Source organism: Mya arenaria, chromosome 11 (assembly GCF_026914265.1).
Source record: "Mya arenaria isolate MELC-2E11 chromosome 11, ASM2691426v1".
NCBI lineage: Eukaryota > Metazoa > Mollusca > Bivalvia > Myida > Myidae > Mya > Mya arenaria.
This window is the reverse complement of record NC_069132.1, coordinates 38,605,103-38,677,191: the sequence shown is the minus strand read 5'-3', so window position 1 is coordinate 38,677,191 and position 72,089 is coordinate 38,605,103. Positions and strand designations below refer to the sequence as shown.

General features: G+C 35.3%; 1 long non-coding RNA gene across 1 annotated transcript; it reads right to left on the bottom strand.

Annotated features, from left to right (window-relative positions):
* Positions 1-39,900: 39,900 nt before the first annotated feature.
* LOC128208026 (uncharacterized) lies at positions 39,901-40,564 on the bottom strand. Its single transcript, XR_008256817.1, has 3 exons — positions 40,515-40,564; positions 40,145-40,257; positions 39,901-40,009 (listed from the first exon to the last, which is right to left on the bottom strand). It is a non-coding gene; the product is annotated as an uncharacterized LOC128208026 (long non-coding RNA).
* Positions 40,565-72,089: the final 31,525 nt, after the last annotated feature.

Here is a 72,089-nt window from a genome sequence, read left to right as displayed (position 1 = left end):
ACTGACGTATTAGTTTTAGGTTAATATATACTATTACTCGATATTTAACAAACTACTCTACATTATATGTAAAAGTTACCAAACCTGATAATTTACGGGGCGGAGTAATAAATGTGAATTAGGGTATTTTAACAAAATACGAATAAATATATTTGTAACACTTTTATTGAAATATAAAAGTCACACCCTATGACATAAGTAATGCAGAAAGAGAGCTAAAGGTCCTAGACGAATACCTAAAGGGAGTCAGCATTGATATGCGGATGCTCTTGCATATTTGCAAACCAGATAATTATATAGATGGCGGAGGTATAAAAGCTATATGTTTTAGTTCTTTAAGACACTTCCGCTCCAGACGATAGAGGAGTAGAACTGTCATTTCATTACATAAATCTGTTACAAAAAATGTCAACCGTCTATTTGAATGACTGAGAGAACACTATACTCGCCTTAAACAAAAAATCTTTATTGGCTGCACACTAGCTTTATGTTAGCGGCATGTCGCTAATAATCTTAACATGCTATGATTATGGTGATGTTTGCGACAACTCACTATCATCCTTTGTTTATAGTTCGCATACGGCAATTTCAGAAAACAACGCTTGGAAAATGCACGAAAGAAAATTCCAAAAACTAAATGGCCTTAACACTTTGTGCCAAGTAGAAGTATAGTGCATTTGTTGAAATTTGATAAATTTTATTTTAGCAGCCTTAAAATCATTGACAAAATATGAAAACACTTAACTGTCTAGATTTTCTAAATACTATATTTTTATAGGTGACTCTTTGATGTGTTTTTTGTTGTCCTAATTCAACATGTGCAATTTCTGAGTGTGTGTTATTTTTTATCTTTTTAAATTTTCTATTATATTTAAAAAGGCAGCTGAATAAGTTTACAGTGTGAAAAAGGAACAAATTAAAGAAGAAAAAAGAAATGTGCTCCTGATGAAGTTGTGGACTGATTACAGGGACATGGTTAAATTTAGAATACAAAGTTAGATTGAACTATTGACATAAACGTTCAATCAACTTCCAGAGTTCAAAATTTTAATTCTCTCCAGATACAAAGCCATTCCTTCGATCTTCGAAGTAGAGTAGAGATGTTGTTTGATTACATTCTTGTTGAACTCATACAATGTCAACCATCTTTGTTTTGAATAATTCAGAATAAACTCGTCTTTAACGAAACACCACTGTTCACGTTTTATTGGATGAACGCTTGCTATGTGAAGATGTATCGACATCTGGCATGCTCGTATTATAGCAGTGTTAGCGACATCATGATAACTATCCTAGAGTTCGTTCATTATAGCTCACACAACATTATTAATTGTTAAGTATTTATTAGTAAAAATGAAATTAAGAACAATCTCCACATTTCTGTTTCTAAGAAAATCTCATTATGTATTTGATAAAAGATTGTAACAGCTTTTCGTTGATGAATTGATCATTTGTAGCGCATTTGCTATGTGGCAGATTGCAAAATTTGGGATCTCCAAAGAGTAAACACAGAGTTAAAAAAATATCAATACGTCCGATATGGATGGTGGAAATTATTTGTCTCTCTGACGTTCTTTATGGATAAAGTCCGCATTTTCTCGCCTGCTTGTCTTCTATGTGAACTATTTTGCTTCGATGAGTTACGTTTCATAGCCCTCCCAAACTGTAATTTCCATCGAATATACCTACATTCATCTGTAAATAATTACAAAATAAAATAAGACTTTACACTCAACTTAAAATATATATGATAATTTATACGAAAGCCCTATTTCGAGATATTGCATGATCGTTCCATCTTAATAGACTTAACTTAAAGTACGCTTAGAAACATTTGTCACACAAATCACGAAACTTTACTGTCTTGATGAAAAGAAACAGATTGAAATTGTCTACTTTTCGAGATTTTTTCCTTGACTGAATTCAACATGTGCAATGTCAGTACAAAACAACAACAGTGTTTCGCCCTCTTCCTGCTGGCCTACTTGCAAATGGAAACTTCCAAAGACGAGGTGGCGATCTTGTTTGACCCGTTAAACGGTATGGAACTCTTGCTAATGGTTCTAATGGTTCTAATATTGTTCGAGAACCAAATACATAAGGGTCTTGTAATGGCCTCGTGACTGCACGAGAAACATTAGCAACACCTAATAACTCTACAGGATTCAGATTTATATAGCGTTCTCTTGTTGGCCCCTTTGTTTCCCGATCCAAAGCATGTGAAAGGTATTGTATTACCCTTTTAACTCCAGGAGACCCACTGACACGCGAAGGAACTCCACGTTCTCTTGGTGTGAAACATAATACCCTCTACGTCTTGGAATTGATGCATCGCGTACTGGAATACTTTGCCTATCAAAATAGTAAACATTCGGTACTCTATATGAAGAAGGCGGTCTGTTATGTGTAAATCCGGATCTGCTATCGGAGGGTGGCTGTCTTTCATGAGGAAATCCGGACCTGCCGTCGTCATACGATGTTCTAAAATCGGGAGTTGGCGGTGTTTCAGGTAACGTTCTGTCATTTTGGATTACAGCTTCGGCAAAATGTGGTCTAAAACGATCATAGAGACCTGCTATAACCTGAATTTATATAATTACCATGTAGAAATAACTCTCTACTTGTGTTTACCAAGTCTTAGTATTTTCCCTTCTTCTGGTCGTATGCTTCCTCACTTCTCTCTTCCCAGGGTACTGTAAGCTCCACCAATACAACCAGCTTTGAGACCTGAACCAAATAATTATGTCTGGCCGAAAGGTGGTATTGACCACTTCCTCGGGGAACTTCAAATGTTTCCCCAGGTCTGACAACCTCTCCCAGTTTAAAATATTTGCAGGATGCCCCTACACGTTGTTGATGTTGACTTTTTCTCCCCTTGTCTCACAAAGCTGATAACCTGGGGGCCTGTCTGTTTCACGGGTCTCTCTTTCCTCCTCTCATTTTCTAAGGTGTTTTTCACTTCAGTTAGATCCTGTGCGTGGCGCCATGTTTACCGGCCTTGCACCAAGGCTGTTCGACAAGAAGATAGTATATGCCGCAGCGATCCTATATTTTCACACAGCCAGCACCCTTGTTTGTAGTGCCAACAATATCCTGGGTTTTGAGAGTGCTTTCAGCCTGTTAAACAGCCTAGCCATCTAGTTCCTCACGTTCTGAGTTCTATTCATGTCCGACTAATCCATCGCTTGAGTCTCTGAATGTTAGAAGCAGACGTGTTTTAGCAACCTCGTGCTCCTCCACAAGGAAGCTGATGGGCATCTGTAGTTTTGTTGACTTGCCAAAAAGTGCAATAGTCTTATTCTTTTTATAAATGGTTTGAACTTGACGTGTTTATGTGATTGTTTTTACAACGGTAGTGAAAAACATGTCATAACAACATTGATTTGATTACTCTCGTTGCAAGGATATTACGCGAGAGTGTTGTCATGTACTGTAGGGTAATCTTTGGCTTTCCACATATCCGGATTTGTGAACACAAACCACAGACCCACAGACAATAGAACTATTTCTACATCTTTATAAATTAAACAATATTAAAATTCCGTCTCAAAATGACATGAAAGTATAAAACAGAAACGTAACGTTATCGAATCATATATATTAACCATTTGGTAAATAATGTTAAAATACGTGCAGAATTGTTTTGCACATATAAATTAAATTGTTTACAATTCTAACAAATCAAAATATGTACTATACAACATAGTAGCTTACTAAGTATAATTCGATATACGTAATATGTCATTCGTCATACCGCTAATCATTTTATGTACCGGTCAACTCAATGTGCGAATAAATTATCCCTATGCCCATAACATACTTATTTCTGATAGTATGTACATCAGTGCAACGTAAATTGATGTGTTTCTCCAGGTCATTTTGCATTCTTCACACCCAAATACAAAATTGTGGCCGCACTAAATAGTTGTTGACATGCTCGTCTGATAATTTGGTTACAACTTTGGGTACTGGTAAAATTTCCGATTAAACAAATGAATGTTAATAAAGCGAACATATTTTCCGTGTCTAAAATAATAAATACCCTCCTAATAATTTAAATGGTACACATAGTTTGACTTTCACAAATAATCGTTTTAGATGCGTAAAGTTTATTTTATCACTTTAAATGTTTAACAGCAATATTATTTACCTTTCGACGAGCATCATACATTATTATGTTTTGAAAACATAAAATAAGTGAACATAAAAACTAAAAGAGTGACATGTTATTAAAATTATGAAAAATTGAATAGACGAATTGATAAATAACCATGTAACGAGTATGTTTCTTAGGATGTTTAATCGATGAAAATGAAATTAAAGGATTTAAAGGGAACTTGCACAAACGACTTTGAAATTTAGCCTCATTTTCTACAGCTTTATAAATAGGTTTAAAGAGAACTAGCACAAGTGACTTTGAAAATTAGCTCAACTTCAACCTCTAAATATATAGATTTTTAGATAACTTGCACCAACAACTAAATAGAGTCTCAACTTTAAAGTGAACTTGCACAAGTAACTTTGAAATTCAGCTTCTACTTCTACAGCTACATATATCGGTTTAAAGAGAACTTGCACCAGTGAATTTAAAATTCAGCCCCAACTTCTGAACCTATATAAATAAATATATATATATATATATATATATATATATATATATATATATATATATATATATATATATATATATATAGGTATAGGTATAAAGAGAACTTCCACCAGTGACTTTGGCATTCAGCCTCAGCTTCTACCGCTTCATATATAGGCTTGAATAGAACTTGCAGAAATGACTTTAAAAATCAGCCTCAACTTCTAAAGCTATAAATATAGTTTAAAAGAGAACTAGCACTAGTGATTTTGAAATTCAGTTGAAACCTCGACAGCTACAAATATAGGTTTAAAGAGAACGTTCACTAGTGATATTGAAATCCAGCTTCAATGTCAACAGCTACACATATAGGTTTAATGAGATCTTGGACAAACGACTTTAAAAATCAGCCTTAACTTATCCAGCTACATATAAAGCATAAAAGAGACCATGCACAAGTGACTTTGAAATTCAGCCTCTACTTCTACAGCTTTATATATATGTTTAACGAGAATTTGCATAAACGACTTTGTAATTGAGCCTCAACTTTAACAGCTACATATATAGTTATAAAGAGAACTTGCACTAGTGAATTTGAAATTCCGCCTCAACTTCTACAGCTTCATTTATAGGTTTAAAGGGAACTTGCACAAGCGACTTTGAAATTCAGCCTCAACTACAGCTAAATATACTGGTTAGCGACCTATTATTCGCCCGAACCACTTTTTCGCCCACCCAGTTAAAACCAGTCAAAACGAAATATTTTACACAAATCAGTCTGGCGGTGTAAAATTATACAAAAACCATAAATTGCTGTATTTTACGTTCAATTTTCGAAAAAGCAAATGGTAAAACCTGAAAACGGTGAAGTAATCGCCGAATTTTTCGTCTAAGGGAAGCAACTCAAATTTGAATTAATCATTACATTCTTGTACGGACATGCGTTGTCCCTCTTCGGAAGTCTATAAATAAACATACACAATGAAGGTCATGTTTTAAGAAGGAATCCCGGTAGCTTTTTAAATTTTCTGCAGAGGTGGCTTACAAAGTAGTTGTTGTATCATTTTAAACATACATAAACAGTATGTATTAGTTAACATATTATATTTATTGATCAATTGTCGTTTTAAACGGTCGCTAGACTGGTCAAATACATTAAAAATGTTTGAAGATATAGTTTAGAGAGAAATATACGAAAAACATCGTAAGAACAGCGAATTTATGGGGTGGGCGAATAATTGGTACAGTAGGCTGAGTAGGGTGCTTATTTTAGCGAAATTATAGGGGTACTTTGCACGTGGGGATATTCGGAATCCCTAGCTATTTTTTTTTAAAAACCCACAGTTTTTGTCGGAAGAGCCAACCTGTCTGAGTGTAAAGTTTTATCGTAATAGCTATCTTGTGACAAAAGTAACTTAGGAAAAACCTCCATTACCGGCCGAAAAGGGGTCGCTAACCAGTACATGTTTAAAATGAACTTGGACAAGTGACTTTGAAATTCAGCTTCAAACTCTACAGCTACATAACATTTTATATAGGTTTTAAGTGAACTTGCACAATCGACTTAGAACTTCAGCCTCAACTCCTACAGCTACATATATAGGTTTAAAGTAAACTTGCACAAACGACTTTGAAATTCAGCCTCAACTTCTATAGCTACATATATAGTTTCAAAGAGTTCTTGGAAAAGTGACAAACAGGTTAAAGTGAACTTGCGCAAACTACTTTGATGAAATTCGGCAGCAACTCTTACAGGTAAACGTACACATATTGTTTTGCAAATATTCGAAAGGCGCACTTAATGTAGTTAAAACTAAACACTTCAGTAATACGACCTCCTTGTTTTGAATAAAATCGACAATAAATACTCAGGTGAATACCCTATAAACCTTACAGTCACAAACTTAATTTATACTACCTTAAAAGGAGCGTCTTAGCGTTTTATTTTAAAGACGGTTCTTGTGTCATTGAATCTTCCGTGTGTTAAATTTAATATTTTGTACCAATCTAACATCTGCGACTTCTTGCTTTAAAATGCGTAGATATAAAGAAGAAGAAAGGAATGTATGAAGCCAGGGGAAGATCTTGGATTTGAAGTTTGCACGTTTGACGCAAGTTTGACGTGCACCCCTCCTTCGGAATTGAAATTTATGGGCTCGAAATATGATATGGGGGCTAAGGACCTCCTTCAGAAACATTGGAGCTAAGTTAAGTCAGGTGCATTCTAGTGTATCAGTTACCATATTGCCATAAACTCACTTTCAATTGGGAACGGCGTCTGGTATCATCATCCTGGAACCGAGAGTTATTATATCCTTATAATATCGGCTGTAATAATTGTATCAATATATATGATTTCCGTACAGCAGAATGACGTCGAAACCATACAAATGAATTGGTCGTGTTGCAGTCCGAGTTTTTGCTTGTTCGGCTATTTCCGCGCTGTAATTATGTATCCCGGCGTTTTATTTTTAGCAGAATATAACTATTTTTAGATCGTTATATTTATCAGATTTATGAGGGTTAAGATAATGGAGGCCCTGGTAGGAAGATAACATACAGTATTGATATTCACTCTAGTTTAACCCATGATGTTTCAGAAATTATTACCGCCCTCAAGTGTCCCATCGCCTGCAGGATTTGTTATTTAAACCTGTCGTGACCCTGAAGCACCCTTATTTGTAATGGTGATTTTTTATTTGACTTTTATGAGATAAGAAACAAATATAATTATTGTCTTAGTGTTAAAAAAGTTATATCTCATTGCTTATGCTTCAAATCCTTGTAATTTATCTGAGATGTTTTCATTTTTGCTTAAAAGCTTCGTTCCGGTGTATTCTTGGCATAGTTTTAGACATATGGCTTTCAATTTATAAAAGCACACATGCCCTGATACGACAGTGAGTCATGCATTCGTTTGGTGAAGCAAAGTAGTTCGGATTAAACCTGTTTAACATCCAAAGAGTACGAAGCATTCATAACAGCACTAGTACTGTTTCTACACAGGTACTTACATTAAACATAAATAACATTAAATTTATCAACAAACTTTAAAAAGCACAATCCTATTCTCATTCATAAAAACAGACTAGTTCCGATAATCTAAAAATAGTTTCAACTTCATTAACTGACCTATATTCTAAACATAGTTTCTACATACATTAACTGACTACATGTTTGTCCTCACCGCGGAAAAACGACCATCTGATAAGCTCTGCATTTTAAAAGGTATTATTGCTAAAGTTGCTCGTAAAAATAAAATCATTTTCCTTAAAGAATTAAAACGTGTAAGTTCATAAAATTTGTCTAACGTATGCTATCTAATCAAAGCACCGAAAAACCTTTAGACGCGATTGAAAAGAGCATTTACTGTAACTCCAAATACATGGGGATACGTCGACTGAATTGATATAAAGCTGTGCATTTTGAATGGAATTATTGCTAAAGTTGTTTGTAAAAAATGATTTTCACTAAACAAAACGTGTATGTTAATAAAAGGAAATGATATATATATAGATATATATACCTTCTCCATTCCGTCATCGACATTCTACACTGATACGACCGGGATTTTTGTTGCGTTAAGATGTTTAACTTTGAACCAATACTGCGAATGTAACTAAGTGCCGTGAATTTGCAAATGACGTAATTATCACGAATATTTTTAATGTCATTGGGCATTCGTTAATATTGTAAATGTCGTTAACTTTAGGAATGCCTGGAATGTTGCCAATATCGCTGATATCAAAAGTTAATGCTACTTAACTCTGTATCATAGAAAAGCAGATGCAATTTAAATATGTCCGGATTGCTTGAAAAACATGCATCTATGTTTGAAATACTAGCATATTTGCACATCCTGTCGTCTTGACATGAGAAGAAAAATCGAATACATACCGGACAAATCTTTAGGTACATTGTCCCAGTCAAAGATAACGCCGGACTGTTGTATTGCTTCTTTTAATTGTTGCAATGTTGAAGCACTAGGCTTGCATTCTTGCCATTTTTTTATCATTTTAAAAATAACATTTTTTTTTATTTAGGCGAGCGTATAAACGATACATTCTAGATTGGATAATTCCGAATCGTAAAGCAAAACGGCGCCAGTCTTCGCCAAAAAGCGACGCAACTTTCCATAGTTCTTCGTCACTTGGTCTTGTTCTTTTCCATGGTTCTGAAAAATGAATTATGTTTGACTGAATTTGATTCATGGATTTTTTTTAATGCCTTGATTAAGAAATGTCTGGCTTGTTAATCCACAGTTTTGCATTCCATGTTAATTGACCTTGTTCGTGTCACAGCAGCATGCTAAATTTCCATTGTAATGTTTGTTAGCCAATTCGGACTGACTTCAAAGAAAAGAGCTGCACCAGCTATTTTTTGACATAATAATATGCATTTATCTGAGAAGTTTGACATCCATTGACCTGCGATCTCATTTACGATACCTTACACAATGCCGTAATACAAGTTAAGAAGACCAATAAACCTTACGCGAATAGCCCGGGTGGGGGGATACACTTATATATGTAAATTTTGCGTTATCGAAATTTAACACGGACGGGTTGGAAAGAATGTACTACACACTACACAACACAATATATATTATAATGTTATGCTGATATAAAAAGTAAACAATCTCTAGCTCAAAGTAATGGATCTTATTTGGTCGAACGGGCTAAAGGGGCCAACATATAACATCTACTTGAAACACCGGCATATTTGCTTTTTCTGGCTTGATTTGAGGAAAAGATGCATTGCAACTGGAACACTTACCGCAAAGATATTGCAGTGTTTCAGAGTAAACGCCTGACTGTTGAATTGCATCCTTTTACTGAGGCAATGTTGCAGGGTTACGTTTTCGCCACTCTTTCAGCACTTCATTAACAATACAAGCAAGACCGTCGCGAATGCGGTCATGATATATTTGATTTATTCTGGTGCCATTTAGTCCCAATTTCAAAGCAAGACGTCTCCAGTTGTCACCAGTTAGCAACGCAACCTTCCATAGCTCTCGGTCACTTGGTCTTGTTCTTTTCCAGGGTTCTAAAATATGAGTGGTGCTGTATTAAAATGACGAGAATGGTATCCTTCACCTTTTGTGTACCGAATACTACAATTAATATTAAACTTTTTTATAGATTCTGCGTTACGATTAGTGCCAGATTTTGAGTATTTGTGTACAAAGCTCTTGAGTCCAGAGTAACAAAGAACACCACGTACCAGAACGGGGAGTTTCGTTCCCATTAATTGATTAATCGACATTCAAAACAATAGTTGGTACAATGTAAATGTAAAAGCATTTTTATTGATTTGTCTGTACCTGTATTTACTGGAATAACATAATAACTGTCGGCTGTGGGTGTTGTTTTTTTTGGACAATACCAGTAGCGCACTGAAATAATTTTTAGTATTAAAAGCAAGATTTAACTAGAGCTGTCACAGTCAAGTGACAAATGCCCCATATTATGCCTTTTCGGACGGTTATCCATTATCAGAGCACAAAAGATGTAACTTGTATATGCCCGCCTTATGGCAACCAATATTAATGCCAATTCTTAGTCATTTCGCAATAAATGTTTGTAGGGTAATTTAAGGTTTACAAGGTTCAGGATAGTAGGACCAAGCATTATGTAGTTTTGAATTCGACAAGCTTGTCCTTCGTACATCAAAATCAACAGAGTTTCTCAGCTGGTTATGACTAACCTCACTACAAAATAAGATCGTGATCCGTCAGTTATGGACCTCAAAAAATAGAAGGGGTCGACTGACCAACCTTCCTTCCAAGTTCTAGGACCGTAGGACTACGCTTACTCTAGTAATCGATCTGACAATATTTCATTGGTCATGGTTCCCATGAACTTGAAATGAAAAGGGTCAGGTTGGAGGACCAAGCATACTGTAGTTATCAGACGAAAAGCTTTTTATGTCTAAGGTCACCTCGACCACGACCCTTGAATAACTGGCCACAATAATCCATCCTTTTTGGTAAAATCTTCCAGAAGCAGAGTAATAGTATTTGTTTCTTTTTATTTTACATATACACACAATGAATCATTAAATCGACAAAAGCCATGTTAAGTAAAGTAATTACAAATTTGAGCAATAAGTCTTTATGAAAAAACCTAGACGCTGCCTAGATATTATAATGGCAACCCATTACAACCATCATTCATCTGAAGTTCCATAAGTGTAGGTCCAATACTTTTGGTGCTACATGTGCCACCATATCTTTAAGACCATTTTTGACTTATTACTGGACCATAATTATTGTTAAACTGCGTGAAACTCGAATAATATAGTAGGTGCACCACAACCCAAACTAACCTATATCCATTTGACGCTTCATGAGAGTCGAGTACAGAAAGTGCTACATGCAACATTAATTTGTTCAGACCTTTTTATCTAAATCAAGGGCCATATATCTTGATTGACCGTGAGCTATAAGAAAGATAATGGCAGATGCACAATAGCCGATTCTGGCAAACATTCCTATCAATATTCATGTGTGAAGTTGCAAACGTTTCATGCTTAATGCGACACAACTTTTCAATACCACATTTTTACTAATTCAAGGGCCATTTCTCTCGTAAAATCACTTGGAATGTGAATGAAAGTGCACAACACAACATGCAGGCCAACATGAAGTTTCGTGAGTTTAGGTGCAATGCTTTTGGGGCAACATACGATACAAGATGTTTCAGACCATTTTATGGTCCAAGTCAACGGCTTTAGGCTTTTTAAGACTTAAAGAAATGTCACATAAATTGCACATAAGTTGCACAACTTCCCGCGCTGACCAACATTCCTTTGAATTTTCATAAATTATCATGTATGCATGTTTTTGGAGTTTAATACGACACAAACTATTTGGGACGTGACGCGATGCGACATACGCAACTACCTTAAAGTTGACGTGAAATGTATGTATACTAGCCAAAGCTAATACACGATCCACTGAATAAATCACTTACTAAAACAAAAATTTAAAACTTCAGCAGCTCTTTTCGCCAAAGTTTGTCATGCGATCACATTAGCGGAGATATGAACATTAACACTTCATTTTTTAATTTCAGGCTGCTTCCTTTTTTTCCATAAGATTAAATTTAAGGCTGGTTTTAAAAACTAAGAATTGAAAACAAAAGTCATAAACTGATAATTTAACTTACACTTCAAACCTTCTCTTTATAGTGTGCATATGTACTTACTTAAATATGCCGTATTAACAGTCATAACAATGAGTAGGACACAGGTTACTATGATTGCCAATTTTCTGATTTTTGATAGTTCTGGTGGCGTTGGTATTCTATCTGAAATGGATGGAGGCATGAGACAATAAGGTTGAACATGATCTGTCTATAAGCCTGCTGGCTTAGATAGCTTATTTGCCTTCCATATCTATAAGATTTCCTGATCATGTCACATTTTTCAGATGTTTGCAAATCAAACAAAAACAAGCGCAGTACTCAATAGGTTTTTTATCCCATTAAATGTTATAACTGTATATTTCATAAAGCCATTGGCATAATTGTAGAAATTTATATGCAAATGAAAATCAAGGGTAGGTCTTAAGACATGTGCACAATATTGTCATGTATCAAAAAAAAAAATAGCAAATGTTCTTCGAGAAAATTGCCTCATATGAACACAATTGAATCAGTTTGCTGTAAGTTATGCACTCTCGATTATGTTGGTGAATTTGGTCCATTTACTTAGATACTTATGCATGTGCATACTTTCAAAGACTAACTAGATAACCCTAAGAAGTCAAAAAATATACTTTAACAAGGCCTTTTTTTCTGAATTAGCGCCAAAAATCGGCCCATGAAATGAGAGCTTCGAATTTTGTAACCCTTCTCACGTTATAGTTACATGGGTTACATGCAAATAAGTAGAACATATTATATACAATGAAAACAAAGTCACAGTTCAACCACAAAAAATCGAGTTTTTAGGTCGACATTTGATCAGAGATATGCGGTTACAATAGAAACAATGAGTTACAGCAAAGTTTTTGAAACGTGTTTTTTCTATCACAAATAGCGGGTTACGCGGTTACATTGGTTACAACCGGTTACATCGGTTACATCGAACAAAAGTCTTATAACACAACACGACCGATTTTGGCCAGAATTATTTAGAAACTGTTGTACGTTATCTAATTTAGCGATGTAAGTATACACAGTTCTACGGATTTTTTTTATAATTAGTTTTTTTTATTAAAATTACGTATTGTTTTCATTTTATTTGTACTGCTTTTGAATGCATGACATGCACACCGTACAATATATAAGGGTTGAAAGGTTCACTATTTGTATACGATAAAGTCTGAAGTATCCCGCAAATATAAGAATTAAAGAGGCTACAGAACACTTAATACATTTCCTATATATTCTATAGTCAATTGACCAATTTGCATGCGATTTAGCACTGAGTTCTAGTGTTAGAGACCTTCAACACGATATACGGGAATACTGTTCCACATGTGTATTAAGCATTTAACAACGTTAGAAAAAAACGCTGTGTATTCGAAAATGTGACGATAGATCAAGTAGATCTAGCGTGTTCAGCCTGTTTTTGAAATAACAAACCAGTCATCTGTAAAACCTATTAGGATGGAAAGTAGCCAATGGTCTGAGATGAAATAACCAAGATCAACTGCCATGTGTTAATAAAAAGAAAAAAGGCATGTAACAATGAGTAAACACTTCCGATTTGCTGTACATTGCCGTTCTTTTGCGTAAGGCTCATTCTGCTTGCTGCCAGCATTGCGTCCATACCGAAGAAAATTAAGTGTATTGTTCACAACAAAACAATATGACGAATTTTGTCGAATGCATTATTCAGAACAATTATTAGAAATGATGTCTGGTTTCCGTTTTACGCTCAGCGACCACAGTCGAGTACATATTTTTAAGACGGTACTACGATACTTACATTTTCTCAGCAGGCCTCTGGCTCAATTTTTACCGCATATGTAATTACACGTACACTGTGTTTAAACATACCCTTATTTGAAGCCTTGTTCATTTTTGTTGTTTTTGTAAAAGTAACTATGTATTTCAGTGTGTTTACTGTACTTATAAATAGCATTCCTTTACCAGTCACAATTATTTAAAATGCAGGACCATGTTTAATGTAGGGACATGCCATTTATTTCCCATTCTTTGTATTGTTGTGTACCCTGAAATTGCTGTCATGCATACCATTTTCCTATTCTTTTCTATGTTATGATTTTATATCAACTGTATATTCATGTATTGAATGTTATAAATATGTTATGCTCTCTATTGTTGGAGGAATAAAAGAATCTATCTATCTCTCTATCTTAGTACCTTTGACGAACAGTGGTATTAAGCTTAAGGGACAGTTATTAATAACAAGTAATCCGATTAGCTACATCGTTCTTGGATCCAAATAAGACCAATATTAAATAGCAGCTCTGGAGTAGTTTCTGGTCTTGTAGATCTAACTATAATTTTGGAGTGTTACCAGAACATTTTTCTTGTGAAAGATCTTATAATTCCTATGGATATCTTCTTCATAACATACATTAAAAGCATAATTACCATAGCGAGAATCATCACTCTGGCAAAATAGTATGCATATATAAGTCTTGAGGGCAAGTAGCCTGCACATTGTATTATTCGTTGTTTGATTGTTTATCCGACCAGTTAAGATCAACCATAAGTACCATTCACATTCAAAGACCTACTGGCAGATCACAAACAATAATTTAGTTTAAAACCTTATAATTATATTAATTTACATGCATATTGTTTTAAGCTTGACTGTGAAAACAGCTACGAGCTAATGAAAATAACGCTTGAGTACGTTTCCTTTGTTAGAAACAAGTAATGGCTAGGATTTTTGTAAATGCTTAAGTAATAACTAAAAACCTACTCAACTTTACTTGTTCACATAACCTGGCATGGCTCATTTTGTAAATATTTCCTCTGTTCTAGAGCAAGTGACTTCTCATTTTGTTTTCATTAAAAGGAAAAGAACCTTAACGAAGAAAACTTGCTTAAAATATTAAGAAGAAAAAAACAGAACAAGAAAGAGCCAGAATTTATTTTCTGTCAATTTACAATGTATCTAAATAATTCAAAACACTCGGTAAGAACTTGAGAAATTTCGAAAAACTGGCCCCTAGTTATAATTTTGAATGGCCAAATAAATTGTTCTCCTAGTGGGCCTGAAACCCAAGACCTATTTTGTAAGAAGTTGACACCTAATGATCTATTCCAAAACCCCACTATTACCCTTCTTGACATCCATAACAAAATTTGAATACCTGAAGGAGATCATTTTATCGTGAAAAATCAGTTTTACTAGGCCAGAATGAAGTGTTCAGCAGTTTCCCATGCTCTACCTGTACTTGTAGAAGGGAAGGTAACTACCAGTGGACCATAGGTGTGTTTGCTTGGGGGTTTAACAGTCGTGTTCAGTGTTGTAGGTGGCACAGATGGAATCGGAATGGAAGGACTGAAAAAGAAGGATTTGTCATCCACTATCAAGACTTTCAAATTTATATTCGTCAATTTATAATATAGATATAAAAGTGATTGTTCAGAACTTTAAGCATGACAAAACAAGCGTCAAAATTAAGGCAAATCTATCCAGCTTAACATGTTTAAGGGGGGGGGAATCCGTTGTTGTAGAAAATATCTAAAATTATTTCACCAGAATGCGTTATATTTTACTATTTTTTTTTTTAATTTTATAAAACTGCTATATATTTTCAAACATTAAAAAATTGCTCTGTTCCGAAGAGTCACAAACTCAATCAAAATGATTTTTTCCAATACTATCAATATTGTGTTCGTTTTAACTTTAGTTTTCTGTAATAAGTGAATTTTGTTTTACCAGAAACTATTGTGTTTATTTCTTGAACTCTGATAGGAAAAAAAAATTAAGTATAGACAGAATATTTACTTGTCGCTCTTTGTAGAGTTTGGAGTTTGGGGGTGGGCGTAATGAAACATAAATAACTTTTTAGGTTAACATACATGTAAATTGAATATTTTTTCATCTTCATCACCGTACTTTTTATTGAATCGTTAACATAATTTACTAAACTACATGTGTTATGGTCAGAGTAAGCACTCTTTCAGAATATATCGTGTCGGCCCACAACGAAATGCTTCCGGGTCGTTGTATCCCTTCAAGTAGTTCTTAAAAATAGTTTCTCCCCAATTAAGTAGCATTTGATGATTTGTACATTGGATTATTGTATGGAATTTCAAGTTTACACATGATTTATGTGCGGTTTTGAATGATATTTTGCAGGACCTCTTTCTTAGGTGGATGGATTCAGAGATGACCCCAGAGATGCGGCCATGACTGTGTCACATGGACGTTATAGATAGTGACTGCAAAGAAATGATGATAGCAGAAAAAACGAAACTGAAATGGTTTTCTGGTAATAAATCAACAGACGAGGTGTTCATAAGTTGTTGTAAAATAGTGTTAAAGCTGAAATCTTTTCCGCAAATTCATAATATAGTGGTGAACTGGAAAAAAAATACATATACTAAAGAAGAGAATCTCGTTGTGAGCCGAGATCATATCCAATATATCCAACAAATCCAAGATGGCCACCACGAGGCATTGACAACTAGTCTCAACTATAGAGCTGAACATTGGTTTGGTTGTCTTTAAATGGGCGCTATGGTTGCCAGCAAGTGTAGTTATTTGGCACTGTAAAGGCCTATTGCTTGCAACATGTGTTCTATTAGGTACTTAAAATGCTGAATGATACATGAACATGGGCTTGTGGACAACTGTGGACATTATGCGAGCTATTGCAAACTGCACCTGAGTTTCTTTTGTACTGAATGGGCAAACATGATGTTATCTTTGAGTCTTAATAAGAGCGGCATACATGTTTCTTTGGCTCTGAAAAGGCGTTATGGTTGTCAAAATTGGTCTCTTGAGCACTGAATATGCTTCATTAGAGCTGCGCATGTGATTGGTTTGCTCGGGATGGTCGTCATGGTATATGGTCTATGTGGATTTTATTAGACTAATTTAAAGCAGCATATGGGTTTGTTGGGCTCAAAATGGGTTATATTGTTACCATTTCAAATAATGATTATAGACATGAGAAGAAAGAAACTTTTTGTTGCTTTTGCAATCGTATCATAATTCTTTCCTACTACAGATACTTAAAGGATTGTTGACAACATGTTGTCCATGTTTATAAAACAAGCTTATTCTATAAAGAAATATTTGCATTTTATAGGATTTCTTTAAAAAGACTTTAACAAAAAAAGTTAATTCGTTTTAAATATTTTTTTAGTAGGAGTAAGAGAAACTTACTTGATACGAACTCGTTTCCTGATGGACATTCCTTTATCACGCACTCTTCCTCTGAGTCAAAGCACATAGGAACATCCCCACCAAGAGGTACATATCCATGTTCATGGTCACAACTACAGATTCCATCAGATTCTGTTCTGTCCTCCCATGATATTCCACAACTGAGTTTATGGTTCTCAGGAGTGCATCGATTCCTTTTCTTTAATGTACAGGTAAAGTATGTGTTTGAAGGCGTTATTTCTTCGCTGTTGTAGTACCTATTGTCATTACACTTGCCACACACTATGATCCCATTATTTGATGGCACTCGCTTTGTGTTTTCGAAAAAAACTAATGTATGGCTGCTCACCTACCAAACCAAATAATATGAGTAATGCTTATATGTCAGTCAAGGGAACAAAGAAATAATATTTTGCATGCATAAACAAGCGCACCAAAGAGCACTACCTTCGTTTGTCTGTTATTATTCAGTCAACAAAGGGGCACATATCAACAATTATTTAAGCCTGATTTACAAACCTTGCAATAATGTGTGTTTAGTATCTGGCACCGTGAGTATTTTCAACGGTTTTTGAGTGTGGATGAAAGTGCAAGTTTTGCAACATTGCCAATGATGAAGTCGCTGCTGATGACAACAAACGTATCAATTATGACAATGCCTTGATTTTTTTTCTATATTTTAATGTTCATGGTTTTCATGATATAGTGAACTTTTTGCCATGAACTATAAAATCCGTTCGAATGATTCATAAGCGTCTGCATGACAGAATTGTGAAAGCCAGTATATAGACAAAAACAACATCCATAGCAAAACAAAATGTCTCTCCAGACTAGTAGAAAGTAGGTGCCTTGTAAGGGAAAGATAAACGATTTTCTTGTTCACAAGATATTTCACATACATTACCACAGATATATTAAAAGGCCCAATAAATAGCCACCTTACAAAGTGTGTCAAAATGATATTTTTGGGAAGTACATGTAAGACGTATGTGCCACCATGTCCCCAACTCGAGGCAACGTATTGAGAAGTGAAGAAAGACTGTTTAACAGATTGTCTAACATGATTCTTCTCATAGGATGGCCTGCAATCAATATGAAATATTCCATTCAACAATTTTCAAAGAAGAGTACAAACCTTTTCGGCAATTTTGAACCACAGCCCAAGTTTGGTTGTACTGGTAGCGATTATGGTAGTTGAGAGCACAGTGGTACGCGGTTCCAAACGGGAACGTATATTGGAGAGCAAGGCGCTGGGCGGCGCATTGACGATCGCATTTGGTTTGCGGGCAGTCTCCGTTAAAGACCCAATCCTTCTGAGCAACACAGGTACCGATGCAGATGTTGTCAACATGTTTGACTTCTTGAGTGTGAACTTCCTAAAATTGGAAACAAATGAAAAAATCCAATGAGCTTATGAATAGAACATATATTCTATTCAGGACATGAACAAAATGGTTGTAAAAGATTTAAAAACAAAGCACATGTTTCCAAGACCTGATTATTTATTAACCAAAAGAATTTGAATAAAAAGTAACAATTTTAGACACAAATTATTCCATTAGTTTATTAAAATTAATTTTTAAGTGAATGTTTCAACAAACGCGCTCTTACCCTTAAAAAGGATCGGCCCTGTTTTAATATGTGCTGAAGTGCTGAATGTAATTTTATATAGAAATTGGCAATTGGTAAGTTAAGCCCTAGTCACACATAGTTTACGACTTACTAGAAACTAGAATATGCGGCAACCAACGACGACAACTCGCAATCAAAACCTTGGAAATTTAGTCTGCGATTAGTTGGCAATTGGTCTTATCACCAGTTTGTGATTGTCGTCTGACCATCAGCAGCTGTCCTACGACATTTGGTAACTTATAGCATACCGATAGCAGACAATCACGGACAGGTTGGCGAGTTATTGCCAATGATCATTCAGTTATCAGCAACCTCTTCATGATCCTTTATGCACACTCTAGATATTCAGCATGCTGTTAAAGGAAAAAAGATCCGTGCTGTACTACCAAGACAGATCTAATAACTAGGATAACTGCAACAGACAGAAAATGATAATACTGCATAAATTGTTCCTCACCATTTAATTTACTCTCAGGCAAGGGCCGGTGTCACTGCACTCTCCATTCTATAATTTTAATCTGCACTTGAAGAAGAATGATAGCTAGTTACATATATTTAAATGCAAATTTGTGAAGAAAGAAAATCTGCGATCGGTTGTAAAATGGTCGATGGCCAGTCGATGACCAGTTGTCGTTTAGTTGCTTGTCGTTCAGTCGCTGATAAATAAAAAATGCTGGCGACCTTCAGCAAGAAAACCGCGACCGGGGTCGGGACGCCAACTGCATGCCCACCAAAAAAACTCTTTTTACGATCACTTTGCTATGCAAAAGGTCTTCTCATTTGCAGAATCGAAGATCACCAGGTGACTTAATTGGTTTAAAAACCAGTTGCAGTTCAATTAAAACCTGTTATTTAACCAACCACTGGTCGTCGGAGGTCATAAGATAGTCATGAGCTATATGTAACTAAGGTTTGACGTAGCTAAAAAGAAGACCAAACTACTTACATAGAAAATCAGACTAGAGACGAACACATATAACACCAATGAGGTCTGTGTAGAAAGGTCGAATCTACTACTACCTCTAGCCTGTGAGTAAACAATGATGTTTTGTTGTTTTTAACAACTTTTGTATACATTTTTACATCAGTAAATTTTAAACACAAAAGTTTTAACAAGTGATATATTAGCATATACACGTATATTTGCAGAGTATGTGAACGTTATTTAAAGCTGTTCGTGAGAAAGGACAGTATTAAAAATATAAAGGTTGGTTGATAATAGAAAAAAGGAAAATCGGGATAGCATATTATCGGTTTCTCAGAAGAAGATTTTCAAAGTTTTTCATTTATGTTGCCATGGCAACCAAAGTTCTGCATGGAACCACTTTTACTGAATAAAATCTCAAAGAGGAACACTCATTGAACATTTCTGTAAAGTTTGTTTGAAATATTAAATCGAACGGACGGACGGACGATGACGGGTGACGGAACAATTATAAAAAAAATCATACATGGTTACTCCTATTATTGGGTCATCCCTATCTACAGGTAGGCATATTTTCCCGGCCACTGTTCTCACAATATCATAAATAAATATCGATATGGATTCATGGAGTCATGATCTACTCAGGGCTATTGTCCACATGACTTATGAGTCATGGTCAAGTTGACATGGCTTGTCCCAGAAATTTCCTTTGTGTTTTGACTCTTGAGTCATTGTCAATTCCTAAACGACTATAGTACACATGGCTAATGATTATTTGTAAATATTCCTAAATGGCTACAGGCAATTTGACGTATAAATCATTGTACTTTCCTAAATGACTTCGGTCATACATGATGATTTTTTATTTGTTATGAATACATTGTTTTAATGTATGAACATAAAAAAACGTGTAACTACATAAAAATATTTGGGAAATCACGACTAAAGGTCATGGGGGTCAAATATATGTAAAACGTTTACTTCGCAGGTTTGAAGGCAATTCCGCCTCGTATTTTTAGAGAATAGTTTCACCAAGGTTACAAGTTATGATAAACTACTATTATATAACAATATGGTATTGATAATGCGTGTGATGTTATAGGTCATGGTTCAGGGTCGTGTAAACATTCCTGCAAGGTTCACAATCAACTGTTTGGCTTGGATAAACAAAGGCAATACATTAGATTTTGTATATTGTAGTGTATAATTAACATTGAAATTTGATCATGTTTTTCATGTGTTTCTGTTTTCAGTTAGAAAAATAAGTTTGTAATGCAAGATGGTCAATTTTCTAATCATTCCCATATGTAGTGCAGGGATACTGGTAAGACATACTGTGGCGTGCAAAACATTGCTTCGTTTGACATGAGGTAAAAAGACGATCTATTATTAAAAAAATCACTAATTCATTCTGAAAAAAAAAATTATATATTCTTCAACAACAAAATACTAAATTTCAACGCTCAACAGAATCATTTACTTACAGTAAGAACTCTTTGGCGTACTGGTTCGTCTCTATTACAGGTATTAGTACCACAGTCTCTTATCTTGGATTTAAACAAGACGCTGAAAAAAGTTTCATTGCAAATATTTGGAATATATCATGACTGATAATTATGAAACCATGCTTCTCTAAATTTGTTTTTTTTAAAGTTCTTTTTAACACATACTAAAATTATTATAATCATACGTAACCAATGTTACACAGCATTCAACATTGAGGTGAAACTCATATAACAAGTGTTATTCCTTTGTGCAAGACAAAGCTTAAGATATTAGTCATGTAATACACACTTTTATAAAAGCTTTAACTATCAACCTAGTTATAATTAGGGTACACTATGGGACTTTTATCCAAATTTTGAACATTTTTTACCGTGAATTAACAAAGTTATTTATCTTTCAATACACCCAACCCCAAACTCCAAGGGCTACAAAGAGCGACAAGTTAATATTTTGACTATATTTGATTTTTTTTTCGCATTATCAGAGATTATGAATTAAGCTCAATAGTTTCTGGTAAAATAAACTTCAGTGAACAGAAAACTTAAGTTCAAACGAACACAATATTGATACAAATAGGAAAAAATAATTTTGATTGATCTTGTGACTCTTCGGAACAGAGCAGTATTTCGATGTTTAAAAAATATAGCGGTTTCATAAAAATTATAAAAAATAGTTAAATAGAAGGCAAGCTGGTGAACTAATTTTAGATAGTTTCTATGATGTCTATTGAACAATTTAAAAGACAATTTATGAAAGTTTACTGTCCAGTTTTGAAAAAAATATACATAATGTCATGTAACCATACATTTTTAAAGCTAAAAAATGCTTAAAAATCAACCTTTTTCTTGTAAATATTTATAAAGCTTAATCGGGCTTATTCATAAAATGTACCCTTTAAAATGAATGCATTTTAATTATGATATTTACTCACTGTGAAACCGAAAGTAGGGTGTTTTATTGAATTTTACATATATTTTCGACAAATTATTGCAATTTGTATGAATATGATATATAAATGAATACATGTAATATGTATGGTGTGTACATAATCTAACCTGTGGTTCATTTAAACCCGCAGAACATGCAGAGGCGGAGGGCGAGGCAAGACATACCGATAATTTGTAGCTTATTGTGGAGTTGCAGTAATTGAAAAAAGGGCACATTAAAAAAAAGACATAGCTATAACATTCTAGTGTTTCGTGGTATACTTCCTTTGCACATGACATACCTCCTTTCAACAGCAGAATAAACATAAACTGGATTGTTGTCCATCGCCGATTTGTTTTCAGCTGAGAATGACCGGTGCATGTGCAAAAAGGGTACCGTTTCAGTAGATTTCGCAAAGAGGGTACCGATATGGATACGCACCGTGTTTATGCTATTTGCATTTTATTGTCCCTACTGGGAAAGTGCATTTTGGTAAATTTCTTTTCAATAACAAATAAAAATTTATTTAACTTGACTTTAATTGGAAAATAATCGAACAAATTAATTATGACTGTTTCCCCATTACTGTTAATATATAAAGAAACATTCATTTTAAATATATCAAATGTAAAAAAACACTTAAAAATTTAAGTCTGGGTATAACCACAACTAATGAACCTTCTTGTCTTTCTTAGTTTTCATGATAGGTTTCTGATGCCTAAATTGCCCTGAAATCGTTATGGAATAAATAATGCCCTGCGATACTTGGTAGCGTCTGAATAATCTTATACAGAAGATACAGTAATAAAAACCTTAGAATGAAGGGTAATGTATCTTCAATAAACTATATACACTACCAACCACGCGTTTTGTTTGGCAAAAAAACGCGTTGCCTTCGCGGGAAATATTGCGGGGATATATTCCGCGGTAGCCAACGCGGTGGTGCGTGTATCATCGCCATACGCACGCTTACAAACATTTTTTTCTGAATGAAATCTTATAATATGTCAGCTCATGTACATTATAATTGTAATGATATGCAATGTATGGAGTTTTACCTGGGAGAAAGAGAGCAAAAACTAATACGTTGGTCATCAGCAGCTCGTCCAGGCATGCGCTGTGTGCACCTTGCTACACTGCCCTCACCCATTGTTATGTACAGTAGGAGGCCTATTCTCTTTAACTACGGTTAATCACCGAATCTGAAAATAAATAATGAATTGATGCAATTACATTCTCTTTTTTAATACACCTTATTAAGAAATGTCAAAGTGCAATTATTCAATAGAATATGCATGACACGTTAGTTCTTTCACCTAATTATAACTTCCAGTCAGTCACACTTTGTTTGAAATGCCACAAATGCTATGAATGCAAATAAAGCGTGCTTGCATGCTATCGAGCGACGCTTGTGACAAACAATTAAAACATTGCGACTTTTGCAAACGATTCAGCAAGTCAACAATATTTTACTCAAAAAAAAGGGTTGACATGCAGTTATAATGCTGATACCATGTTTGACGACTGCTTGGGAAACCCGCTTATGTTTCATATTCAGATCATAAAATTATCAATATACTTGGCGCTTGTATTAAAATTTTGCTGTTTGAAAAAACAGGTAACCACATTTGTTCGATATGGTTCGGCTTTGAGCGCATAGATCTAGGTTTGCTGAAATGAATCGCTGCATTATAAAAGTGGATTACAATGACCAAAACGCAGAAGTTGAATTGAATCTTTGGCAAACAAGATACAAGATTATATTCATTCATATATGTTGTGGTTTTGTAACGTTTCTTACCTAGCTAACTCGGCCACGCAAACTTAAACCAGCATATAAACCTTTTCTCGGATTGCCTTGTCCCCAAAAATAGGTAATCAGTAATATATATACTTGATTAACAACGATAACTGACACAATGAAATAATGGGAAATAACTGTTATGGTTCAAGAATCAATGTTTAATTATTCAAAATCACAGAACATACCAACGGGAATAAGTACACCTATGCTATTTCTTCAACAGAACCAATATACAAATGTTCAAGAAACCAATCTCACTATTTATCAGTGAACCCACAGTCCTTATTGTGTGTTTGCACACGGTTAATCAAACCATTGACCCGGTAATGTCTGTATCGCAATGATGCAGGCTTACTAAGAGGCCAATTAGAAACCCTACGGGTGTCCAAACCTGGAATCTAGAAGCAGTAGTGCAAAGCTCCTCGTTAATTATCCTTGTCACCAATAGTGTGAACAATCCGCTTAAACAGTATAAAAAGAAACTTCAAAGTTTCCCTTTATATTAACGTGATGCTCTTTCATCGGCGCCGAGACACGAACTGCTTATTCCGGTGGTGTGTAAGCTTATTAATACTAGCACTCGGGCCTTTCCGGCGAGTGTTCCGATAAGACCGTTAGTCATTATATATGTTTGGAGCATAGTGCACAGACGGAATGTAACCGTGGTAGGAGCTACGCAGGTTCTTTAACTTGTATCAGTGTATAAAACTGTTACACTGGGCCCCCATTTAGTGTCCCTCCCGGAAGACGATCAGTTTTTGCTAAGAGGTGCGGCGGGGAATCGAACCTCCGACCCCTAGATTGACAGTCAAGTGTGTTATTTCTAGTCCATGCCCCAGAGCTTATTCTGGGGCTTGGGTGCCGGTGGGGCTAAGCTTATTCCTTTGCCTAACGCTGTTTTTAATATTAATATCATCACGTGACCAAAACGGAATGTAGCACTAAAACAACTTAATTAAAACAAATGAACCGATTATATATTACTTACATAATAAAGTAAGGGTGTCAGCCTCATTAATTTTTAGAAAAATAGCAACCATTAAGAATATAACTTTTTTTGTTTATTAATTACCAGCTATGTTTAGACATTTGATACTAAACCCATAACTTAAATTCTAAATACACAAACTCGTCCTACAGAAGTAACGGTAAATTGTCAAATACGATGTTACTATAAAATTCCATGTAGGGAGACTGTTTCATAATCACGGCCACTAATCGCCAGCTCCACCACTTATCGGTGATGCCCAGAAAATGAGCTGCCGACAACCGTGGTGCAGCTGTGCCTTCTGTTGACTTATATACACGTGAGTATGAGTATTTTTATTTGATAATTTTACGGACATGTGTCGACAAATTGGAGAATGTGGTACCGTTCAAGAACACTTTTACTGCAGGTTGGCTACAATTTCGTTTCAATATTGTGCGAGCTTTTCTCCCGAATCGGACTTGTGCATGCTTTGAGATCTGCTAGCATTTCAAATACACTTCTCTGCTTACACACACCGTAATGATATTCTGGCGCATGCAAATACAACTGTTTATATAGTACTAACTCCGGAACACAATTAAACAAATTTAAGCACTTCATAAAAAAGGAAAAATGCACATATTTATAAAAGTGGTGCACCTGTTGCTCTAGTGATGGCGCTGTCGAGTACCGGGTAGTGTTGGTGCTGTCAAGTATGTTTTACGCCCGAAGTAACATAACGATTTTGACCTGTAACACGTATCTTAATTAATGGCAATGGTGTTCATTGGAGCTGTATATCTAAGTGAACGTCACGCACCGATAAATGACCGTCGCATTTGTGTCACTTATAAAATATACATCCTTATATGCCTATCTTTCCTATAATTAAAAAGCGTACATTCGTCATCGAAGACATGTCAGAATTTCTTCAATGTACTGTATTGCCATGTGATATAATTAAGTAGCTGAAATGAAAGAAAAATGTTGACTTCGTATAACTTGAACCAAAATACAGATAATGCCTTATAACAGATTGGGGTGTTAAAGGACAGCAAGAAGAAAAACCTTTTTTGACAATTTAAAAAAAAAGAAAAACAGTTTCAAGACCTTCTCTCTGACTGACCCAATAAGAACAAGCACTCCCTGGAAGGCACTGGTTATGAGTGGTCTCCCAAAAACCGTACGAGTACCTTAAGGTAAGCAAATATCCAGTAGACTTGCTGATGTTGTCGTGGTAACTAAAGTTCAGTCAGCTTGCATACTTACTCGGTTATCCTACTTTCAAAGCAGGAATGATGCTCAAGCGGCAGCAAGTCTTGGTTGATCGCCCGCTGGACTTCCACAACCGCATTCCGAACTCCTCGGCCATTTTCCATCGAAAACAACCTCGGACGTATATGGACGGTTTACAATGTCAGACATCTTTACATTTTAACTATTCTGCAACCAGATCGCGTAGTAATTTCAATTTAGCAATTAGACTTAATGACTTTACACTTGGGAATCTTAATTATTTATGCAATAATTCACTCTACTGGCTATCAGTTTAAACTTAGATATACAACATGCATGTTAAAACACTACTCTTGATTAATACTAGTATTCATAAATTACGAACTAAGATGCCATGGCTTTCTGTAAACCCTCGTATGGAGTTTATGGTATAAAAGCACGACATGGTAGACATAGTGTTACAGAAAACGGGTAATGGTATAGTGTAGCCTTGTCATTCACGTCGTTATCAAATTCTACAACACTTGGCTAATGGACCAGTCACCTATTTACCTTTAGAAACCTAAGTAAAACATCTAACCTAAAAATGTTTTGTCAAATCTTAACCTGGAAGGATTGCCAGTAACTAACTTTCAGCTTTAGTTACTCATTACTTCTCACACGGTCGGTTGACGTGATAATTAATGAATTTTGAAGATTCAATTTATAAGATTACTAGTGATAGATATTATTCTATAAAACGTAACATTCAGCATCAATAATACTTGAATATATAACTTACCGGAAATAAAACAATTTATAAGATGTTCACATCAATACTAAAATCAACAAAACTTGTCCTCTTTTCGTTTTTAAAGTGGATTTTCCATCGTTATAAATTAAGTCAGCAATAGTTAAAATAGTACGCGGCATACCCAGTTTATTAGTATCCGTTATCTTCTCGTATCCTTTTGTTTCAAACCAGATAAGCTATATAATGTGTGATTAATAAAATCAAATGTACACTCAAGAACTGTTTTTTTTCACAAACTCGAATTCCCCACAGACTAATATTTAATTCCATTTGTTTTTTTCTTTACCACAGATATTCACCATTTACCATTTTTTTATGAAAACACGACAGTATTATGATAAAAACGCGACAGTATTATGATAAAAACGCGATTGACCGGTGATGAAAACACGACAGTACGATGATGAAAAAGCGACTGTACGATGATGAAAACACGACAGTACGATGATAAAAACGCGACAGTACGATGATGACAACACGACAGTACGATGATAAAAACACGACAGCACGATGATGAAAACGCGACAGTACGATGAGGAAAACACGACAGTACGATGATCAAAACACGACAGTACGATGATAAAAACACGATTGCACGGTGATGAAAACACGACAGTACGATGATGAAAACACGACAGTACGATGATGAAAACGCGACAGTTCGATGATGAAAACGCGACAGTACGATGATCAAAACACGACAGTACGATGATAAAAACACGACAGTACGATGATAAAAACACGATTGCACGGTGATGAAAACACGACAGTACGATGATGAAAACACGACAGTACGATGATGACAACACGACAGTACGATGATAAAAACACGACAGCACGATGATGAAAACACGACAGTATGATGATAAAAACACGACAGCACGATGATGAAAACGCGACAGTACGATGACGAAAACACGATAGTACGATGATGAAAACACGACAATACGATGATGAAAACACGACAGTACGATGATGAAAACGCAATAGTACGATGATGAAACACGATAGTACGATGATGAAAACACGACAGTACGACGATAAAAACACGACAGTACGATGATGAAAACGCGATAGTACGATGATGAAAAGACGACCATACGATGATGAAAACACGACAGTACGATGATGAAAACACGACAGTACGATGCTTAAAACACGACAATACGATGATGAAAACACGACAGTACGACAATAAAAACGCGACAGTACGATAACGAAAACGCGATGAAAACACGACAGTACGATCATGATAATGAAGATTTAATCATGTATTTTGAATGGATCTGAAATACTGTTTATTTGAAAGTTTAAATAACGATTGATATAATAATGATTGAATTATGAATTGTCTTCATACAATAAAACCAACCCGTCAAAAATATGATCATGATCATCATAATTTGTGTTTCATCTCATTTAATCGAGTTTTGAGATTTATTTGATTTTTTTTGTTTTGTTTTTTTGTAAAATCAGGTTTGAGTTATGAATAAGGCAAAATTGAATAGTAGACTTGGAAGCCTGTTACGCTTAAAGCTGCACTCTCACAGATTGACAGATCTCACAATAGAACAGATCTCCATTGTTCGAAAATCTGTCTGAAAGTTTTATATTTCTTAAAGCATGTCTGATCTTTTGTCTTGGTTTGAAGACATTTACGCAAAAATTAGCTCGTTCCAAGACAACCAACAAAAAAGTTCAAACTCGGTGTGCTAGGTGGCTCGGGGCCATGCTCCCCAGCTAAAAAAATAATTAAATGCGTTCTCCTATATATCTTTGAATTATTAACAAAACACACTCAAAAAATAAAAAATAAAATAAAAAAAGAACTGGCTTATAGTCTCATATGCATTTCCCCATTCCCTTTCAAATTAAAATGCATTTTAAGACTTTTTTTATATTTTTAAGAATCATGTGCAGGCCCGGGCCTATAGTACCTGTGTGGGTTTACGCCATTACTCGCGCCACCAAATTCGCATTATACGGTTAAATGGTACACCAAACCTGCAATTTGCGTTACTATAATTATATTGGTGCTTGGTCCATCCAAATATGTGTGTCGGGAAATGTTAAAATACACATACTATTGACTCTATGTTTCATTAAACGATATTTAGTAAAAACATGGTTATGGCATTAATAAATGTCGTATATTTATTCCAAGCTTGTGTTACGTTTTCCCTTCATACAAACGAGTTTGACCCGGTCTGTGACTTATTACCTTGACCTTGGACAATACATAAACTGTAGCATACGTATTAAAACTTTGTTGTAATCCGTAGAATAAACAAGGCACTTTTGCTTAGTTTTCCTCGTTTTCGACCTTTATTGTAGAGGGTAAAGGGTTTTGGGTGTGGTAAGGTTGAGCCGGGAAGGTTTTTTATCTAGTGACCCGGATTTATATTGTTTTCATATTTATAAGTCATCCTCGATACTCGACGATGCGTTACGGGTTATGGCATCTGTTAACAACTTTCGCATTCCCTTTTTAGGTTTAAATTTAAAAAAAAAACGCAAATGTAAAGCAAAGATATTTATTCTTATGCCCACAAAAGGAAATGCGATCCGTGTTCATGAGTGTCTGGGTTGAAAAGTACAGGTGTTCACATGCATGGATTTGATAAAACTGTGACCATTACCATACCGTTGTCGGACACAGTAACATTGTTGACGTTACGTTATTAAACAGATTGCAACTTGATTGTTTAAAAAGGTCGAACGTGTAACTATATTAGCAGTATTAAATATACATACGTACAGGTGAAAACGACTGAATAAAAGAAAATATGCTTAATCAGTTTTGGCCAATGGGGCGTACGCAAGCATGTGCCCGAGCGTTATTTGCAAGGGCATATACTGTGCCGATAAGGATTGATGTAATGGAGTGCTCAAACAGAAACAGAACGAAATGTATTGTGTATGCTGTGACACCTGTATCACTCAGCTTGGTAGGTGATATTTTCTTACGAAGCCAAAATACGTTTATAAATTGATTATTTTCAAGTACTAGCAAATGAGATTTGCCTAGTTTAGTTTATAGGGATTATTTAACATTGTTAAAGGATCAGCATGTGGTGTCGATCCAGTATAGCGATATCGGCCAGTTTTGACGAGCCTGGAGGTGATATCGACCTGTATAGCGATATCGGCCAGTGTTGACGAGCCATGAGATAATATCGACCCTGTATAGTGATATCGGCCAGTTTTCACGAACCTGGAGGTGATATCGACCTGTATAGTGATATTGGCCAGTGTTGACGAGCCATGAGGTGAAATAGACCTGTATAGCGATATCGGCCAGTGTTGACGAACCAGGAGGCGATATCGACCCTGTATAGCGATATCGGCCAGTGTTGACGAACCAGGAGGCGAATCGACCCTGTATATCGATATCGGCCAGGGTTGACGAGCCTGGAGGTGATATCGACCTGTATAGCTATGTCGGCCAGTGTTGACGAGCCATGAGGTGACATCGACCCTGTATAGCGATATCGGCCAGTGTTGACGAGCCTGGAAGTAATATGGACCCAGCAAAGCAATATCGGGCGATGTTAAAGAGCCTGGAAGTGATATCGACTCAGTAGAGAAATGTCGACCACTGTTAAAGAGCCAGGAGGAGATATCGACTCAGTAGAGAAATATCGACCACTGTTAATTACACTTCTATTAACGCAAGGTTATTCTGATTCAGCATCACAAAAAACTGCATAAAACTTCTGCGCCCAACATTAAAGGTGTTTAAACATAGAAAAATCGGCCGTATAGTGCCCATGTAAGTACACTAACCGTCGAAAATAAAAAAATATATGCAAAAATTCAATGAAAAAAGCTAAAATAGGTACAAGAAAGATGCACTTGGTCTAAAAAGCACAGTTTCAAGTCACGCAATTTTCTATTTTCACTTTGTAAACAAGCAATCGTTCAGCTTATACATTCAATAACTTTTTTGTTAGTGCCTCTAGAAACTTACAGAAGCTTACACGTGTGGCCTCCGGGTAGGCGTATTTTTTTTTTGCTAGAAAAATGATAAAACTAACTTACCAGGTGAAAATATCCTCAAAAAACACCAACTCTCTTCGAACACCGCCATTTTATTCCGCATCACACATGTCCCTCACTTAAAATTCGGAAAACACAAAACACGTTGGACCCCCTGGTTAATACACTACAGTTGATTAATATTATTATTATTATTATTACGAACTACTTTTACTAATGCACCAGCATACATCCGAGGTTATTTTCATAGAAAATGACAGGGTGTTCCGATTCACACAGTGGTTAGCGCACTTGCTTCTCACCAATGCGTCCTGTTTTCTGTGTTCCAAGCCGGACAAGTGGGGTTTTCTCCGGGTTCTCCGGTTTCCCCCACAACACAATAATGTCTCTTCTGCATAATAGGATGTGTCAGTTTGCATTTAATGTGGTAGGCACTGATTTTATGAGCAACTTGGGGGCGAATTTCGACCCTATTCCCAATGCTAAAACATACTTTTCCGAAATGTGAGACTAAAATAACCATGTTTGACTTGAAAAAGTTAACCCCCCCCCCCCCCCCACACACACACACTAAAATAACAAAAAAATTGAATGGAATAATTTTTGTATATTGTTTTTTTCTATTTTCTGTCTATTATTAAAGCATTCTTGTTAATTTCAAGGCAAAACTGGAATTCCAAATTTTATTCAAAAGTACACATTTTCCCCGTCAGAAAGGTCCTGACCCAATTCTTAAAATGGTGTCTGATAAAAACACTGATAAATGAAACGGCAAAACATGGCATCTTATAATAAACATTTGAAAATGCTTTTAACAATGTAAAAGGAATACGCTGTGGTTAAAAAACAACAAGCATTAGTTTTATGCAGAAGCTACCATTGCCAAATGTAACGCTTTATACTATAATGTTATTAATTAAGTGATTAAGGCCTGGTTATTTGTCCGAGGTAAGCTGTATTTGCCTGGGCCCGAAAGGAAAGAAATATGCTTAAAAAGGGCATTAATCGTGCAGAAAAGTTGTCTAAAAATTGGGCTCGATTGGACAATCCCATTATTTCCATGGACAGGCTTTTAAGATAACTTGGCAAAGAGTTCATAAGAAAATGTCCTTATTTGGGAGTAAGAGTGCATGAATTCTCAATGTTTTTTAAGCTAAAGGGGGACAATTTTACATTCTTGCCAAAGTATCACTTATTAAGTAATATTATCTTTCTTTGATATAAAATGTGTTTTATGTCCGGTAATGATGAGCTATTCTGTGATACAAGCACGTAATGCGCCAGTCAATTGCAACCACGCCTCCCCCCACCCCAGGTCCGGGGGTAAACTGGGGATAGCCGGGGAAATGGGCCGTGTTTTTACCTTGCAGGTTTCCCCGCAGTGCCGGGTGCATGCGGCGGTTTTGTCTTTGCGTCAAAATTAGCGGTGAATGTTATCTGTCTGTCTGTCTGTCTGTCATACCATGTTGATATTCGTATAACAGCAACAAAAAATGGCTTTCTTCCATTTGCATGTAGTTTGGTAAAGTAGTATTTTTTTCTGACCAATTTTGGGCCGATTTTTTGCTCCATCATATCTAAATGTGAAAATAAAATCCCAGTATTTGTCCTGAAAAAAATGACACCCAAACATTTTTTCCGTTGAATAATTGAATTATTTTTAAAGAAACAAACTTTATCACATGTTTTATATCTCATGTCTATTTAAGCATATTTATTCATTACTAGGCAAATTTGGAATTCCCGATTTTAGTCGAATGATGCGTTATCCCCGGAAATATCCCGGCCCCATTCCAAAAATGGCGAGAAAAAACAACAACGTAAAGTTATAATGCTAAACAGTGCATCCTATTTGAGACGTTTAACAGTCAAGCCAATGTAAAGGGGAAGAAGTTTGATTCAGAAAAAAAATCATTGGCTTTATGGATTAGCTACCATTATGTATTTATATTTTACATTGTATAGTAAAACTCCGGACTAATGATGTGGATAAATGTGGTACAATTCACTGTACAGCATGTAAGGTAAATTACTAATGTTATCAAAATTTCTACCAAAATTATCCTGTTAGTCACTACTTGGATTTAAATGAAATAATTATTCCGTATACTAACAGCACTGGCTAGTAAGGGACTATGCGCCAACACTAAATTTGCAATTAAAAACTAACAAAAATCACTTCTCTTTTCCACTGCGTTCTGGGCATACTTTGTAATGTATAATATTTTGTATTTGTTTTAGCAAATTTTAGACATATAATGTTGATTTAACTGAGGTTGATTTTATTTGTTTCGTTAGTTGATAAGTGTTTATTGTTTCCGGGGTCGGATCCGGGAGTTGGCGTAAGAGGGGGTGTAACCATTTTTGACTTGCGCCCCCTACCTCAGAATCGAACGTTATTAGGTTTAAAGCGATGGCAGACGGGGGGGGGGGGTGCAATATTCAAATAAAAAGTAATCTTGGACGATTTTAGGGGATGCGCGCCTGGTTCGCCAACCCACACCCCTCACTTGTACCGCTAGTGGTAGCTTCATTTATTCTTAAACCTGCAGAAATGTCGCCGTTATTTTCTTTTTTTACTTTATGAATGTCTGACCGCACCTATTGGTTGCATGTTTGCTATTTGGCGTGGTGATATTCAAGTGTTTTGAAATGACATGAAAGACATGCTTTCATAAAAGTGACTTCAAATTCCGGATACATCTAAATAAAACCAGTTTAATATAATCAGTGTCGGATTAAAAGGGTAGGACATACTGGGTATCATTGGAGTACTGAACTGTTCTGGGTATCATTGGAGTACTGAACTGTTCTGGGTATCACTGGAGTACTGAACTGTTCTGGGTATCACTGGAGTACTGAACTGTCCTGGGTATCACTGGAGTACTGAACTGTCCTGGGTATCACTGGAGTACTGAACTGTCCTGGGTATCACTGGAGTACTGAACTGTTCTGGGTATCACTGGAGTACTGAACTGTTCTGGGTATCACTGGAGTACTGAACTGTCCTGGGTATCACTGGAGTACTGAACTGTTATGGGTATCACTGGAGTACTGAACTGTCCTGGGTATCACTGGAGTACTGAACTGTCCTGGGTATCACTGGAGTACTGAACTGTCCTGGGTATCACTGGAGTACTGAACTGTTCTGGGTATCACTGGAGTACTGAACTGTCCTGGGTATCACTGGAGTACTGAACTGTTCTGGGTATCACTGGAGTACTGAACTGTTCTGGGTATCACTGGAGTACTGAACTGTTCTGGGTATCACTGGAGTACTGAACTGTCTTGGGTATCACTGGAGTACTGAACTGTTCTGGGTATCACTGGAGTACTGAACTGTCCTGGGTATCACTGGAGTACTGAACTGTTCTGGGTATCACTGGAGTACTGAACTGTTCTGGGTATCACTGGAGTACTGAACTGTTCTGGGTATCACTGGAGTACTGAATTGTCCTGGGTATCACTGGAGTACTGAACTGTCCTGGGTATCACTGGAGTACTGAACTGTACTGGGTATCACTGGGGTACTTTTTCAACCCAGATATGTATTTCGGGAAATGTTATTATACACATGCTATTGAAACTTATGTTTTATTTTACGATATTTCGTAAAAACACTTTTATGGCATTAATAAATGCCATATTTTTATTCAAAGCTTGTGTTATGTTTTCCCTTCATTCATACGAGTTCGACCACTGGAGTACTGAACTGTTCTGGGTATCACTGGAGTACTGAATTGTCCTGGGTAGCACTGGAGTACTGAACTGTCCTGGGTAGCACTGGAGTACTGAACTGTCCTGGGTATCACTAAAGTACTGAACTGTCCTGGGTAGCACTGGAGTACTGAATTGTCCTGGGTATCACTGGAGTACTGAACTGTCCTGGGTATCACTGGAGTACTGAACTGTCCTGGGTATCACTGGAGTACTGAACTGTCATGGTTATCACTGGAGTACTGAACTGTCATGGGTATCACTGGAGTACTGAACTGTTCTGGGTATCACTGGAGTACTGAACTGTACTGGGTATCACTGGAGTACTGAACTGCCCTGTGTATCACTGGAGTACTGAACTGTTCTGGGTATCACTGGAGTACTGAGCACTCCACATTTTAATGCCGAGCGACAAACTCACTAATGATTCCATGATCATCCATGATGTGGCGGGGATTGCACCTACACACATGAAACTTTATAGGAAAGTTGGTCAGCGTGGCATACTGTGCATCTGCCAACTATGTGACTTTTAGGTTTGACTCAAATTAGTCCGGATAAGCAATTCCGATGGAATTTGGTTTGCTGAAAGATAGCATTTGGCAGGAAGGGGTAACCTGGATTAACACGCAACTTCTTTCTTTTACTGTATAGTTTATCGAAAGTAAGTAAGGCTTTTCAAAACAGCTCGAATATATTTAATATAATTGAAGATTTCCAAAAATCAAACCAAAAATCAAACCAAAAACACTTTGAAAACACAATTAAGAGGAAATGTTTGAAGTGCTAGTGTGTTTTATGAAGGGAAGTAACCGATGGGTGAAGTTATATACTGTGTACATCGAACAGCTGGAATTTTGGAAATGTAATGCTATTTTTTTTTACAATATATGTATTGTGATCATGCTCGATTCAATGCACAACATTATTATTATTAACGCAATTAATATGTGTTCCAAATACTTATAGATACAGTGGAACTCCGATGGCTCGAATTCCTCGTTGGCTCTAAGTGGATGTAAAGAACTGATTTCTTTATACTGTAGGTAAGCATTTCCGCATGACTCGAATTTTTCGAGGCTCGAAGTATTTTCGCCGGTCCCTGAAGGTTCGAGCCAACGGGGTTTGACTGTAGTATATTGCATGATTTTGTGGATGGTAATTTGTTGTTTGTTGAATTCTTCGATTGTTGAAGAGGCAAATCTGCCAATTCTTCGTCCAAACTTTGCGCCTTACTCATTATGAACTCAGCCATCCTGTTAGCGTGAGGTCATCTAGCCTTGCTTATGACCTGACGCGGAGCGGTGATGTAAGAGTACGAGTTTCAGCTACGGCTATATAGAAGATAAAATAACAAATTTTAAAGCTGCACTCTCACATATTTATCGTTTTGACAACTTTTTATTTTTTGACATGGAATAAGCAAGTTTTTGCGTAAATATCTGCAAACCAATGGTATAAGACTGCTGACAAAAGATCAGATTAATGTTTCATGGCTTTTGGTTACTAACGGTTTAAGAAAAATGCATAAAACATTATTTTTTGAAAATAAATATAAAAATCTGCCATCTATATTTGCCAGCAGACTTATATAACTCGTTTCCATGATTTCTTTACAAAAATTGGCTCGTAATAAGACAAAAAAATGTCAAAACATGCAATCTGTGATAGTGCGGCTTTAATAATTAATAACTTTTTTTTTATCCGATTTCAATTCTAATAAAAATTTATATCGACAAACAATATATTTTCTATTACATCCACTTTTTATATTTTAAATAACTAAAATAATAAAAGAAACTTAAACTTGTACCTATACACCCTATAATGAAAAATGACTCTTTCTATTACGATTTTAGTCATGATATTCGTGATTAGAATATGACCTTATGACGTCGATGCTGTAGAATAAAAGTTTAGCTCAACAAGAATATGTTTTATTGTTTGGTCAAAAAAAATGTTTCAAAGTCATTTTTGACCAAAAACTGATAGAAACAACAATCGCGAACAAAAATCTGGTCACAGTAGCGATCAGTACAGAATGGAACACTGGTCCCCATAGACCAAAAAATAGGTAAGACTAACCTTTGTTAATTACCTTAATCTATGTTTTCTTTTACAGCATAATCTAGGATGTATAAAACAACTCCCTGACCTATATATCATTATGAACATATCCTTATACATTTCATTTCGGTAAGCACATGCCACTGCATTTACTGTGATATTCAAAATATAGTTATAGGGTCTATACAACAGATTGGCACCAAAAAAGTTTTGTTCTGTAACTAACCTCAGGACAATTATTTAATAAAATTTTATACTCTTTGATATCGTTATTGTAAAAAAAAATACCAAAATGTGTCGGAGACCGGATTCGAACCGTCGCCAAAATTGCAGCCCAGTGTTATATCGACTGTGCAACGAAGGCTAACCCATAATAGTTTAAATATTTCAGCTATATACCAAACTTGATAATATCACAGATATACCTAGTAATCTTTTTAATGCAAACAAATACGAAAAAATAAATTTATTGTAAACTATGTGGTACTTCAGTTAGTAAGTTCCAATGCATTGTACAAGCACGATACCAAGTTTATGCCAGTTTTCAACAATTTTCTTTTCTTTTTCGCTATTTCATGATAAGGAGTACAGCCCCTTTAAAAGTATTTGTCCTGAGAGCTGGCTAGTGTCGTCATCATTTAAGTCATGAAATTATAATGTATTTAGACTCCTGAATCGTTTGATCCTGCGGTGTAAATTTGTGTGTTTTTTAAATATCAAAAATTAATCTTACTAAATGTCTAAATAGAGATGCAAATAATGTTAAAGTTATTCAGGTAGAGAAGGTGTTTAACCTTTTCCGAAAAGCAGAGTTATTTTAAGTATGAATGATCATCATACTTAATATGTTATAATTATTTTAGAAATTTATTTAATTTGTGTATTGGGCTTACTAAATACAGATGAATAAATAGTATGTATATGCACATATATCAATAGCGATTCAGTTCAAGATTGAGTTCCATTGGGTTAAAGAGCATTTATGTCAAACAAACTTTCTTTATATTGATTGTAAGAACAACACATTTTTCGCTCTTCCGTTTGCTTCAGGTTTTATGGAAACATACATATTGTTTTTCTTGTGTTTCGCTCACTTAAATGACCAAACTATTAATTTGGTGTGGCCTTAAGCGCCAATGGTGAACTAGTCTATAAGTTAAATACAGGAAGTGATTGACATCACCACAAGTGACCAACAATACTCTTTAACGGAAATGATTTTAACTTATTTGCGAAACTGTGCTTTTGTTTTGCTCGTTATTTATATATTTTTTAATTGTTTTACAAACAAAACCGATTTAAATTGGTCCTAGACGCAGCTTATCCACTTTACGATGAATGAAGCTTCCACAGTGTTCTATCAACGTCTATTTATAAAAGTGAGTATGTGAAAATATCGTAGTAAACTGTTAAACAAATACACATGTAATTTTCCTCGTTTGCATTTGACGCACTTTCCTTAGTAGTCAGGAGTACCTCTCTCTAACACTATCGTTATCGACTGTATGGAATATCAGTAAGTAGGGAACCAGACTATTGCCGAAGTCTCTGTGTGACGTATTACATAGGGTATTGGTTGATTCGCCATCACTGTGAAGATCACGTGGTACACAAATCTACGTTACGTCACAAAATTGCGAAACTCGTAGTAGTCAGGTAATGAGGTATTCTTTGTGTACGCCCTATATAGTTTTGATGATGTATGTATCTGTATTGTCAAATTTTACACTTAAAGTTGCCTGATCCAGCAATAATTATCATTATTTAAGCAATAAGACACTTTCTGTTTTATCCTTTTATTTTTCATAATTGATCATTTCATAAACAAGTAAAATGCAAGTAACATTTCAAAAATATAGTTTTAATAAAGTTTTTCTAACACATTTTAACACAAATTCATATTCATACTATTAAAAAACATAATATAGTAATAATGTTAAATCGTCCAAAACATTTTGACACAAATGCATATTCATACTGTTAAAACAAAATAATTATAATTTTTAATCGTCCATAACATTTTGACACAAATGCATGTGCATTGGGTTAAAAGACAATAGTTATAATAATTTTACTAGAACAATTTGACACTAATGTATATTCATACTATAACAAAACAATATTGTTATCATAATAAATCGTCAAAAATATTTTGCACAAATGTACAATCATATTGCTAAAAGACAAAGACATTGTTATAATAAATACTAAATTGGCTTAATTATTTTGACATTAATGCATGTTCATATGATAAAAGACCTAATATAGTTCATTGTCTAAAACATTTTTACACAAATATATATTCATGTTATACAAAGACATAATACAGGTATAAGAATACATAGTCTAGAATATTTTGACACAAATGCAATTTTATATTGTTAAAAGAAATACATAACAAATCGACTACAACATTTTGACACAAATACATCTTCATCTAGTTAAAAGACATTGTGCGTAAAATACAAACAATTTTTTCAATTGAGATACATTTCACTTCAGTACCATTTCAAATTTATAACTTTGGAATTTCATAGAGAAGCACTTGGAGAAATCAATAAGCATAAACAGTATGAATTTGCAACATGAGCTTACAAACGTGGTCGACTCGCCGAGGAAAAACTGAGATAAAACCCTCTTTTTTGGGGAAAACTCAGAAACCTCTGCCCGTTTGTCATCCAGAATTACAGGATTTTGTCTCGTACCACTAGATGTCGGGCCTCATCACCCGTAAGCTCCCTAACAACGATGTATAGAATACAGTTTAATGTACATGGTTCATGTATAGGCGACAAAGAGTTGTCCATGTGTGTATTCTATTGTTATTTGTAGGCAGGTAAAAACGTTTAACGGCATCCTTTTCATCCCTGAAATAAACAAATTAGCTCATTAATTATCATCATCATAATTTGGATCCCGATCACCCTAACACCACAACCATCAGCAGTAGCAGCACCAGCTACAACACCACCACACGCATCAACAACACAACCACCACCACCAACAACACCTCCATCGACGTTATCGTCAACATTACAGAATCTTAATTTTTGGTACATTTTCATCATCAAAGTGTTATACTCAACGCTCACCTAACTGATCCAGTCCTGCCATATAACGCTTTTGAGACATCAATGAGACCTCCAGAAACGCTCAGGGCAGGGAGGGGGCCATGGTCGGAGACGTGGCTGTAGGGCATTTTCTGCAAAAAAATATAATAATGTATGGCTATCACTCTTGTTAAAAAATATATTTCCGGCATATATTTTTAAAACTAAAAGTACAACACATTCATCATCACCATCATCATCATCACCACCAACACCATCATCATTGTCATCGTCGTCAAAATCACTTCATATCTATATTTCTGGTACATTCTCATTATTAGAATTCTATACACAACGCTCACCTTACTTTTCCAGTCCTGCCATAAAGGGACATCAATGAGATGGAAACATCAAGAAATGCCCGGGAGGCGGGAGGGGGCCATGGTCGGAGAAGCGGCTGTCGGGCACTCTCTGCAAAAAAATCCAATTCGACTATAACTCATGTTAAATATCATATTCCTGCACACATTTGTCAAACAAAGTACAACATATCCATCTTCATATCTGTTACATTCTCATTATCAGAGTTCTACACACAACGCTCACCTTACTAATCCTGCAGTCCTGCCATAAAGCCATTTGGACATCAATGAGGAGGACACATCTAGAAACGCTCAGGGCCGGAAGGGGGCCATGGTAGGAGAAGCGGCTGTCGGACACTTTCTGCAAAACATACAATTCGACTTTCACTCATGTTTAATATCATATTTCTTATATTAGTAAAACTGAAAATACAACAACCAGCTAGTATCCTTCATTATAACAAAAACATAATCATAACGAACCCCACTAGCTTATATCATCATTGAAATTTTAATCATCATTACAATTTTAATCATCAACTAAAAATGTAATTCAATTACATTTCTTGTAATGTAAATTCTAATCAATTCCAAATAAGGGGTAAAATTCATACCATGGCCACTCACGGATTGAGCATCACTTCATGTAGCAGGGGGCATTTCTTCCGGTTTGGTGGAAGGACATTTCCGGTAGCGTTGACACTGAAATTATAAGAGTCCATGTATGTACTTTTATATCACTACAGCACATAATGTAAATATCATAGTTAAACAAAGGTAAAATATATTCATACATATGGTATTAAACTTTAATGGTCCCATATATTGAAATCAGTATTACCCGTTTGATCCATCCAAAAGTTTTGAGAACCTCATTATAAATAGTTTGTACTTAATATTAGACGCTGGCCCGTGAAACAAACACATTGATACCACTTGAGTTGCACAATACATTTTTAATATGAGCTGAACCACCCTTTGGTTCATACATAGGTTAACAGGGAGATACTGTATCCATAACTGAATGTGAAAAACAGAGTGTTTTGTTTCAAACAATTTCAAATGCATAGAAGTTTAAAAAAATGAAAACTATTTTTTCTGCTAATTTTACCGACGTCAGGTGGCGCGAACAAAAAGATGGGTTTCTTATCGTGGCCAGGGGCATCACTTCCGGTTGCGCGAATGGACACTCTGGTAGCGTGTGATCTGCAACATTGAACCGTTTAGCGTACGTTAATTTCAAAATACAGTTAATGTTAACATCAAAGGAAAACACAAAATTGTTCAACACATGACAAAACGGTTATTAACGAATATCTATCAACATTTATTAAAACTTAATTCATTATAAACAATTTAGAAAATAAAATAAATTTTGAAATTCCTTAGATAATTGTTTATATGGCTTTTTCACTAGCCTTTCCTATTGTGGAGTATATCACAAACCCTGCTTCTAATAAAAAAAAAACATAAATCGCATACAAACGAGGCCTCATACAGTATACACAAACATGAAAATAACAGTTTCTGCCATCCAAGTTTGGTTTGAAAAGTGAAAATAGTTTACGTGAGCTTGCTCGAAGAAAAGGGTGGTCTAGGAGGTGCGTCGATCAATTGGTCGGGAGGTTGTGTTGATGGAACATCACTTCCGGTCGAAAGGGGCATCACTTCCGGTGGGAGAGTTGGACACATTCGATACAGTGGATACTGAAACATCTGTTCATGAACATTTGATTAAAAAGAGCTCTTATCATATACCATATAATAAGTAATTGTTAAACTCAAAACATAAATATAAGAGGAGAAGACCCATTCAAACATAATTTTAAAAAAATGTTCATAAAACTATTATTTGCGAATTCTTGAAAAAAAATATGGATTTTCACTTAATATTAGATAAAACATCCTACTGTTAAGTAAAATTTTCCCCAATTTAGGTAAACATAATCTCAGACAAGCAAAGTCCCGTATCATATATGGACATACACGAAAACGAAATAAAGCGTTTCTGCTACCCATGTTCGGTAAAAGAAATCTTGGGAAAGATGCAGGCACCTTTAAGCATTTTCACTGTAAGATTTCTAAAACCAACAGAAATTCTTTTTGTCAATTTTCGTGTATTTGGGAATAAAAATGGTTATACTGTATGATGTAAAAAAAACAGAGATTAGAACTCAATTTTATGAGATTGATAATATTGTTGATTTTGTTAAATAAGTAATTCTACCCTAAGATAATTTGTGTGGGGGGGATGTTTTTCTTGATATTTAAACTTATAAATAAAGATTATTTAAGAAATTATATACAGACTTACTTATAAAATGAAAACAATCGGTAGGCGCTGGACTGTTTATTTTTACTGTTTTTCTCTAAATGGTCCATGTATTTGCAATGCCATTAATTGTTTAACTTTTGCCATATCTCAAAATGAGAAACATACTAAATGCCTTCAAACAATTTCTTTAACACATTCAAACAATTTGTTTAACACACAAGTGAGCACAATGAAAGTAATATTTTGCTAATGTTGTTACCAACGCCAGCTGATGCGAGTGCTGTCCGAGAAGAGGTCCTGTGGATGGAGCGGCAGTCCAGCTGAACTTATTGATATAATTCTATATCAATATAAAGCCGATTATATATTATAATATTATGATGAAACGCACTAAAACCCAAGCTATTTCGGGAGTTCATGAGACTGGTCCCTTTCAATTAGATTTCAAACAATTTCAATTACATAGAAGTGAGGTAAAAAGAAACTTATCTTTTACTGCTTTTGTTACCCAATCCAGCTGGTGCGAAGAGACAGGGTGTAGGACTCCGTCAATGAAACGGGAGGAGGAATCGTTGATGGAACATCACTTCAGGTGGCAAGGGCATCACTTCCGGCTGCATGATGGGTCACTTCTGGTGCAGTAGAAGCTAAAACATTAAAGAAATTCATGCAATTCTATTTCACTCTAAAGCTGATATATGATAGAAAGAAACCAACTAAATAGTACGTCAATTCGGGACTGGTCTTACGAATAAATACGTATTTAACATATGAGGGTGGCCCCTGAAATACAGATAAGAGTTACCATGAGTGGGTCCATAAATTAATATTGTAAACACTCGCTGGGTCCATCCCTAAGTTTTGGGGTCCTCACAATAAATATTTTGTATTTGATATCAGACTCTGGCCAGTGAAATAAATACATATATACCTCGTGAGTTGCATCTACATAGCAATATGGTCAATACACCATAGGCCCAACCATAGATAAACACGATGATACTTCATCTATAACTGAAAACGTGAAATAGTTTGGTAGATTTCAAACAATTTCAATTACATAGAAGTGGGGTAAAAAGATACTTATCTTTTACTGCTTTTGTTACCCAAGTCACCTGGCGCGAAGGTAGAGGGTGTAGGAGTGCGTCAATGGAACGGGAGGAGGAATCGTTGATGGAACATCACTTCAGGTGGCAAGGGCATCACTTCCGGCTGGCTGAATGAGGAGTCTCTTCTGGTACAGTGGACGCTAAAACATCGAACTAATTCATATAATTCTGTTTCAATATAAAGCTGATAATATACAATTATGAAGTAAACTAAATACCAAGTTATTCCGAAATTGGTCCTATCAATAAATACGTACAAGACACATAAGGTTGGCCCTAAAAAGATAAGAATAACGAACGGTAAGTTGGTCGGAAAAAATAAATAATCAAACATTATAAGAATATCTTAATTTAGCAATTACTTAAAAAAAAATGAATCAATCTCATAACGGCTTTTCACTCAAAATTGATACACTGTCCTACTGTTAGTTTAGATTAACCCCCTTTTTAGATAATGATATTAATTAACACAAAAGGAACCTCCTACTGTTATGTGCAATTTATATAAATATTAATATACACGAAAATGAAAAAGTATTTCTCCTACCCATGTTTGGTTAAAGCAATCTTGGGAAAGATGCTGGCACCATTTAGCATTTTCACTGTAAGATTTCAAAAACCAACAGAAATGCTTTTTTGATTTTCGTGTATTTCGAAAAAAAATAATTAAGTTATACTTTTTGATACCCCCCCCCCCCCCCCGAGAGAATTGAAACAAAAAATTAAACTGCAATTTTATGAGATTGATGATATTGTTCTTTTAATAAAGTACTTCTATCTTAAAAGAATTTCAGTGTATGTGGTTTTCTACATGTTTGAACTTATAAACAGAGATGAATGTTAAGAAAATTATATACAGACTTACTTATGAAATGAAAACAATCGTTTGGAGCTGGTCTGTTTGTTATTACTTTTTATTCTTTAAATGATTCTTGTATTTGCTTTACCGTTAATTGTTTAACTTTTGCCATATCTCAAAATGAGAAACATACTTAATGCCTTCAAACAATTTCTTTAACACATTCAAACAATTTGTTCCACACACAAGTGAGCACAGTGAAACTAATATTTTGCTATTGTTGTTACCAACGCCAGCTGGCGCGAGGACTGTCCGAGAAGAGGTCCTGTGGATGGAGCGGCAGTCCAGCTGAACTTATTGATATAATTCTATATCAATATAAAGCCGATTATATATTATAATATTATGATGAAACGCACTAAGACCCTAGCTATTTCGGGAATTCATGAGAATGGTCCTTTCAATTAGATTTCAAACAATTTCAATTACATAGAAGTGGGGTAAAAAGAAACTTATCTTTTACTGCTTTTGTTACCCAATCCTGCTGGTGCGAAGAGACAGGGTGTAGGACTCCGTCAATGGAACGGGAGGAGGAATCGTTGATGGAACATCACTTCAGGTGGCAAGGGCATCACTTCCGGCTGCATGATGGGTCACTTCCGGTGCAGTAGAAGCTAAAACATTAAAGAAATTCATGTAATTCTATTTCACTCTAAAGCTGATATATGATAGAAAGAAACCAACTAAATAGTACGTCAATTCGGGACTGGTCTTACGAATAAATACGTATTAAACACATGAGGGTGGCCCCTGAAATACAGATAAGAGTTACCATGAGTGGGTCCATATATTAATATTGTAAACACTCGCTGGGTCCATCCCTAAGTTTTGGGGTCCTCACAATAAATATTTTGTATTTGATATCAGACTCTGGCCCGTGAAAAAAATACATAGATACCTCGTGAGTTGCATCTACATAGCAATATGGTCAATACGCCATAGGCCCAACCATAGATAAACACGATGATACTTCATCTATAACTGAAAACGTGAAATAGTTTGGTAGATTTCAAACAATTTCAATAACATAGAAGTGGGGTAAAAAGATACTTATCTTTTACTGCTTTTGTTACCCAAGTCACCTGGCGCGAAGGGAGAGGGTGTAGGAGTGCGTCAATGGAACGGGAGGAGGAATCGTTGATGGAACATCACTTCAGGTGGAAAGGGCATCACTTCCGGCTGGCTGAATGAGGAGTCTCTTCTGGTACAGTGGACGCTAAAACATCGAACTAATTCATATAATTCTGTTTCAATATAAAGCTGATAATATACAATTATGAAGTAAACTAAATACCAAGTTATTCCGAAATTGGTCCTATCAATAAATACGTACAAGACACATAAGGTTGGCCCTAAAAAGATAAGAATAACGAACGGTAAGTTGGTCGGAAAAAATAAATAATCAAACATTATAAGAATATCTTAATTTAGCAATTACTTAAAAAAAATTGAATCAATCTCATAACGGCTTTTCACTCAAAATTGATACACTGTCCTACTGTTAGTTTAGATTAATCCCATTTTAGATAATGATATTAATTAACACAAAAGGAACCTCCTACTATTATGTGCAAATTATATAAATATTAATATACACGAAAATGAAAAAGTATTTCTCCTACCCATGTTTGGTTAAAGCAATCTTGGGAAAGATGCTGGCACCATTTAGCATTTTCACTGTAAGATTTCAAAAACCAACAGAAATGCTTTTTTGATTTTTGTGTATTTCGAAAAAATTTAATTAAGTTATACTTTTTGATAACATCCCCCCCCCCCCCGAGAGAATTGAAACAAAAAATTAAACTGCAATTTTATGAGATTGATGATATTGTTCTTTTAATAAAGTACTTCAATCTTAAAAGAATTTCAGTGTATGTGGTTTTCTAGATGTTTGAACTTATAAACAGAGATGAATGTTAAGAAAATTATATACAGACTTACTTATAAAATAAAAACAATCGTTTGGAGCTGGTCTGTTTGTTATTACTTTTTATTCTTTAAATGATTCTTGTATTTGCTTTACCGTTAATTGTTTAACTTTTGCCATATCTCAAAATGAGAAACATACTTAATGCCTTCAAACAATTTCTTTAACAAATTCAAACAATTTGTTCCACACACAAGTGAGCACAGTGAAACTAATATTTTGCTATTGTTGTTACCAACGCCAGCTGGCGCGAGGACTGTCCGAGAAGAGGTCCTGTGGATGGAGCGGCAGTCCAGCTGAACTTATTGATATAATTCTATATCAATATAATGCCGATTATATATTATAATATTATGATGAAACGCACTAAGACCCAAGCTATTTCGGGAATTCATGAGAATGGTCCCTTTCAATTAGATTTCAAACAATTTCAATTACATAGAAGTGGGGTAAAAAGAAACTTATCTTTTACTGCTTTTGTTACCCAATCCGGCTGGTGCGAAGAGACAGGGTGTAGTACTCCGTCAATGGAACGGGAGGAGGAATCGTTGATGGAACATCACTTCAGGTGGCAAGGGCATCACTTCCGGCTGCATGATGGGTCACTTCCGGTGCAGTAGAAGCTAAAACATTAAAGAAACTCATGTAATTCTATTTCACTCTAAAGCTGATATATGATAGAAAGAAACCAACTAAATAGTACGTCAATTCGGGACTGGTCTTACGAATAAATACGTATTTAACACATGAGGGTGGCCCCTGAAATACAGATAAGAGTTACCATGAGTGGGTCCATAAATTAATATTGTAAACACTCGCTGGGTCCATCCCTAAGTTTTGGGGTCCTCACAATAAATATTTTGTATTTGATATCAGACTCTGGCCCGTGAAATAAATACATATATACCTCGTGAGTTGCATCTACATAGCAATATGGTCAATACACCATAGGCCCAACCATAGATAAACACGAAGATACTGCATCTATAACTGAAAACGTGAAATAGTTTTGAAGGTTTCAAACAATTTCAATTACATAGAAGTGGGGTAAAAAGAAACTCATCTTTTACTGCTTTTGTTACCCAATCCAGCTGGTGCGAAGAGACAGGGTGTAGGACTCCGTCAATGGAACGGGAGGAGGAATCGTTGATGGAACATCACTTCAGGTGGCAAGGGCATCACTTCCGGCTGCATGATGGGTCACTTCCGGTGCAGTAGAAGCTAAAACATTAAAGAAATTCATGTAATTCTATTTCACTCTAAAGCTGATATATGATAGAAAGAAACCAACTAAATAGCACGTCAATTCGGGACTGGTCTTACGAATAAATACGTATTTAACATATGAGGGTGGCCCCTGAAATACAGATAAGAGTTACCATGAGTGGGTCCATAAATTAATATTGTAAACACTCGCTGGGTCCATCCCTAAGTTTTGGGGTCCTCACAATAAATATTTTGTATTTGATATCAGACTCTGGCCCGTGAAAAAAATACATAGATACCTCGTGAGTTGCATCTACATAGCAATATGGTCAATACGCCATAGGCCCAACCATCGATAAACACGATGATACTTCATCTATAACTGAAAACGTGAAATAGTTTGGTAGATTTCAAACAATTTCAATTACATAGAAGTGGGGTAAAAAGATACTTATCTTTTACTGCTTTTGTTACCCAAGTCACCTGGCGCGAAGGGAGAGGGTGTAGGAGTGCGTCAATGGAACGGGAGGAGGAATCGTTGATGGAACATCACTTCAGGTGGAAAGGGCATCACTTCCGGCTGGCTGAATGAGGAGTCTCTTCTGGTACAGTGGACGCTAAAACATCGAACTAATTCATATAATTCTGTTTCAATATAAAGCTGATAATATACAATTATGAAGTAAACTAAATACCAAGTTATTCCGAAATTGGTCCTATCAATAATACGTACAAGACACATAAGGTTGGCCCTAAAAAGATAAGAATAACGAACGGTAAGTTGGTCGGAAAAAATAAATAATCAAACATTATAAGAATATCTTAATTTAGCAATTACTTAAAAAAAAATTGAATCAATCTCATAACGGCTTTTCACTCAAAATTGATACACTGTCCTACTGTTAGTTTAGATTAACCCCATTTTAGATAATGATATTAATTAACACAAAAGGAACCTCCTACTGTTATGTGCAATTTATATAAATATTAATATACACGAAAATGAAAAAGTATTTCTGCTACCCATGTTTGGTTAAAGCAATCTTGGGAAAGATGCTGGCACCATTTAGCATTTTCACTGTAAGATTTCAAAAACCAACAGAAATGCTTTTTTGATTTTCGTGTATTTCGAAAAAAATTAATTAAGTTATACTTTTTGATAACATCCCCCCCCCCCCCCCCCCGAGAGAATTGAAACAAAAAATTAAACTGCAATTTTATGAGATTGATGATATTGTTCTTTTAATAAAGTACTTCAATCTTAAAAGAATTTCAGTGTATGTGGTTTTCTAGATGTTTGAACTTATAAACAGAGATGAATTTTAAGAAAATTATATACAGACTTACTTATAAAATAAAAACAATCGTTTGGAGCTGGTCTGTTTGTTATTACTTTTTATTCTTTAAATGATTCTTGTATTTGCTTTACCGTTAATTGTTTAACTTTTGCCATATCTCAAAATGAGAAACATACTTAATGCCTTCAAACAATTTCTTTAACAAATTCAAACAATTTGTTCCACACACAAGTGAGCACAGTGAAACTAATATTTTGCTATTGTTGTTACCAACGCCAGCTGGCGCGAGGACTGTCCGAGAAGAGGTCCTGTGGATGGAGCGGCAGTCCAGCTGAACTTATTGATATAATTCTATATCAATATAAAGCCGATTATATATTATAATATTATGATGAAACGCACTAAGACCCAAGCTATTTCGGGAATTCATGAGAATGGTCCCTTTCAATTAGATTTCAAACAATTTCAATTACATAGAAGTGGGGTAAAAAGAAACTTATCTTTTACTGCTTTTGTTACCCAATCCGGCTGGTGCGAAGAGACAGGGTGTAGTACTCCGTCAATGGAACGGGAGGAGGAATCGTTGATGGAACATCACTTCAGGTGGCAAGGGCATCACTTCCGGCTGCATGATGGGTCACTTCCGGTGCAGTAGAAGCTAAAACATTAAAGAAACTCATGTAATTCTATTTCACTCTAAAGCTGATATATGATAGAAAGAAACCAACTAAATAGTACGTCAATTCGGGACTGGTCTTACGAATAAATACGTATTTAACACATGAGGGTGGCCCCTGAAATACAGATAAGAGTTACCATGAGTGGGTCCATAAATTAATATTGTAAACACTCGCTGGGTCCATCCCTAAGTTTTGGGGTCCTCACAATAAATATTTTGTATTTGATATCAGACTCTGGCCCGTGAAATAAATACATATATACCTTGTGAGTTGCATCTACATAGCAATATGGTCAATACACCATAGGCCCAACCATAGATAAACACGAAGATACTGCATCTATAACTGAAAACGTGAAATAGTTTTGAAGGTTTCAAACAATTTCAATTACATAGAAGTGGGGTAAAAAGAAACTCATCTTTTACTGCTTTTGTTACCCAATCCAGCTGGTGCGAAGAGACAGGGTGTAGGACTCCGTCAATGGAACGGGAGGAGGAATCGTTGATGGAACATCACTTCAGGTGGCAAGGGCATCACTTCCGGCTGCATGATGGGTCACTTCCGGTGCAGTAGAAGCTAAAACATTAAAGAAATTCATGTAATTCTATTTCACTCTAAAGCTGATATATGATAGAAAGAAACCAACTAAATAGCACGTCAATTCGGGACTGGTCTTACGAATAAATACGTATTTAACATATGAGGGTGGCCCCTGAAATACAGATAAGAGTTACCATGAGTGGGTCCATAAATTAATATTGTAAACACTCGCTGGGTCCATCCCTAAGTTTTGGGGTCCTCACAATAAATATTTTGTATTTGATATCAGACTCTGGCCCGTGAAAAAAATACATAGATACCTCGTGAGTTGCATCTACATAGCAATATGGTCAATACGCCATAGGCCCAACCATCGATAAACACGATGATACTTCATCTATAACTGAAAACGTGAAATAGTTTGGTAGATTTCAAACAATTTCAATAACATAGAAGTGGGGTAAAAAGATACTTATCTTTTACTGCTTTTGTTACCCAAGTCACCTGGCGCGAAGGGAGAGGGTGTAGGAGTGCGTCAATGGAACGGGAGGAGGAATCGTTGATGGAACATCACTTCAGGTGGAAAGGGCATCACTTCCGGCTGGCTGAATGAGGAGTCTCTTCTGGTACAGTGGACGCTAAAACATCGAACTAATTCATATAATTCTGTTTCAATATAAAGCTGATAATATACAATTATGAAGTAAACTAAATACCAAGTTATTCCGAAATTGGTCCTATCAATAATACGTACAAGACACATAAGGTTGGCCCTAAAAAGATAAGAATAACGAACGGTAAGTTGGTCGGAAAAAATAAATAATCAAACATTATAAGAATATCTTAATTTAGCAATTACTTAAAAAAAAATTGAATCAATCTCATAACGGCTTTTCACTCAAAATTGATACACTGTCCTACTGTTAGTTTAGATTAACCCCATTTTAGATAATGATATTAATTAACACAAAAGGAACCTCCTACTGTTATGTGCAATTTATATAAATATTAATATACACGAAAATGAAAAAGTATTTCTGCTACCCATGTTTGGTTAAAGCAATCTTGGGAAAGATGCTGGCACCATTTAGCATTTTCACTGTAAGATTTCAAAAACCAACAGAAATGCTTTTTTGATTTTCGTGTATTTCGAAAAAAATTAATTAAGTTATACTTTTTGATAACATCCCCCCCCCCCCGAGAGAATTGAAACAAAAAATTAAACTGCAATTTTATGAGATTGATGATATTGTTCTTTTAATAAAGTACTTCAATCTTAAAAGAATTTCAGTGTATGTGGTTTTCTAGATGTTTGAACTTATAAACAGAGATGAATTTTAAGAAAATTATATACAGACTTACTTATAAAATAAAAACAATCGTTTGGAGCTGGTCTGTTTGTTATTACTTTTTATTCTTTAAATGATTCTTGTATTTGCTTTACCGTTAATTGTTTAACTTTTGCCATATCTCAAAATGAGAAACATACTTAATGCCTTCAAACAATTTCTTTAACAAATTCAAACAATTTGTTCCACACACAAGTGAGCACAGTGAAACTAATATTTTGCTATTGTTGTTACCAACGCCAGCTGGCGCGAGGACTGTCCGAGAAGAGGTCCTGTGGATGGAGCGGCAGTCCAGCTGAACTTATTGATATAATTCTATATCAATATAAAGCCGATTATATATTATAATATTATGATGAAACGCACTAAGACCCAAGCTATTTCGGGAATTCATGAGAATGGTCCCTTTCAATTAGATTTCAAACAATTTCAATTACATAGAAGTGGGGTAAAAAGAAACTTATCTTTTACTGCTTTTGTTACCCAATCCTGCTGGTGCGAAGAGACAGGGTGTAGGACTCCGTCAATGGAACGGGAGGAGGAATCGTTGATGGAACATCACTTCAGGTGGCAAGGGCATCACTTCCGGCTGCATGATGGGTCACTTCCGGTGCAGTAGAAGCTAAAACATTAAAGAAACTCATGTAATTCTATTTCACTCTAAAGCTGATATATGATAGAAAGAAACCAACTAAATAGTACGTCAATTCGGGACTGGTCTTACGAATAAATACGTATTTAACACATGAGGGTGGCCCCTGAAATACAGATAAGAGTTACCATGAGTGGGTCCATAAATTAATATTGTAAACACTCGCTGGGTCCATCCCTAAGTTTTGGGGTCCTCACAATAAATATTTTGTATTTGATATCAGACTCTGGCCCGTGAAATAAATACATATATACCTTGTGAGTTGCATCTACATAGCAATATGGTCAATACACCATAGGCCCAACCATAGATAAACACGAAGATACTGCATCTATAACTGAAAACGTGAAATAGTTTTGAAGGTTTCAAACAATTTCAATTACATAGAAGTGGGGTAAAAAGAAACTCATCTTTTACTGCTTTTGTTACCCAATCCAGCTGGTGCGAAGAGACAGGGTGTAGGACTCCGTCAATGGAACGGGAGGAGGAATCGTTGATGGAACATCACTTCAGGTGGCAAGGGCATCACTTCCGGCTGCATGATGGGTCACTTCCGGTGCAGTAGAAGCTAAAACATTAAAGAAAATCATGTAATTCTATTTCACTCTAAAGCTGATATATGATAGAAAGAAACCAACTAAATAGCACGTCAATTCGGGACTGGTCTTACGAATAAATACGTATTTAACATATGAGGGTGGCCCCTGAAATACAGATAAGAGTTACCATGAGTGGGTCCATAAATTAATATTGTAAACACTCGCTGGGTCCATCCCTAAGTTTTGGGGTCCTCACAATAAATATTTTGTATTTGATATCAGACTCTGGCCCGTGAAATAAATGCATAGATACCTTGCGAGTTGCATCTATATAGCAATATGGTCAATACACCATAGGCCCAACCATAGATAAACACGAAGATACTGCATCTATAACTGAAAACGTGAAATAGTTTTGGAGGTTTCAAACAATTTCAATTACATAGAAGTGGGGTAAAAAGAAACTCATCTTTTACTGCTTTTGTTACCCAATCCAGCTGGTGCGAAGAGACAGGGTGTAGGACTCCGTCAATGGAACGGGAGGAGGAATCGTTGATGGAACATCACTTCAGGTGGCAAGGGCATCACTTTCGGCTGCATGATGGGTCACCTCCGGTGCAGTAGAAGCTAAAACATTTAAGAAATCCATGTAATTCTATTCACTCTAAACCTGATATCATATGATAGAAAGAAACCAACTAAATAGCACGTCAATTCGGGACTGGTCTTACGAATTAATACGTATTTAACACATGAGGGTGGCCCCTGAAATACAGATAAGAGTTACCATGAGTGGGTCCATAAATTAATATTGAAAACACTCGCTGGGTCCATCCCTAAGTTTTGGGGTCCTCACAATAAATATTTTGTATTTGATATCAGACTCTGGCCCGTGAAAAAAATACATAGATACCTCGTGAGTTGCATCTACATAGCAATATGGTCAATACGCCATAGGCCCAACCATAGATAAACACGATGATACTGCATCTATAACTGAAAACGTGAAATAGTTTGGTAGATTTCAAACAATTTCAATTACATAGAAGTGGGGTAAAAAGAAACTCATCTTTTACTGCTTTTGTTACCCAATCCAGCTGGTGCGAAGAGACAGGGTGTAGGACTCCGTCAATGGAACGGGAGGAGGAATCGTTGATGGAACATCACTTCAGGTGGCAAGGGCATCACTTCCGGCTGCATGATGGGTCACTTCCGGTGCAGTAGAAGCTAAAACATTAAAGGAATTCATGTAATTCTATTTCACTCTAAAGCTGATAACATATGATAGAAAGAAACCAACTAAATAGTACGTCAATTCGGGACTGGTCTTACGAATAAATACGTATATAAAACATGAGGGTGGCCCCTGAATACAGATAAGAGTTACCATGAGTGGGTCCATAAATTAATATTGTAAACACTCGCTGGGTCCATCCCTAAGTTTTGGGGTCCTCACAATAAATATTTTGTATTTGATATCAGACTCTGGCCCGTGAAATAAATGCATAGATACCTTGCGAGTTGCATCTATATACCAATATGGTCAATACGCTATAAGCCCAACCATAGATAAAGACGAAGATACTGCATCTATAACTGAAAACGTGAAATCGTTTGGTAGATTTCAAACTATTTCAATTACATAGAAGTGGGATAAAATGAAACTCATCTTTTACTGCTTTTGTTACCCAATCCAGCTGGTGCGAAGAGACAGGGTGTAGGACTCCGTCAATGGAACGGGAGGAGGAATCGTTGATGGAACATCACTTCAGGTGGCAAGGGCATCACTTCCGGCTGCATGATGGGTCACCTCCGGTGCACTAGAAGCTAAAACATTGAAGAAAACCATGTTATTCTATTGCACTATAAAGCTGATAATATATGATAGAAAGAAACCACATCAATTCGTGACTGGTCCTACGAATAAATATGTATTTAACAAATGAGGGTGGCCCCTGAAATACAGATAAGAGAAACCATAAATTAATATTAAAAGCACTCGCTGGTCCATCCCTAAGTTATGGGGCCGTCACAATAAATATTTTGTATTTAATACCAGACACTGTCCAGTGAAATAAATACATGGATCCCTCGTGAGATGCACCTATATAGCAATATGGTCAATTTTATAAACAAAAAGGGGGGAAACAAACTCACCTTTTACTGCTTTTGTTATCCATGTCAGGTGGCGCGAAGGGAGCGGGTGTAGTGCGTCAATTGAACGGGAGGAGATTTCATTGATGGAACATCACTTCAGATGACATGAGCATCACTTCCGGGTGCGCAGAGGAACGCTTCCGGTAGAGTTTAAACTGCAACATCGAATCGTTTAATGAACTATTTTTCAAAACAGAGATTATATCATATAGCAGAGAGAGAGAGAGAGAGAGAGAGAGAGAGAGAGAGAGAGAGAGAGAGAGAGATTTGTATGGTCCGAGGCAGGAAGTTGTTTCCGTCTTGTATGGTCCGAGGTAGAAGATATTTCCGTCTTTTATGGTCCGAGGCAAGAAGCTGTTTGCGTCTTGGATGGTCCGTGGCAGGAAGCTGTTTCCGTCTTGTATGGTCCAAGGCAGGAAGCTGTTTCCGTCTTAAATGGTCCGAGGCAGGAATGTGTTTCCGTCTTGTTTGGTCCGAGGTAGAGGATGTTTCCGTCTTGTATGGTCCGAGGCAAGAAGCTGTTTTTGTATTGTTTTGTTTTTCGATGTTGGTTCGGAGTTCAATATAGGCTTTATGTTTCATAATAACATGGTATTCCGCTGGAGAAACATAGTCCGGTATTTCAACTAAAGATCGGGTGTCTACTTCTTTATTGAAATGGGGTAGTTTCTAAATCTTACTTTTGTGTTAAAATGGTTGCCATACTAAGTCCTTGACCATAGATGTTACGCTGTCGCCATACGAGTAGTTCCCGGTGACGAATGGTGCCCCATTGCACTAGACTTTATCAACGGATGAATCTAAATCTGAATGATGCGTGGACTATCCTGGTCAAAGTATCTTGTTTTACGTATGTGTCCCAGGGTGAAGATTTCGGATGGTCCATAGTGGTTTGCAAACAAATTCACATACAATGATTATTCTTACCACCTTTTCCATAAGAGAACTATGTTTTACAAAAATATATTGAACCGCCAAGAGATTTCCTAATATAGCTTGCACGAATATACTTATGTCCTCTGATATTTAATTGTTTAGCAGTGCATTTGAGATTGATCCCATGATCTGAACGATATGTTCAACAACAGCAATCGCTAGAAAAAAAATACAAAATTAATACAAACATTTTGGCATAAATAGATAACATACCTGCAGCCTGGATATGTTGCTCGATGGCCGCCTCTATGAAAATTTATCAATGTGTTGGCAAGGTGGACCAAATATGACCATGTTCACTCAAACTTATGTCAACATGTCCACGGGCTAGAAAGCTTTGTGCAAATTCAAAAGAATCTTTATACGTGTTATTCTTGTTGTGAAAGTTTGATTAAGAGTTTGTGCAATCATTGCTGGGCGGAGTTGAATTAGATATCCGTGTTGAACGACGAAATTTACGTTAGTGTGGGCGTAATTTTTGGGCGCAGCCTTTTGACGTGCGTCCCTCTCTCACCACCGAAACTTAAATGGCAATCAGCATGGGTGACATAAATTGTAAACATGGACGATATTTTTTTTATTTATATTTATTTTATTTATCATTTATTTTATTTCATATTATTTTATTTATTTATTACTTTTTGGGGGTTGGGGGGGGGGGGGTCGACGCCTGCGCCTCACCCATTAAACTAGTGTAAATAATTGTATTCCAAACACAATACCATTTATGTTACGTTATTAATTGATGCTTGATTAACATAGAATTGTAGCATGTTAGCACTGATGACGGGGATAATTTAATAATTTCTAGTCCGAGAAGTGTTTTTGTCCGATGCAGACACAAAAAGCAAACAAGGACGATTTCATTTCTTTGTGAGGGGAGGGGGGGTCACACCCATTTAACATAAAGTGTAAATATGTTTATTCCAAACACAATATCATCTATATTATATGATTCCCTGGCCAAAGCAGCTGTAAACATCTCATCCTCAAGAATAAGTAATAAGGTGAAATCCAGCCGATTGAGTGGTCGCATGAGACACACATTATGCGGTGCGGAAATGGCCGAGAATTTACGGATGTAACCTCGTTTCGAAATTATCCAGTGAGATCACGGCTTACAAATCTTTTTAGACAGGATATTGTGAAATATGTCGGTCGCTCTTCACAAAGAAGATTATTTCCATTTTGTTATCGACTTTTTCATTGGTTGGAAAATGCTCATGAATATTCAATATTTACGAGGTTTCCCTATACAATTTGCCCAGGGTATCATATAGGTTATGATACGCTGGGGTGCCGAGGTTGGTCAGGGGACTGCTCACGCAGAAAATGTATCAATAGTGCTCCTCGACTAAAAGGCGAGCGTTGTCTTCTTCATTTACAGTACAAGACTATTTCCGAACAAATCATTGTTCTATTTTAGAATATTGTGAAATAACTTTAGCAAAATCGTGATGTGGCGAATAACTTGCGTACTGCTTGCAACAATGCCATATAAGTTTCATATTTAATGTGAACGGTCAATATATAAGCAATTCAACCAATAAGTACGGTGCGTATTTGTAACGTCGATCAAAGATGGAATTTATGTGGACAATTATCAAAAAATACTACCATCAAAGTGGTTTAAAATGAGTGTTGTTTACTGACTAATAAAGCTTGGCCAAATTGGCAAGTCTGACTTATGCATTAATCGGTGGATCAAAGGCGTATATGTGTCCTGTATAATGTTTTGATTGCAACGTGTTTTAGCGACAAACCGTATGTCACAGGACATATACACGTATATTTTAGAATCAACTATTGTATTATTTTAACTGTGCTTGTTTTATTCAGTCTACTTCATTTTTTTCCATTTATTAAAACACCAGATTTGAATTACACTTCTACTATAATATCCTTATTATTGACCAATGTCTAGCTCCACCTAAGCTGTCCAGTGATCATTTCTATTTGATATTTTTATATCCATACCTTTAAAACTAACTAGTCACGCTTGACTGGTTTTCATGTGTAAAGTGCGATCTTTTTCGTTGCATTTGCTATCATCATATTTTTGTGATAATTTCTATTAAATAATTTTAATCAATACCTGTTATACTTAATATTTATGCACCACTGGTGTTCATGTTTGAGGTGCAATACGTTGCATATGCTTTTTACAAAGCAAACGTTTTTCTATTTATTATCCGAAAATTCGAGAATAACTCTAATTAGCATGTCAATGTTTGTATGCAATGCAAACATTTAGAAAAAAATTAGATTTCCCCCTTTTTATCATTCATTAATTAATCAGCAATTTTGCTGCAGCTAAAAGAAAATCTAAAGGATTGTTCTTTAGCCAGTAAAAAGCAAAGTTGTCTAAAATGAGTAAATCTTCTCCACACAAATTTTGGAAATATATTAAAAAATTCAAAAGTACCTCAAGCAGCAATAATTCTGTTGATTCTGATGACTTTTTTAAACATTTTTCTAAAATATCAAATTGTACCGAAGGTCAATTTAATAGGGATGATCACGACTACGTAAGAAACGATACTCTGAGTATTGATCAACTCGACAGCGCGATTACCATTGAGAAGATTAGTAAAACTATAAAACTGATGCCCCGTTACAAGTCATGTGACCACGATAATAATGTAGCGGACTTTTTCATAGATGCGAATGATTTTATTTCACAATATTTATATACTATCTTTAATTATATATATGACAATAGTGTTAACCCTAAATCTTGGTCTAAGGGAGCCATTATCCCAATATTAAAGGGAGATAAATCTGACCCTGCTAATTACAGAAGTATTACATTAGTTAATGTTACTTCTAAAATATTTTCTTTAATTTTGAGGAATAGAATAAATAATTGGTGTGAACTGAACAATAAATTTAGTGATTGCCAGTTTGGTTTTCGTGATAATCATTCTACAGCTGATGCCATTTTTCTTTTTCTTTTTCTTTCTATTGCGTCTTGGTCTGTCACCAAATACTAAAACTTTTGTCTTTTCAACATTAATATCAAGCTTCCATCTATCGCAGTAATCAGCAAAATTATTCATTAAAGAAATTAGCTCATTTTCTGATTTAGCAAACAGTACTGTATCATCTGCATACAATAATACTACTATTTTCAAGTATATATCAAGGCCAACATCAGTTATATCAATACATGAGTTGCTTTTACTTAGCATATAATGCTCTAAATCATTTAAAAACAAAGAAAACAGTATAGGAGATAAATTTTCGCCTTGTCTGACACCGCTGCAACATTGAAAATATTATGTTGTGTTATCATTCAACAGTAAACATGATTTAATGTTATTATACATATTTTTTATGACATTGAACAATTTCCCATTTATATTATATTTAACTAGTTTTGCCCAGAGGCCCGCTCTCCATACAGAATCGAACGCCTTTCTAAAATCAATAAATGCACAGAATAGTTTGGTTTTCTTATGCTTGCAATATTCTGACAATAATTGCAAAATAAATATATTGACAATAGTGCTATGTTGTTTTTTTTTCGAAAGCCAGCTTGATTTTTTAACAACAACTCATTTTCTTCAATGAAAGATGTAAGCCTAGCATTTAATACTGCAGTAAATAGTTTACCAAGGCAGCTTAAGATTGTAATTGGTCTGTAGTTTTCCGGGGACATCATGTCTCCTTTATTTTTATAGATCGGTAGTATAACACCAACAAGCCAAGATTCAGGTAGAATACCAGTTTGTAACACAACATTGAACAATTTAACATAGACATCAATAAAAATTTGATGCGTTGATTTAATGTATTCATTTGCTATTTGATCTAGACCACAGGCTTTATCATTTTTCAACTTATCAATAGCTTTTGTAACTTCTGATTTGGTAATGTTGTTATCTAAACTATGTACTCGTAATACATCAACATCTGGGAAGTCTGCAATAGGTTTTTCAACATTATCGCTATTTGTAGCGTTCAAATTTTTAAAGAAATTCAAAAACACTTCTTCGTCAACAGATGCATTTGGAGATCTGTTATTTAAACTATTTACATATTTCCAATAATCTCTTGGAGATTTACTCTGTATGTTTCTAATTTATTTTTTGAATTTATGTTTATAATTTACGTTGTTATTTATATCCGCTTTGCAAGACTTATAATTTTGTTTACTATTGTGAAATTCTTTACGGGCATAATTACAGTTGTAATCAAACCATTTTTTCTTTGGGTATTTCTTTATCGGTTTCTTAGTATCTTTGTCGTGAGTGCCAAAAGTATTTTTTGCAGACGATGTAAGTACATCTCCTATTTTTGAAACAACCTCATTTATTTTTACCTTATCAAATATAGTATTGCTACTATCAAGAACATTTATAATATTGTTTATTTTCTGCACATCTAGGTTTGTTACAAATTCTTCACACTTGTCATTTTGCCAGTGACGTATTCTTTCTGAGTTATTATGTAGATCAAAATCTTCGACAAGTAGCGACTTACAATAAAAGATAATAGGGCAGTGAATGTCTGAAAGCAGTGGACAAAAGTCAGCAACTTCAAAGTGACTAAACAGTTTAAGACATTCTTTAGATGCAATAATATAATCTACCAAAAAAGCATTCTTACAAGTAAAACTACCAACATTTTTATCAGAAAATGCTCTTCCATTCATTATTAAAAGATCGTTGCTTTTACAGAACTCTATAAGGTTGGAGCCTAATCTGTTTACATCTGTATCTTTAGAAGAGCGGTTTACAGCCATATTAGAAGAGGTTAACAATTGTGCAATGTTTTCGTCAAATACTTCAATTGGATTGATATCAACTTGCTCAAAAATAAAGTTGTCAACAACTGTTATATCAGACAGTGAGCCGGTTCTTGCATTAAAATCCCCTAATAAAATCACATTTTTATGCGATGTGCTATATATGTCAATTTCTTGGTAAAAGGTTTCATAGATTTCTCTGGAAAAATATTTGGAATTGTCTGGAGGGACATAAGTTATTCCAAAGTAAACATCTTCATCAGTATTAACCAGAGTGTTAGCAATTTTAAACCATTGAATGTATTCACAGTTGTTGTCTATCGTTTTGAAGTGGAGTAAAATATCATCTTTAATAAAAACTCCTATTCCTCCAGATTTTTTGGTAACTTTTTGCATTCTATTTTTTGGTACAAATGTATAGTTTTCTACTTTAACTTTATCATAGTCATCAAGTTTTTTCTCAGTACATGCAAAAATATCAAATTGTGATAAAAAAAACTACAAAAATCAGGTATATCTAGTTTGGGCTTAAGCCCACAAATATTTAAACAAGAAAATGATAAATTTTGTCGGTGTGGTAGGTCTCCACCATGGCAGTCCTACAGTCGAGGGCTGAGAGGTTCCTGTCGGGAGGTCTCTGGAAGGTGCAGCTGATCAGGTCGGACTGGTGCTCCATTGACGAAGAGTTTGTCTTTGACGAGCGTAGCCTTCTGGTTGTTCCTTTTTAGCTGGCGTAGGACTGGGTAGAGCTGTCTCCTCTTCTCCTCAACTTCTTCTGGGAACTGCTTCCTAATACCATAATTGGTGCCCTTTAGCTTATATGATGACTTCCGTACTAGTTCACGTTCTTTAAAGAGACTAAACTTGGCGATAATTGGTCTAGGACCTTTTTGTCCTCTTTTTGGGAGTGCCAGCCTGTGTACACGTTCAAACTGTATGTTTCTTATTTGTAATTTGTCCGAGAGGAAGCAGTTTAGTTCATGTTCTGTATTTTCAAAAGTTCGTCCACCAGTGTTTTGTACTTTTTCAGGAATATTTGTGAATATGAGGTTGTCACGCATACTTCTGCATTTAAGATCAATCAGGTCTTCTTTTAGAGATTTATATAGCTGGTTCATGTCAGTTAATGTTTGGCGAAGTTCATCATTGTTTGTCTTAATGCGCTGCAGTTCTTTTTCACAAATATATATTCTGACAGAGTCAGTGTTGCTGTTTTGGATCACTTGGTCATATAAATGAGACAGATTGGGTAAGTTCAGCAGTGTTGTATTCGGAGGTTTTCAAGCGGTCATCAATATCGGTCACTTTCACGGATAGTGCTGCCATTTGTATTCTATGTTGTCAAGTTTATCAAGTTTGTCGAGTTTAGCAAGGCCATTTTCCAGGATATTGAGTTTTCCCATCATAGCATCATAGGCTTCGGTTGGTTACATAACATGCCCTACATGATTCTTGTTCCTGGTTGATAGTACCCTTCCCGTGTCAAGATCCAGGTAGGAGAGTTCTCCGTCAACAGAGGAGTCTGACCCAATAGCTGCCCGAGGACGCTTTGCGGTTCTAGTGGAAGGTGTCCCTGTTGTTGCTGTAAATGCAACCCTTGGTGTAGCACCAGTGGCCTCAAGGGGGTCCATACCTGAAGAATACTAAATAGGCACAGAAAACAGGCGGCAACAAAACCCATAAATATCAGATCAGATGCAGGATGAACAGGTGGCAAAGAACAGTCAAACAAGTTCTAGTAATACAACAAACAGACAATGTATAAAAAATAAACAATGTAGGGAAATTGTGATTTTTTTTTAGTTAATTCAAACAGGAATTTGCTGTACAATGAATAACATGATCAACTGTACTTATAATGACGTACACACAGTCATGTGTTAAATTATGCCCAGCTGGCGATTTGGAATTTTCCCAATTTTTCGATGTAACAGTCGGTCTGAAACAAGGAGAACCTCTTTCTTCTCATTTATTTGTATTGTTTATAAATGATATCTTTGAGAATTTAAATTTTCAAGCAATTACTACTAAGGATTTAGAACTTTTATCAATGTATATGATTTTATTCGCTGATGATATTGTAATATTTACCACAGATCGAGCTTATTTACCACCCCAGATGGATGCTATTTATCATTATTCTGTTTAATTGGGTTTAAAAATCAATGGAAATAAAACTAAAATTTTTGTTTTTGAAAAACGAAAGCAAGATAGAAATGTACAATTCTATATAAACAATGAATTGGTAAATATAGTAGATAACTTTAATTATCTAGGTGTTAACTTTCATGATACATGCAATATGTCACATGCAGTAAAAATGCTAAATGATCAAGCTCTAAAGGCCTACCATGGTCTCTTGTCATTGTTTGACAAAGTTCATCACGATATTAAAACCAAATTGTCTTTGTTTGACGCTATGGTTGTTCCAATTTTACTGTACGGTTCTGAGGTATGGGGGTACATAACTTTAAGGAAGTTGACAAGCTACACATTAGATTTCTTAAGTATACTCTAGGTGTTAAGCAACAAACCCCTAACGCTACTGTTGATGGTGAGCTTGGCAGCATTCCTTTATCCATTTTATGCAAGGAACGATCTGTTAAATTTTGGTTAAAAGTAAAGAAAAATGTAAATTCACCAATACATATGATATATAATGATTTGAATGCTAATACAAATAATTCTTCTTGGGCAAAGAGAATAAATTCCACTATTGATCATCTTGGTTTTATGGATGTAAGACTAAACTTCGATGTAAACATTTATTATCTTCCTTGACTTAAATGTAGAATTCGTGATCAGTTTATTCAATTGGAATGCTTCTATAAAAATATGCCTAAACTATCATTGTATTGTAAACTTAAAGAAAACTTTTCTTTTGAAAATATCTTGTTTAAATTAAAAATGATAGACTAAGAAAATATATGACATGTTTTAGATAATCAGCAAATAATCTTGAAATTGTATACAGTGTATGTTAAAATCTGAAATACTAAACAAATCAACTAGTAAGAAAATCTACCCTGAAACCATAATTATCAGTTTCAAAAATTTACTGAAATAATTAAGTATAAATCAATTGGCTTGCTATTATTGTTGTTGTTTTTTGCTTTATGTTTTTGTGTCTTTTATGTATCATGATCTCTACTGTAGTACTGAATCTTTGTGTGTTTCTATTTGTGTATATTATCACCATGACTATGTGTTTAATGGCCACAGGCATTTGTATGCCGATCTTTGTCAATGAACTTTGAACTTTGAACTTGAATTAATATCGTTATGCTCTTCTGTTAAAACAAGTGATTGTTGCAATTGCTATGAACATGCATCTATGTTTAATGCAATAAACAATGTTGAATTGAGTTTAGTTGAAATTACTTATTTTGTAATCATTTGCAATTAATATTTTTATTAAATGTGTTTGATGGCAGGCCAGTGCGTTTTGTTAAATGTATATTGCTTCTTAAAATTGTATATTAAATTAGATCTAGTCTTTATTTGAAAATAACATATTTTGTCACTAGGTCTTAATTGAGTATATTAGTTAATCACATCACATCACATTAACGACATCGTTGTTTAGTTTTAAACATGAAATATTTAATGGTGTGCTCGCATATTTAAATATAAACAAGTTCAGCACAAAAGGCTGTCCCATATCTTGTTCGACATACTAAGATGACAAGTGTATACATTAAATTTCCAGAGCAGTAACGATTTGAAAGTCAACAACGATGATGTTAATAACAAAATCGGAACACCTCGGCCAGTATCCCACATGAATTGACGCTTGCCGGAGATGGCCGAGTTGTTACGATTGGTTAACAACATTGTTAACATTAATGTTACAAAGTTCTAAAAAATCGGCCCACACATCCAGAAAACATATTTGTATAATCATCTATATTATTTGTATTTAGCGCGATATTAGTTTCACTTATAATAAGCATATAGACGACAATCAGAGCTTATTGATAATAACTATGATTGATTATTAAGACTGCAGTTATCTCTCGATTACGCACACAAAGATATATAAGAACACTTTAAATCGTTACCAACTTGGACACTTAAAAACATTCGCTGGAACAGCAGTTGCTCTTTTCTAGGGTTAGGCGCTTAACTCCCTTTTAAGATTTAAATACGTATTTGAAGCTTTCTACGGTGGCACAGAGGTGCAAAGTGTATGTTTTTATTCATACTATGTCGTGCGCACGCGATAATTAAGTCGTGCGCACGAGATGTGCCACCTTACCTTTCTATTCGAGTGAAATGGGCGCTCCAAGATTCAATTCACTAAATCATTTCATTTTAATGGGTTTCTTACCATGGGCGCAATAATGTTTTGTTTTTTCTCATATTCAAATTGCTTGTAAATGTTATAAAGACCCTTGTATGAGCTTAATTAAAATCAATGAAATTCATATATTGGTATCTATATGTGATCCTCAATGTTTATTGAAGAGTATTATATGTGATATCTCATATCTTTTGTGTGTTAAAGATGCACTCTCACAGATTGACATTTTTTTAGCTTTTGTCACAGAAACGGCTTATTTTAGTATCAATGCCTTCAACTCAGTCATGTAAGATAACCCACACTATAACAGATCTCAATCGTTTGGGAAACTGCCGAAAAACTACTTTTTAATATTTAAGCTTTGCGCCATAAATCATCAATTCTCGAACGTTAACATGAAAAACAGATCTTTTGTCAGCAGTTTTGTATTACTGGCTTCCAGACATCTACGCAAAAAGGCTCATTCTTAAACAAAAAATAGTTGTCAAAACGGTCAATCTATGAGAGAGCAGCTTTAACAGTAAAACATTTACATGTTAACGAGTACACACAACGGACAGATACATTTTAAATAACGTCATTCCTCATCATAATATTTGCCCTTTCATTATTTTTTTTAAATAATGTAATTATATGTTGAAAAAGTCACATCATATGGAAAAGCACCATTCAGTGGCGGAGTAACATTTGTTCAATGATAAGACAAACACTGAGTTACCCTCGAACATCCAGAATATGAAATAGTTAGATGCCATGAAGTAACATTGTAATGATAAAGAACAGGCACAGTGAGTTTAGCGAACGAGCACCTCTTTAACATTCAGATATTACTTAAGGTCATCTAACTGAATTAGAATACAACCTCATTGGTTTACAAATTTGTCAACTCAAAAGTGTGGGAGTGTGTATCGGATGATTGGCAGTAAGTCGACCTTTAAACACCCGCGAAAGTTGACATCCATTTACCTCTTCCCCATGCGAATACAAAACAGGCTAATCCAGAATTTGACAATAGCCAGTGGTACATAATAGATACATGCACCTCTTCCCAAGCGACTTCAAAACGGGCTAATCCAGAATTTGACAATAGCCAGGGGTACATAATAGATACATGCACCTCTTCCACATGCGACTTCAAAACGGGCTAATCCAGAATTTGACAATAGCTAGTGGTACATATTAGATACATGCACCTCTTCCCAAGCGACTTCAAAACGTGCTAATCCAGAATTTGACAATAGCCATAGGTATATTATAGATACATGCACCTCTTCCCCATGCGACGGGCTAATCCAGAATTTGACAATAGCTAGTGGTAAATATCAGATACATGCACCTCTTCCCCGTGTGACTACAAAACGGGCTAATCCAGAATTGTATTTACTAAGTTCAAACTAAGTCAAATAAAACGTGGTGACACCTCCTGTTTTTTTCTTCTATTAAGTCGAGTGCTTGTATGTGTGTGTAATCATGTGAATATGAGACTATGTAAATTGCATGTGTATTACGTTTCATCATCCATCTTCATAGATGTGTTTATTTAAGGAATGAATTTCGGGATTGATGTCATTATCGGTCTCCATACACTTTAACCAGACCAACTGCGTTCATCTACCCGATAATGACATCAATCGCGCAATTACTTAATTTTACACCAATAGTCCATTATTTCATTCAAGAAGTGTTAAAAATATTTTATTTCATTTTATAAAACCTTACAGTCATTCATTCTCACCCATTCTGTAAAAAGAACGACCCGACCGTAAAATTAAACAGTCTTTCAAATTACGCGGCCAAAATCAATAACTTCAAATTAGTTTTTAACGTTAAATTGAAACACTAAGGACATCAATACATATAACAATTTCATAAATTGACACTTTCTAACATGTTGATTTAGTATTTTCAACGCCTGTTGACACAAAACAAACAATAACGAGATATACAATTTACATGTATATTGTTAGGCGATGATTCGCGAACCAAACATATCCGAAGATGTTGCGTTAATCGGAAAATATTTGCAATAGTCGAAAAGCAGTTCATTTAAGGAATGGAAGTTAAGGTGTAAATATATAAACATGGTTATGTATATACTCCATTCATGTGTGTTTGTATGTTTTTTACTATATTTCTACTACGTTACAAAATGCTTTTGATTTCCAAATTATCTCTATACCTTATCTTATTAAGATAACGGTATGACAGTACTGTTTATATGAAATAATTGTATATGGTAAGAGTTAACAACAATAAATGACAAGAAGAAACAGTTTAAATGACCATCATTTGTAAAATTGCTGTAATACGAATCATATTATAAATATTTTTGATATAGGATTTTTGACAACTCTAGACCTAAAATGTAATTAATGAAGTAAAAGAAAGAAGTATCAATAATAGTGGATAAAGACCTAGGCAGGAATTGCCGCCTGAAGCAACGTTTTCTGAAAATGTAAAACTAAGGCTTGTGTCATTTCCACCCAGTAATGTATTTCCCGAGTCGAATGAAATCTTGAATTCAACTGTCTGGCTCCTACTATACGTATCTGGCCTTGGGCATTTGGCCATGGTTGTGTGTACATACTCCCCAGTTGTATTCTTTTCTCCAAATTGACAGACAATATTTTTGCAAATTGCTCTGTGAAACCTTCTACCAAACACTCGGACCTTTGTGACCTCGTTTAGTGGCCCTGCATTGGGAAATATCCTAAACACCTCTGGATCTGGTGGGCTAGTTTGAAGACTACAAGCTTCGCTTTTCATGTCCTTAATAAATGTGTCCCAGGCCCTTTGCCATGTTTGTTGTGCCGTTTTTCTTTCGGTTTGATTCATGGTGCTGTATGTCAAGGAGTTCACTGCAAGTTGTTTTAGGTCCTTCAAATTCAATCCCCAAGCCATAAATGCTTCATACCAGTCTACCGTGAACTCGTTATATCCCATTGCGCCTGGATCATCTGCGCCCATGACAACTGGTATTCCAGACCGAATATAGGACATTGCTGGATGATTACGCTGATCTGTGACGTATCCTAATAGCATGTTACTAACGGGATTGGCTTCCACGGCGATATGCTTTTCTTTCAATACCTGCATGAGATAGGGATGTTTTATAAAGCCCAGACCGTGTCCAACTCGTTTAGTATTAAGAATTAAAGCTTCATAGACATTCTGTAGCGCTGAAACCTCGTCGTGAGGATTTGATGAAGCCACTATATCATCTGGCCAGTTGGTTTCAGCATTGTGAAAGTAAAACTGGACACTCTGGTTGCCTGCCGCGGCATATTTAAAAAACAGCTAAATACATGTTAAAATATGAAAAAGCAACGCAAGAAGAGGAAGAAAATAGTGCTCTTGATTAGGGATTGTACTGAAGACATGGTTAAACAAAGAATTTAAATTATTTTTTAGCTATTTACTTAAACGTTCAATCAACTACAAGAGTTCGAAGTTTGAATTTCCTCTAGATAAAATGTGAAATGTGAGTCATTCGATCTTCTAAGTGAATGTTTTGAAAATCACCTCTTTGAATATATTTGGTTTTAAGCATTGATATTTGAGTGCGAGTAAAAATTACGATACCCCCGGGTGTAAATAGTAAGACGAGTCGATTTGAATAAGAAGTTAAATAGTGCAACATAATAAGATAGAAGAAACACCCTATGGAATACCAAAGACGTAATGAGTGTGAGGAAATTATTTTCGTAAGTAATTCCTACTAAGGAATTAGTGTAAACTAACCCATTACTGTATCTCCCATTTTGCATAAGCTAATCCATAGCCTATTTGGATTCAGTCGAGATTGACTAAATATCCGAAGTTTTTTGCTATTTTATGGAAAAAAGTGCTTATTTGGACAAAGGTAAATGTCTACATTGCTACATTTCTTTTAAGGTAATAATCTCATCATTTGCTAAAATGGTTCACATTTAACAATGCAACCACTTATTCGATGTAATTTATGCCAACACAGAATCAAGGGAATCTGACATACATTTTCTCCTGAAGTCAATGTAGGCATTATGTTCTGGGGTTGAAACAATGACTGTTGTATACTTGATTTCTCCAGTTCAGCTCTAGACGATAAACTTGTAGAGATGTTGTTTGATTACATACTTGTTGGACTCATACAATGTCAACCATTTCTGTGTTGAATGATTCAGAATGAACTCGCCTTAAACGAAACACCACTGTTCACGTTTTATTGGATGCACGCTTGCTATGTGAAGATGTATCGACAACTGGCATGCTCTCATTATAGCAGTGTTAGCGACATAATGATAACCATCCTAGAGTCTTTTCATTATAGCTCACACAGCATTGTAATTTGTTAAATATTTAGTAAAAATGTAATTAAGAACAATCTCCTCATTTCTTGTACTGCTAAAGAAACTTGTACTTGTCCTTCAGTAATCAGAAAATCTCATTATGTATTTGACAACAGATTGTAACAGCTTTTCGTTGATGAATTGATCATTTGTTGCGCATTTACTGTGAGGCAGATTGGAAAATTGGGGTTTTCAAAGAGTGAACACTGAGTTAAAAAATATGAATACGTCAGATATTGGTGGTAGAAGTTATTTGTCTCTCTGACATTCTTCATGGAAAAATCCGCATTTTTTGCTTGCTTGTTTTCTATGTAAAATATTTTGCTCCGATGAGTTAGGTTTCATAGGCCTCCCAAACTGTATCTTTAATCAAGTATACTTATGTGCATATGTAAATAATTAAAAAATAAAATTATACTTTACACTCAACTGAAAATATATATAATATTTATACGAAAGCCCTATTTCGAGATATTGCATGATCGTTCCAACATGATAGACTTAACTTAAAGTTCGCTTAGAAACATTTGCCACACAAATCACGAAACTGTCTTGATAAAAATAAACATAATGAAATTGTCTACTTTCCGACATTTGGTTCCTTGACTGAATTCAACGTGTGCAATGTACTATATTCTGTCATTTTCAACCAAGCGTTTAAAAAAAAAATATCATTAAAAAATGTTAATCGGCCGTGGTATATGAGCGGTTGAGTAGTATTTTGAGGTAGTTGAACATTTTGCCTAAATATGTGGGAGTATACCCAAAAAGATGAAAAACGCTTAAAATTTAATTTCCCTGCATATCCACTGCTCTACCTAAGCATGTCTATATACTGCACTAGATAAGCATTGTTGAAGAGTTTTCAGGTAAGGTTTTCGGTTAGGAATGTAAAGCATCACGTATTCACATCCCCGATCCTGGTAAGAGCAACTGTCTTTTACATTATCGACCTAGTACGAGTGTTCGAACTTTTAAATCTGGCTCTTAAAACAATTCATGGCATTAAAACAACGTCTATCAGGAATAAAAACCCTCGTTTGGGAATAATTTAAGTGTCTAGATTGCGACGTTTTATTTTAAGGTAATAATTATCTCATTTATTATTGCAAATCGAAATGGCTTTCAAATGCAAATTCAAATTCCATGTCATTAATGCATGCCTATTAGAGCCACATGCCACTGAAAAATAACCCCCAGAAGCCAGCATTGATATATAGATGCTTAGACTGATTGACGTACAATATATCTATCGGGCAAAGTAAAAATGTAAAGATTTTAGGGTCTGGGACACTTCCGCTTATGACTATTTACAAGTAGTTATATTGTATAGGATCCATCACTTATTGACCAACAAGTGTTTAATGTCATTCATTCTTTATGTTTCCTCATTTTTGTATATGCTAACGTGTAGCAATTTTCTAAAATACATTTAGTCAAAAGGTCGCTAGGACGAACTCTGTTCTGTTCTGGTTATTTCGAATCTTTTTCGATGTTACTGAGTTTTGATTTTTGTATTTCGATTTTATCAAATGTTCGTTACCTCGAAGTATTTCCTGGGGTCATTACGACTTCGACATAACGATTGTTTGACTGGGAGAATTCCAATCAGAGACGAAATTAGTTTTTCCAATTAGCTCTCAGATTTAATACGAGTTGGTATATACTGAACATGTGGGTTAATATTTCACAAACATTCAAAGTGTATATTGATATGTTTCCCTAAACTCTGTAAATTGTAACTGAACCCTTACTTGGTATTTAGATCAACTTTGGATTCTCCTACTATTAAGGAAAGCGAGACAAAGTATTCAAGAATAACCTCCTCATTCCACGTACTGTAAAATGGAACCGGCTTTTGAAAATCAGAAATTTCAATTATGTTTATGACAAAAGCTGGTTAATGCGTTGATAAATTGATCATTTGTTACATAATATTATTTTGACTTTGTAAACGGTTATCACACTGATATTTGCTGTTCAATGGTGCACTTTAAGAGAACAGGAAAGCTCTAATTTTGGTAAATTTTTGTCTGTGCGTTTTGCCCCACAATTCGGCTTAGGTTGTGTTACATCTTTTCAGCACCAAGATAATTCTATGATATTTTATTTCATTCTAGATTTTGTTTTTGCATAATTATGTTTTAAAATATATTCGTTTCTTAAAATGTACGTTACTATAATTTACTACGAAAACTACTTGATTTGTGAAACCCACATCACCATAAAAAGTTTACTTCCCGAAACCCCTTGTTATTTAAAACCCATTTATGTTTTTGTAATTTGATTAATTTTATAAAGCTAAAGCAAGCGTTTAACATGGTGAAATGGACAAATCTTTATTTCTAAATAAATTTGTTTTTCAGATTTTTAAAAAATAATATGATTTGAAGTCCTAGTTCAACTTCTGCATTTAATTTTTTTCTATCATATTTAAATAATTCACTTAATAAATGTTAAAATGTAAAAAGGCAACAAAAGAAGGCGACAACATGTGCTCCTGATGAGGGCTTTAACTGAAGGCAGAGATATGGTTAAACATAGAATTCAAACTAGTTTGTTTAAACTATAAGCTTTAACGTTTAATCAAATACCAGAGTTCGAAATTTTCCTCCTGATACAAATTCAATCATTCGATCTTCTAATTGAATGTTTTGGAGCAAAATTGGACTAAAACATTGATTTTTGTGTGAGAGAAAAATCATTGCAATACTGCCGGGTGCTAGTAGTAGGACGAGATCATTTAAATAAGTATTTGAATAGTGCGAAATAACAAGATAGGCGAAACACCATAATGAATATCAAAGATGTCATGAGTGTGAAGAAAAGTCAGTTTTGTAAATGTATTCCTACCAATGAATTAGTGTAAACTAACCCATAACTGCATCTCCCATTAAGTGTAAGCTTATCCATAACTTAGTTTGGTACAGTCGAGATCGACAGAATACCCGAAATATCTTGGTTATTGATGGAAACAGGTTGCTTTAAGAGTGCTTATTTGGACAAAGGTAAATGTAATGTAATACTGCTAAACATTTTACAATGCAAACCCCTGACCGATATCATTTATGCCAACAAAGAGCAATGGGAAATGGACAGATATTTTCTCCTGAAGTCAATGAAGTCATCATGTTCTTGGGGTTTGAACAAAGACAGTTATATACTTGGTTTTTCCATTTCCGCTCTAGACGATATACAAGAAGAGATGTTGTTTGATTACATACCTTTTCAACTGAAGCAATGTCAACTATCTTTGTGCTAAAAGATTCAGAATAAACTCG